This window comes from Lontra canadensis, unplaced genomic scaffold (assembly GCF_010015895.1).
Source record: "Lontra canadensis isolate GAN:19392208 unplaced genomic scaffold, GSC_riverotter_1.0 scaffold7, whole genome shotgun sequence".
NCBI lineage: Eukaryota > Metazoa > Chordata > Mammalia > Carnivora > Mustelidae > Lontra > Lontra canadensis.
In genome coordinates, this window is record NW_022631001.1 from 4150644 (window position 1) to 4222732 (window position 72089).

The window sequence follows — 72089 nt, forward strand, 5'->3', positions numbered from 1 at the left end:
TTCTTGAGAATGGCTTGTATTGTTATGTATTTCCCTCTTAGGAATGCCTTTGCTGTATCCCAAAAGTTATGAAGAGTTGAGTTTTCATTTTCATTTGTTGCCATGATTTTTTTTTTAATTCTTCTTAATTTCCTGGTTGACCCATTCATTTTTTAGTAGGATGCCCTTTAACCTGCAAGTGTTTGAGTTCCTTCCAAATTTTCTCTTGTGATTGAGTTCCAGTTTCAAAGCATTGTGGTCTGAAAATATGCAGGAAATAATCCCAACCTTCTGGTACAGTTTGAGACCTGATTTGTTACACAGTATGTGATCTATTCTGGAGAATGTTCCTGGAGCACCTGAGAAGAATGTGTTGTTCTGTTACTTTAGGATGGAATGTTCTGAATATATCTGTGATGTCCATCTGGTCCAGTGTATCATTCAAGGCCCTTGTTTCCTTGTTGATCTTCTGCTTAGATGAGCTGTCCATTGTTGTGAGTAAGGTGTTAAAATCCCTTCGTATTTCTGTGTTATTATCAATGTGCTTCTTTAATTTTGTTATTAATTGATTGATATAATTGGCCTTTCACAAGTTAGGAGCATAAATATTTATAGTTGTTAGATCTTATTGAATAGACCCTTTAAGTATGTTATAATGTCTTTCTTCATCCCTTATTACAGTCTTTGGTTTAAAATCATTTTCATCTGATATAAAGATTGACATTGCACCTTTTTTTTTTTTTTTCATGTCCATTACTATGATAATTTGTCCCCAACCCCACATTTTCATCCTGGAGTTGTCTTTGTGTCTAAAATGAGTCTCTTCTAGACAGCATATGGAAAGTTTTGGGTTTTTATCTAATCTGATATCCTGTGTCTTTTGATTGGGGAATTTAGCCCATTTACATTCAGGTTAGTTATTGAAAGATATGAATTTAGTGCCATCGTATTACTTGAAAATTCACCCTTTCTATTTATTGTCTCTGTTCCTTTTTGTTCTTTGTTACTTTGGGCCTCTCCCTCTTCACTTACAGAATCTTCTTTAATATTTCTTGCAGGGCTGGTTTAGTGATCACAAATTCTTTTAGTTTGTGTTTGTCCTGGACCCTCTTGATCTCTCCTTCTATTCTGAATGACAGCATAGCTGTATAAAGTACTCTTATCTGCATATTTTTCTCATTTAGCATCTTGAATATGTTATGCTAGCCCTTTCTGACCTGGCCAGTCTCTGTGGATATGCCTGCTGCCCGTCTAATCTTTCTACCATTGTAGGTTAAGGACCTCTTGTTCCAAGATACTTTTAGGATTTTCTCTTTATCTCTGAAAATTGCAAGATCACAACTATATTTCAAGTTGTTCATCTAATTTTATTGATTTTGTTGGGGGATCTCTGTGCCTCCTGGACTTGAATGTTTGTGTCTTTTCCCAGATTAAGGACATTCTCAGCTATTATTTCTTAACTATCCCTTCTCCGCTCCCCCTCTCTCTTTCCTCTTCCTCTGGGACCCCAACTATTCTAATGTTTCACTTTATGGTATTGCTCATGATCTATTAGTTTTCTCCTTTCCTCAGCTTCCTTACTTTCTATCATTTTGCTTCTATGTCCTGACTCTCTGTTCACCTTATTTACCCTCACCATTATAGAGTCTATTTTGGACTGTGTTTCAGTTAAAGCACTTTAATTTTGGCCTGATTAGATTTTAGTTATTTTATTTCTATACTAAGTGTCTTTTATTTATTATTTTTTCCCAAACCCAGCTAGTATCTTTATAATTATTATTCAAAATTCTTGGTCTGACATTTTACTTATATCCATATCGACTAAATCTAGTAGAGATTATTTACTTATATCTATGTCTATTAAATCTAGGCAGAGAAAATTACCCTTGGTTCTTTCTTTTTTTGTTGATTTCTCCTAGTTATTTTGTCCAGAGAAGAATAGATGAATGAGAAAACAAAATGAAAATTAATGTAATCTAACAGACAGTAGATCCCAAAATTGTAAAGAAAGATAAACTTCAGATATACACACAATAAAACATATCTATCTATCTATATACATATATGTACAAAAATAAAATTGACTACAGTGAAAGGAAGCAAAAAATGAAGAACATATCTATAAAATATAAACTAATATAAAGTATAAAATGTAAATCTCTAAAAATGTAAATTAACAAAAGCCTTAAAAAAAGAATTGAAAAAATAAGCTAGCTGAAAAGGAAAAAAGGAAAAAAAAAAAAGGAAATTTTAAAATGTAGACTAAAGAATCATAAGAAAAGTCCTCAAATTCTGTATGATATTATTTTTCCCTAGTGCATGAGCTAGTTGTGGAATCTGTAAACTTGGCATTTGCCTGATGTTCCTGCTGGTCTTCTGAGGGAGGGACTGTTGCACTGATTCTCAGGTGTCTCTGCCTGGGTAGAATTTTACCACCCTTTGCCAGGGGGCCAGTCTCCGTGTAAGCTGCTTCCAGTTGCTCTATGTTGCTTTCATTCCCTGAAGGCTTTCTGGGCCACTTTAGAGGATGAAAAAAAATAAAAGTAAAAATGATACCACCTCAATCTCCAGCCCCAGACCTGGACGATCACAGCACCCACTCTTCAGTGCACTTTCAGGGAAAAGCAGTCAATCACTTCTGTGCACACCAAACTCTGCAGACTTGTGGTGCACACTTTGTCAATCCTCCCAGGAAAGGGAAGAGGGTCTCACCACCGTTCTCCCACTTTCTGGGACCCTGCTCATGGAGTGATCACTGGATGATACATTCCCTGGTGCTGCTTCTCCTGGCAGGAAAAGGAAGGTCCCCTCAGTTCTACTGCTTCCTGGGTCCCTGTTTGGAGAGCAGTTGCTGATCATGCAGTGGTTCCCACTTAGGGCAACACTTTGCTGAGAGCCCACTCCAGGGCTTGCTAATTGTAGTCAGGTTCCCCGCTCCAATGCTTGGGAACTCTGCACACTCAGGTACCCCCTTTCTTTCTGTGACCCTGGGAATCCTGAGATAGCACTACCTCACCTAGGATTCTGCCCCCTTTGCCACCTGATCACCTTTTAGGAAAGGATGTCCCTCACAGGAGCAGACTTCTAAAAGTCCCTGTTTTGCAATCCATTGCTGTATCACTTTCAGGTGGCCGTCTTACAGTGGTTCCCTCACCTCATGGTTTATCTTCAGATATGTCCCCTCAGATTCACTTCTCTGTACCTCCTACCTTGCAAAATATGATTGATTTTCTATTTGTAGAATTGCAGCAATTCTTAGATCTCAGGTTGAATTCATAGGTGTTCAGAATTATTTGATAGATATCTAGCTATCTTCAAGGGACCAGAGGAAATGAGGGTCCCCTACTCTTCTGCCATTTTTCCTTCCTTGCAGAGATTAGTAATTTTATTAGTGCAGGAAAGCATCTCTGGAAGTGATACTCTATAATAAAAAATAAATACCAAGCTCTAAATAATTGTTATAATTTATAGGGCTCATCAAATCATTTACCCATCTTTTCAATCAGCAGATACTTTTAAGTGTCCCTTTATCTATTACTATTGCTAAACCATGTAAAAACAAAATAAAAAGAAAGCAAAGCTGATACCAAGAATTATCATGGAATATTAATATTAATAAAGTAACCAGTGAAATATTTTCAAATGGCAGCAAATTCAGTGAAGATAAAATATAATCTGCTAAAAGATAATATAACAGATCTGATCTTACCTGGACTACCAGAAAAGCTTTTCCCAAGAAAGCACTGCTTAAGCTGACATTTGTAGAATGGGTATAAGAGGTGCATTTTAAGTAGGAGTAGGGAGCCCCAGCACAGGAGTGTCAGGATAGTAATTTCCAAAAAAGCAAATCAGATGGGAAAGTGCACTAGATTATAGGAAGGTTCATGGTTCATTCTGAACTGAATAACAATAGAGAAAGCCTCAAGATGAAGATGTACAAATGGCAGAGACTAGATTCTGAAGATCCATGTAAGTATATTAAGGACTTTGTATTATTCTGGGGATGGAGGGTGGTAGTTAGGGAGGGGTTTTTAGTTGACAAGTTTAATGACAGGATTTCTATTATAAGAGATCACCTCAGGTGTGGTGTGGCCAGCAGATCGGATGTAAAGACATCAGTTGGGGAGTTATAATAGTTTACAAAAGAGTTCAGTAGTGTTGATTTAGGCAGTGTCCAAAGAGATGATGTAGAATAGATAGAATCAAGAAATATTTAGGGAAAAAAATCATAAGTTTTTAAAGATTTTACTCTTTATTTGAAAGCATGAGAGAGAGAGAGGGTGAAAGAGCATAAGCAGGGAGAAAGCAGCAGAAATAGAGAGAGGAAGAAGCAGGCTCCCTGCCAAGCAAGAAGGCCAATGTGGGACTCAATCCAAGGACCTGAGCCAAAGGCAGACACTTAACCAGCTGAGCCAGCGAAGTATCCCAGAAAGTCATAAGTTTAATGTACACGATTTTGTGATGGATCAGACACTGAAAGTGAATCAAAGGAGAGGTTTAAGGATTATAGTTAAATTTTGACATGTTAAATGGAATGAAGTATACTGTCCTTCATTAGAATAAGGAAAACGAAAGAATAACCACTTAGATATAGGGTAGAGTGAGTATCATGAGTTTGATTTTGGAAATATAAAGATAAAAAAGGATATTTCCTCTCCATTGCCTTACAAGCAACTTTTTTTTATATGTATTTCACCTTTGGAAGAACAAAGGTTTCAGAATGACAGGGTATTGCTTAAAGTTCTTTCTCTATTTCTTGCATGTGTGAGACTTTACATAATCTCCCTGAACTTTAGTTCTCATAAGTAAAATGGGGAAATAATGATAATCGTATTACCTCTATCTCATGGTTGTTTAAAGGTCAGAAAGATGTAGGTTGGAAAGTCACTTGTGAAACCATTATCATTATAATGGTACCTATTTTTATATTGTTTCTTCTTATCTGTAAGTGGTGGAGGGATGCTACCTCTGAAAGGTGAACCAGGCACATCCCTGGATATTAGTTTTTTAACATGAATTTCTAGAATCAAAAGTACATATGGCAATATACCAAACATGAAGAAAGTGTAAACCATTAAAAAATAAAACAAAACGAGAATACATGCATTTATTCTCAGATCCTAAATATTCTTTGAGAGCAAATACTTAAAAGATGTCTTCACATATCCTACATGAAAGATATTTTCTGCCCCTCCCATGTTTGTTATTTCTAATAATTATTGAGGTATTTGAATGCAACAGGCACAATTTTAATGAGTTTACATGCAATAATCCATTTAATGCTCAAAATAGCTTCAGTAAACTTGCTACTTTAACCACCAATTTATTGGGCAATATGAGGTTATATAATAAGTTGAAGGTTAAAGATCTATACATCAGAAACGATTAAACGATTTTCTTCACATTGGCCATGGTTTTCTTAAAAGTATTATGTATGGGGGCACCTGGGTGGCTCAGCGGGTTAAAGCCTCTGCCTTCGGCTCAGGTCATGATTCCAGGATCCTGGGATCGAGCCCCGCATCAGTCTCTCTGCTAGGCAGGGAGCCTGCTCCCCCCCACCGCCCACCTGCCTCTCTGCTTACTTGTGATCTCTGTCTGTCAAATTAAAAAAAAATATATATTTTTAAATATATTATGTATGGCAGATTTGAACACTAAAAAAGAAAAATCATTATTACTTTGAGATAGTTGAGTTATTTAATGAGTAGGAAAGCCTTTTTTTTTTTCCTTATTATTTCAAAACAGTAGTAACCCTGCTCTGTGAATCATGCTTCTAGATAAAGAAAAAGAAAGAACAGATTAATAAGAACTCTCAGATATACTTGCTCAAGGAAGTCTTCAACCATGACACAAGAGAATCTAATGAAATATCCAACTGGCATGTAGTTACACATAACTTATGAATTTAGTATTTTGATGAGTTAATTTTTACTCTGTCATTAATGTACTTCAACTTATAACTATCAGAATGGATGACTGTCTGAACTTTTTTTTTTAAGATTGTATTTATTTATTTTACAGTGAAGTGAGAGGGGGGAGGGGCAGAGGGAGAAGGAGAAGCAGACTCCCTGTTGAGCAAGGAGCCTGATGTGGGACCCGATCCCGGGACCCTAGTGTCATGACCTGAGCTTAAGGCAGATGCCTAAGGACTGAGCCACGCAGGTACGCCCTGTTTGAATTTCCTAAAAGCAAAATTTATTCTTAGCAACTCAGTACTTTGAAAGAACCAAAGTTGAATTTCATGTACTTCTTTAAACAAACAAAACAAAACAAAACAAAAACCTTATGATACCTGAAAGACATTCAGCCAATTCCAGAGTCATGATATATGCTTGCTTCTCAGTTTCATCACATTAGATGAAAGATTTAAGAAGGTCAAATGATGGAAGGTCCTAGCTGACAAAGTATATTACAGTCCTTTAGGAAAGAATCACCAATAACTCTGTGAAGGTCAGATGAGTTATTATACTTTGACTTAGCTTTGTTTTAGAGGTAAAATAAAAATCTGATAAAATAGTCAAAGGCCAAAGCAAAAATAAAAGAAATCTCTGGCAGTTGTGAAAATAGGAAAATAGGTGGATGAGGGTGAGAAATTAATATATATAAGTATAAGCTAGCAAAATAGATTTTTTTGGAAGAGAGGGAAGGAAAGAAAAAAGAAGGAGAAAGAAATGAATTGACTATCTAATGTGTACCAATGGTGTGTGTATTCAGGTAGGATCAATAATTTGTGCTTATGGAACCATTGTAAATACTATAAACAAACTAGAATATTTAATGGCATGCTTGAAGGATTTATAAACTCAAAATTATATTAAACAAATCAGTCAATTCCAATTTTAATATTGCTACATCACAAAAACATCTCACAGTGTCTATAAACGCATTCAAAACTATCACAGGGTCACTCCAGTTATATGTTGTTGTGTTCAGGCTATTATTTACTGTCCATATGGTGTTTTTAAAATAATTACATGGTAAATGTTTTATATGTTCAGTTAACATCTAACATTGTTTTGGTATAAGCTTGCTTTGGGGCCATCGCTCTTTACTGCTACACACTGAATGACATGACCTGCTCTACTGAAGATCTCAGTTACAAATATCATTGCACTGTATGATATCTAGTTGTAGGGGAAAACAATAAATGCTGTACATTAATCAAAAAAGTACTGGTACATTTGTAAAGAATTTACAGTATTTCAGGGATCTATGACAATCTATTAAGAACTAGTATTTTAATTCACTTTTTTAAATGTTGCATTTACTCCACCAACCTTTGAGGAATTACTGTCTTCACTACTTTTATGGATGGGGAAATGAAGTTTAGGGAGACTAAGTAAAGTCCAACATCATGGGTGATAAGATAAATTATGTGGAAACAAGAAGGTAGAAGGTTTAGGTTTGTTTCATTTTCATTGTGGTTCCTCCCCATAAAGAAATTAGGAATATAGACAAGGAACACATACACACACACACACACACACACACACACACGGATGTAGATGATGTGAAACATAAACATATACAAAAGCAAATCTGACAAAGGGTAAATATATATTATTTTCTTCCCAGAAACACTTCACAGTTTTGCAGAAGAGGAAAATACTTTTGTCCCTTTTTCTCACTTACAGAAATTAACTTCAACCTGAAATTTTTTTCCAATATATCAACAGATAATTTAAGTTTCCAAGTATGATTTGGAAATCTTATGTGTTGAAATATAAACATATAAGTACTGTCCCTTTGCATTACTAATAAAGTAGTTGGTCTCATATGGCTATCCCAGGGAGTGTAAAATGAAATACATATTCATATATCTTCTATTTACTAATTTATAAGGCAGGCACTGAATATTTAATATCTGTATGAATTAATAGAAAAGCCATAATGCCAACAAAATGGATAGGCTATGCTTGAACTACTCTTCATGCTCCTATCTCTCTCTTAGCTATCTGTCTGCAAGAGATGTAATAGATAAGGCCTGGGATTTTAAAAGGTCTTACATTTTCTTCAGCGTAAGAGCCTCTAATAAAAAGCATCTGTCTAATATCCAAGATCTTCATGACATACACTATCCAAAGTGTTGGATTACTTGCTAGGAAATCAGTGCAAAGAGGTGATGCCATATTTTAAAATCAAATACCATCTGAGTTCAACCTAAAATAAATTCTAATGTAAATTCAGTTTCCTCTCACAAATTTCATTAGAGTACCTCTTTTCATTAAATCTCTAACATAGCCTGCTGGACTGACAAATAATTTGGGCACATTCATGGAGAGTTTAGCTTGCAGGAAGTGGGAAACAACCTTGATTAAAGTTACAGAGGACAAGAAGTAGAGAACAGAAACCATATGCTTGTTGCACATTTTCTGTAAATACCAAAGATTTAAACCAAAATGGGAAGACTGCAGCTGAATATTTCACTTTGTGCCTCTGAGTGTGGCATCTGTGTGCCTAAGGCTCCCACTCCAGACCACAGATTTATTTGCCACGTTTGAATCTCTAAAGATTCCTCTCTGTGATTCATTTCCTCCTCAACCATTCTGCAGAAAACTAAATTCTCTTTCACTTGCTACAGAAAGTTTTTATCAACAATAACACCACAGTACAGAGATTATTGCTTTCAGCTGCATGGGCAGATGTAGGCACACTCATGTCTAACTTGCTAATTGAATAGATCTATAAATTATCTATGAGTCACAAATAGACATCCTGCAAAAGAAGTAAATGGAGTGCTCAAATTAGCTTTCCTATTCTCCTCAGTCTCTTATATTTTTAAACTTTTCTTCACATCCTAACAGCACATCATGTTGCTGTTACTTCTGGTTTGATTTTTGTTGTTGTTGTTATTTTTCTCTCATTTAAAAAATACATTTCTCTTGGTTTTGTAATTTTATTTTTAAAGTTGAAACTACTGTATTTTTCTTCTAAATCAATGTTACAGAAAATATTTACTGAATGCATGCTGCATTTCACTTCTGTGTTGGCCATCCTATTATTGATTGTAAATAATCTTAAAATATTTTGTAAGGCAAATACTTTGCTCTCATGGGGACTGAGTCTTCATTTTTACTACATAATCAAATCTCCTTTGATGTTTTGAGTTCCTATTTAGGTAAATCCCAATATTGTTTGAAATGCAGGGAGCCATATTTGAATTTTACCTTGTGAAACTGAGGTATAGAAATTTATTTTGGCTACAATCTCAAGTTTTATACAGTTAGATAGAAATGCATAGACAAGTCATACAAATTTCCTTCAATGTCCCCATGTTTGAATCTGTTGGGCATAATTTGATAGGTTTAAAAGAAAAGGGCATGGAAGGTTGATTGGTTCATTTATCTGTCACTAAAATCCAATCTTGATTCACTGCATTATGGAATTTTATCACCTAAAATCAAATGTCTTTAAAATTCAACTACTATATCTCACTTAGGAAAAATAATAATACAGAAATATCATGTACAGAAGTAAGATCATTGCAGTTAGAACATTTATATTTGAAACATATATTTATTAAGTTATTGGCAAGTAAGTTCAAATAAGTCACTTAACTTTCCTGAACTTCACTTTTTGTTTCTATAAAAAAGGCAAAAGTTATAGTCAGTATTTAGTTCAATCCCTGTGACTTAGTATCCATTTCAGAAATGTTTTCCCACAAATTTCCTTCACAGAAACATTGTGACATACTATACATTAATGTAATTGATACAGTATGAGGTATGGGAATATAGCAATTTTGGAAACTGTATAAACATAAGATACTTTGTTATAATATTTGACTATTAAGGTAAAATAAGATTATTTTGGTGGGAGAAGGCTTAAGAGGTACCTATTCTTTATACAATATCAAATATAATCCTTCAATACCACTTTATTTTTTTAAAAGATTTTATATATTTATTTGACAGATCACAAGTAGGCAGGGAGAGAGAGGGAAGCAGGCTCCTTGCTGAGCAGGGAGCCCGATGCGGAGCTCAATCCCAGAACCCTGGGATCATGACCCAAGCCAAAGACAGAAGATTAATCCACTGAGCCACCCAGGCACCCCAAACACTTTAGTGCATAAAATATTATTTTTTACATTTTATAAGTGAGAAAAAATTTCACTTACTCAAAGTTGTATAGTTACAAAATAGTTGTAAGATTTAGATTTCAAATGGAGGTCTGTTTGATTTTAAACCTTTGTTTTTATCCACTACACTGTAATGGGCTATGAGGTCAATAACTAGGAAAACAAACACCCAGCTGTGATGTTCCAAAGAAGGTGTCTTCAAGGGTATATATGGCTCTTGGAGAGAGTTATATATATATAAACATAATGTCACAGTAGAGAGATGGAATTGGGGGAAGGGAACAAGCAAAAATAGGGAGAAAGTGGGAATAAGAATGCAGAGACCATGAGGACACAGCAACAAGTTCCAGGGAATACAGAACTCTGTTTAAAATAAAGATACAAAAAAAAAAAAAAAATTCTGTACAATAGAAAACTGCTTCAGTCAGAATAGCTCAATTATAATAACTTCTGTGTTCTAATGGCTTCAAAAACAATAAAACATGGTTCTCATTTATATTTCATGTTTATTATGGGTTGGCTTGGTGTTGGGGTTTTTCTCTATGTTATCCTCATTCTGTGGCCTAACAGTGACAGAATATCATTAATTTGAGCATTGCTGATTTTCTTAGTTCTATCTGCTGTAACAAAATACTACAGGATTGGTACTTTATAAACAATAGAAATCTGTTTCTCATAGTTCTGAAGGCTGAGAAGTACAAGATCAAGGTGCCAGTCACATTCTGGTGAGAGCCTGCTTCCTACTTTATTAGGCACTGTGTCTTCCTCCTGTGTCCTCAACATGATGGAGTGGGTAGAAAACCTCCATGAGGCTACTTATATAAGAACACCAGTCCCATTCATGTAGGCTCCACACTCATGACCTCCAGAGGCCTTACCTCCTAATACCATCATTTTGGGGAGTTAGGATTTCAACTATGAGTTTCAGGGATCACAACCATACTAAAGCACTAGCTGCCATGGTGGAAGAAATAGTGTCCTGTCTTAAAACCTCTGCCCAGTAATATCATGTCTCACTTTGCCCCAAAATTTTCATTGCCCAAAGAAGGAAATGAAGAGTAAGATCCTATCATGTACCTAAGAGGAAAGCAGCAATATTTAGTAAACATATCTGGAACTTCCCAAGTTCCCTCCACTTATAGGGAATAAATGTTTGTAAATAAAGGGGAAAGAGATTCAGTTAAATGGAATCTAATTTATGGGAATATTTGATTCAGTGCCAAATTATAACCACTGAAATCCACTCAAGGTCCAAAAAAGGAATATTTTGAGCAGAAGCACAATTTTTGGGAAAGGCTGGCAGAAAACCAAGCTAAACGTGAATCAGGACTCACTACCAGTGCTAGAGTCTAACAAAAAAGAAAACCTCAGGAACTAAAGGAAACAAGGCAGAAAGGTATCAGACAGGGTGGGTTTTGCTAACAAAAAATGCAGGTGAGGTATGATGACTATAAAAGGTGAAATCAAATTATAATGCTTACCACTCCAGCTACAGAACAACAGTTTGTTCTTTCTAAAGTCAGTATGATATTGAGAAAAGAGCTACTACTGATACCCTTTAACAATGGACTTTGTAATCCTAGTGAAAGACTGGGGTACTTAGGTGGCTCAGTCTGTTAAGTGGCTGCCTTCAGCTTAGGTCAGGATCCCAGGGTCCTGGGATTGAGCACCGTGTCAAGCTCTCTGCTCAGTGGGAAGCCTGCTTTCTCTCTCTCTCTCTCTCTCTCTCTCTCTCTGCTGCTCCTTCAGCTTCTGATCTCTGGCTGATGCTCTCTCTCTCTCAAATAAATAAATAAAATCTTTAAAAAAAAATCCTAGTGAAAGATGATCTAGAAATAGTTCCTGGAGCAATGGAGAGGTCTGAGAAAAGAGAGATGGGATTGACAGGAATGAAGAAATTCAGTAAACACACATAATGGGCTACCTAACATTTTTGTGTTTCTTGACATTCCAACAACAACGATGAAAGGCAGGATACATGATTCCTGAAGATGGAAAGAGACATGCTTGTATTTATGGTCGCATGTATTCATGAAAGGGTGAGGACTTTTAATGTGCTCAAGTCAAGGCTATTTTTATCTGGTCAGGGTGGGGAGGAGAAGAGAGAAGCATGTTTGACTCTCATATGAAGAAGACCAAAATTCACAGCAACGATTTTCCTTAGCTTCTTCTTTACTTCTCCAATCCAAGCAAACATTTTCCTTTGTTTCTTATTATAATTGTACATGAGTTATATAGCATGATTGTGGCTGAGATTTTGGACTGAATTAAGATAATTAAGGTTTCTAGAATCTGTTAAGTTTTTCATAGGGACTGGATGAAGCTAGTTAGAGAACTTCCTATAGACAAATATAGAGAGATAAGTATTATAGAGATCATTTTAGGCCAAGGTATATTTTACCCAAAAATTTATAATTATACTCCAAAATGACCTTCAGATATCAAAGCCAGAAAAGTGATTATAAGTGTTGAGGATAAAAATGGAATGAAGACACAAATGGGAAGATAAATTATGAGATCAGAGGTTATGTTAGGTAACTGTATAAACATGAGATACATATGTTTATATAACATAACAAGTTATTTAACATATTATTTAACATAAGAAACATAGGTTTATAAATGGAGTTGTTTTGGCAAAAAGCTCAGGAATGAATAAATGATTGTCTAAAGTATGACTAATATGGTAGACCATATAGAAGTTACAGAAATTATGCATGTCTTAATGGCAGTTACTAAATTCCTCTTGTGTCATAAACTAAAGCTACCCATGGATTGCCAGGAAGATACCTGAGACATATTACATGGCAGTCAGTGTGCCCAGGATGATACCTCCAGCCCATCCTCATAAAAATAGACCAGGCACTAGAGTAATCTGTGGAGTCCCAGATCTCCCATAAAGTACACTTTTAATATAGGTCATTGACTATTGCCACCTGTTGCTTTAAGAATGGTATAAAAGACCAAACCAACACTAAATAAGTTGCATATTATATTCAGTTGTGTCCTCCAAAAAACAGATGCCAGCATGAAGTTAGAAATACAAGGAATATCTGAAATAACACATAAGAGATAAAGGAGAGAAGAAAAAGGAGTAGGTAGGGTAAACCTGCAGATAATAATGCTGGTCTGACATATATGAATGGAGAGGGGCATGGAAGGAGGATTGGGAAGGAAGTTGCACCCTACCGTGCAACTGAGAAAGTCTCATCCAGCCCAGCAGGGAATTCAGGTGTAGAGATTGCCGAAAGAAGCATTCTGCACGGGGCAGGAATGACTAGGCCCCAGATCTTTAACCAAGTTCAGTTACTAGCTATAGCTGAAGACGACTCAGCTCAAATTCTGCAGCAGGTCTCAAAGGTGCTGCAGCTGGAGCTGTCAATTAAATTTACTCTTTACACCTGATTTACAGGAGAGCCAAGTAACTAACTTCCATGGCCTCCACATATGCCTACGATGTTCTGTAATGCTGGATCAAATTCTGATCACTGCATTTTACATGAGGTATAAGTAAATGAAAGTAGCTACATAAAGCTGGAATCGAAGTAAAAAATGAAATGAAGAAATAGAAGATATTTAATCAAGATAAAAAATAATTAAGAAATGCCTGATAGTGCCCTGAAATATAATAGGTAGGGAGAAAAAAGGAGTATTTTTATAATAAATTATAAGCAATATCCATTCCACCAAAGAGTGAACTTTGCAACCATGAGTATTGTACAATAATGACAGTCTAAAAAGTAGCATGTTCCTCTTCCCTAGTAACACTCAAGCTGAAGTTAATTAACTACCAGCCAGGGATGCCATATAGGGCTTAGGAGCACCACAAGAGGCTGTTCTAGGAGTCTTCCTCTCTTACCATTCAGTGTCATTCTGTGAGTTTTCTTAGACTTACCTACTGTAGAATTTAGAGAAACCCTCTTCATTTCCCACACTATTATTTTATTTATATGAACTGAACAATCACAAAACAGAGAAGCTTTTGGTACATTTCCAGTGAACACCTAAAGCTGTGGTGTAATACCACTTCATAATCATGCATTACATCTCATGAGATTAATAGGAAGAAATCCTTGGTGTCATTCTTTGTGTTCCAAGTGCTTTTATACATGTGATCTCATTAGTTCTTAGGTCATTCCTGTAAGGAAAATTGGAGGTCAGATATTCTCCCTTATCCTCATTATGAAGACAGCAAAATGAGAAGAGAAGAGGAGATGACTAGATCAGAAATCACAATAATTTGGGGATATAGCTAGAAATAGAAATCAGGAGTTCTGTTCCAAGATATTAAAAAGGAATAGTTTTAAAGCTGTTCTTCAAAATTTGTAACTTTAAACACAAACAAACACAATCCAAGAATGACATGAAAAAGCAGTATTCACCCTATGGGCCCCAGTCTACTCCTAGAGTGAACTTCCATTAGCCTCTTTGTGATGTGTAACTGCATAGAGACTGATGTGATATGGCTCCAGGGTTTTAATAGAAATGCTCAGTAGGCCCCAGAATGTAAAGCAATAAAATAATAATCTGTCCTCTGAGTCAGCACAGCAGTATAAATTGAATGGTGAGCCACAGAAATAACTTGCCATATAACTCAGCCTGGCAAAACACAGATGTCATTATTATCACTAATTAATATGTAATTACCTGACATGTATTAGGTGCTATTTTGTTCAACCAAATAGAAAAGGGTAGAACTGAGCACATAGAAGACAGCAGACCTTAGTAGGGGGATAAGAGAAAAAAAGAAAATGAAAACAGGAGGGGAATAAAAGCATTTAATTAGATATGGGAAGACCTGGATTTTGTTGTGGCTTTGCCACTAACATTCTTTGTAACCTTGAGCAGTTTACTTAATATCCTTGAATATAAATTTCTTATTTTATAAAATAACATGAATTAATAAATAATTCTGAGTCCCATCTATCTCTAAGATTCCATTAATGATAACTCACATCCTTATACTTTTATACTTTACAGACTCATATCCTGAACTACTTCACATTGACTGACAGGTTACTAAGGATGTCATTTACAATCTCACTCTTACTTAAGCTCCTTCCATAGTACAGTAATCCTGTACTCTAGTTAACAGAGAGTATCCTTTAAGCTCAGTATAAAACAAAGAGATTATTTTCTCAGATATACTTTGGTATAGATTGTTCTTGTTTAACACTTGTTATTTAAGTGACACAACCATATGAAGAGACTAGTGAAAAAGAAGGCATTAAGCAGAAATGGAGGAAGATAAAAGAATTGAGACTGGAAGGTGTACTCATTCCTCTCTTATAACAGTGTTTCAGGAACTGAAAGTCAGAATCATAGCCAAATTTTAGTGAGATATCACAGAAATATAAATAGCTATGATATTTATGCTAGTAAATATACAAAACTAATCTGTTGTTATATATTATTATAGAAAACACAGGACATCAGGAGAAATAGTGTCAGAACTGTCACTTACTTTTGAGGCATTGGACAAAGATTTATACATCTTTTTGTATAGGCTGTAAAATTATTGAGTGCCTAATATGAGCCAAGAGATTTTGGAAAATAGGATATGAGTGAATAACAATGAAAAAGGGCTTTGTTTAAAGTTTAGAAAAGCAGATCTTGGTTTCTTTGGCTTTTAAAAAAGTAAAGACATATTCTGATTTCCTGACTATATGACTCATTATATATGACCTTGGAACTTGTCATTTCTGTCCTAAAAAGAATAAAGCTAAACTAAAAAAAAAAAAAAAAAAAAAACAGCAGTTCTTAGATTCATTGGAGAACTGAGGTTACATGGCAAGGTACAACCCTCAAAACTGGAGACAGAGGTGGATACAGAGAACCAAAATTTACCTGGAGCCCATGAACTGTACCTGCTACTAGAGTTAGTACCAGCAGGAATATTTTATAATTGACTAATTACTGGAGGCTCAGTGTAGACCATCTTGAAAGTTAAGAATGTCACTATGATGACAAATATATTATTGCTAAGAGAGAGTAGGGATTTCATGATTGTTTCATAAGATGGCCCTCATTTTTGTCCCATCTACCTCAAAAAAAAAAAAAAAACACAAAACAAAACAAAATAAAACAAAAACTTAGCATCCATTCACAAACAAAAAGCCTCTGTGAGAGTTGTGGGTGGGTACAGGCTGTGAACTCTACAACAGCCTTCAACAAGTTCCAGATCCTCTCAGCTGCAGTCTGGGAGCACCTGAAGAAAACAGACTTGGGCAGTTACCCGTGGATAAGAAAGTCTTTGTGGAAGTCCAGGTTCACAGAGGGGATGTTTGAGCACTTCACTGGGCAAAAATATACATGTTTAGATACATTGGAATGGGTAACAGGACAGCTTGACTTTGCTTCTCTCACCTGTCCCTCAAGGCATTATGGCTTAGGGCTAAGTGAGACCTTCTGGGCTATGATTTCTTGTGCAGAGGAAAAAAGAGAGCAAGTGAGTACCCAGCTTCTGTAGCTGTACTGGATGATGCCAAAGAGATTCATTTTTCTCTCATAGTATCTAGAATACTAAATCAGATCTCCATGACTAGGAGGAGATAGGAGATTGGAAAAGCAAAGATAAGATTTTCTGAGGGCATTCAGTGGATGTGGATCTTGCTGACTGCATTGTGGGCTTCATTAGGAAGCCCAATCATAACCAATGGGAAAGCCTCACTCACCTGTGAATCCTCCCAACTGTCTCACAGCCACCATTGACCCCACACACCTCATTCATATGTCCCTTACTTTGCAACATGCTCTCATGTTCCTAAAGGCAGCAGTAAGAGTGAACTTTGTAGATGGCCAGAGAGCATCTACAGAAAGTACGGCATGGTCTGTAGGCAAAGAAGAAACCACAACTTTTAGCTGTAGCACTACCTTTGAGAAAACAAAAGAAAGGCTATCAGTAGTGGTATGGTATAATGTAGGACTAAGAGAAGACATACAAGCTTAAGAATTTGGTCTTATGAGAAGGCAAGAAGTGTGGAGTAGATATATCTATAAAAGGTCTGAGAAAGCCTCGGAATCACAACTGGACTGACAGAGGTATTTCTCCCCTGAAGACAATAAAGATTGAAGGAGGTACAACTTTAAATGTAAAGACAGCAGAGCAAAACTCCAAAGAACATAAAATACCAAGAAAACATGACACCATTAAAGGATCAAAATAGTCTTCTGGTAACCAAAGCCAAAGGCATGGAGATCTATGTTTTATAATAAATAATTCAAAATTACCAAATTAAGAAAAAAGATATAATACAAAAAGACAATTCAGTGAAATCAGGAAAGTCGTACACAAACAAAATGAGAAATTTAACAGAGATAGAATTGATAGAAAAAAAAAAGAAACCGAAACTCTGGAACTGAAGAATTCAGTGAATAAAATGAAAAAAAAAAAAAAAAGTGAGCATCAACAACAGGATAGATCAAACAGAAAAAGGAGTTCTGTGGGTTGGATGATAGAAACTTTGAGATTACCCAGAAGAGAAGAAAGAAAAAAGTAAAGAGTAAAGAAAGCCTGGAGGATTTATGGAATGTCATCTAAAGAACAAATATGCAAATTAACAGAGGACCAAAAGGAGAAGAGAGGGAGAAGGGGATGGAAATCTAATTTAAAAAAATAATGGCTGAGAATTTCCTAAACCTGGGGAGAGAGTGGACATACAACTTCATAAAGTTAATAGACCTCTCCATAATTTCAATCCCAAAAGGTCTCCTTTAAGATACATTATAATTAAACTGCAAAAATCAAACAGAAAGGAAAAATCTTAAGCAGCAAGAGAAAAGAAAATTGAACCTACAAAGGAACCCCCATTAGTCTATCAGTGGATTTATCAGAAAAAAAATGTATAGATCAGGAGAGAGTGAGATGATATATTTGAAGTGTTGGAAGACTAAACTTCCAGCTAAGAACACTCCATCTTGCAAAATTATTCTTCAGAAATGAAGGAGAGATAAAGAATTTTTAAAAAGAACATAATTTTTATACATAATATCATATCATCTATAAACAAAAACAATTTTAATTCCTTTCTGATTTGAATGACTTTTATTTCTTAATTTTGCCTGATTGTGCTGTCTAGGACTCCTAGTACTACATTAAATAAGACCAAGAGGTAGAAAATAACAAGAGAGCTATAAAAGAGCCAGAAAATAATTTAAAAGGTGGCTCTAATAAGGAGATTAGATCAGTAATACCTTCCAAAAAAGAAAGTCCCAGAACCATATGGTTTTACTGGTGAAATCTACCAAATATTTATTTTTTTTCTTTTCATTCATATGTTTATTATAAAATTAATATAAATATAGGTGAGTTTTACAATGTCAGTATAAAGATGAATACAAAGCAAAACAACAAAATATTAACTGTTATCCCATCAGGTGGGAAATGTACCAAATATTTAAAGAATAAACACCAATCTTGCTTAAATTCATCCAAAAAATTGAAAAGGAGGGATCACTTCTAAACTCATTTACCAGACCAACATTATCTTGATGCTAAAGCCAGATAAGGACACACTACAAGAAAACTATAGACTAATACTCCTAATGAATCCAAAAATTCTAAACAAAATATTAGCAAGCTGAATCCAAGAACACATTAAAAGAATCTTTACCATGATCAGGTGAGATTTACCTCTGAGATGCAAGGATGATATACCATACAAAAATCAATAAATATGACATACCATATTAACAGAACAAAAAATAAAAATCATATGATCATCTCAACAGGTGCAGGAAAAACACTGGGCAAAATACAACATACTTTCATTATATTAAAAAAAAAATCAACAAATCTGGTAAGTAACACACCCTAACATAATAAAAGCTATATATGACAAGTCCACAGCTAACATCATACTTAATGGTGAAAGACTGAAAGCTCTTCCTCTAAATTCAAGACAAAGATATGAAAGTCCATGCTCTTAATTAATGTAGTACTACAAGTTCTAGCTAGAGCGATCTGACAAAATAAAGAAATAAAGGATGTTCAAATCAGAAAGTAATTAAAGTTTTTTTTTGTTTGTAGATGATATAACATTATGCATAAAAATCCAAAGACTCTACCAGAAAATTTAGAATTAGTTAAAAAATTTAGTAAAATTGCATAATACAAAATCAACATACAGAAGTCAATTTATATTCTAACAATGAGATATCTGAAAAAGAAAAAAATTACATTCATGATAACTGAAAAATAATAAAATACTTAGGAATACATTTAATCAGGAGCTGAAAATCTGTACACTGAAAACTATAATACTTTGCTGAAAAAATTGAAGAAGACACAAATTGAAAGATATCCCATGACTATGGACCAGAAAAATTAGTATTTGCTAAAATATCTATACTATTTACATATGCAATGAAATTCCTACCAAAATTCCAATAGCATTTTTCACAGAATTAGGAAAAAACATTCCTCAAATTTATGTGGAATCACAGACTGCTAATAGCCAAAGCAATCCTGAGAGAGAAAAAACAAAAGACATATTTCCTGATTTCAATCTATAATACAAACCTATAGTAATTCAAACAGTACAGTACTGACATAGAAGTAGACATATAGACCAACAGAACAGAATCAAGAGCTTAATAATAAACCCCTGTATGTGTAATTAACTAATATTTGACAAGGGAGCCAAGAATACTCAATGGGGAAAAGATGGTTTCTTGAATAAATTGTGTTGGGAAAACTGCATAACCACATGCAGAAAAATTAAATTGAACCCTTACACCACTCAAAAACTTGAAATGGATTAAAGATTTAACCATAAGACCTGAAACCATTAAACTCCTAGAAGAAAACGGGGGAAAATATCTTTGGCATTGGTCTTAGCAGCAATCTTTTTTAATATGACACCAAACATAAGCAATAAAAGCAAAGACCAGTAAGCAGGATTACATCAACTAAAAGGCTTTGTACTATAAAATAAACAATTCACAAAATGAAAAGGTAACCTATAGAATGGGAGAACATAGAGGAACTGAACAGACATTTTGCCAAAGAAGACATACAAATGGCCCAAAGGTACATGAAAGATGTTCAGCATCTCTGCTTATCAGGGAAATACTAATCAAAACCACAATGAGCTATCATGTCACACCTGTTAGAATGGCAATCATCAAAAAAGACAAAAGATGGTAACAAGTGTTGCAAGGTTGTGGAGAAATGGGAATGCTTGTGTAATTTTGAAGGAAATGTAAATTGTTACAGCTGCCATGGAAAATACGAAGTCTCCTCAAAAAAATATAAATAGAAGTACAATATGAACTAACAATCCCACTTCTGTATATATATCTAAAATAAATGAAAAGGGGATATCATAGAGGTGTGTGTACTCTATACTATAGCCAAGATGTGGAAACAATCTGTTTAAGTCAATGGATAAATGGTTAAAGAAGACATGGCATATATATACACACATGTACACACACACAAATATTATTAATCCATGAAAAAGAAGGACATCCTGCTGTTTGTGACAACATGCTAAATGAAATAAGTCAGACAGGAAAAGACATACTGTGTGATCTCGCTTATATGTGTAATCTAAAAAAGCCAAACTCATAGAAACAGAGTAGAATGGGGTTGGGCAGAGGGTGTTGAGGGTGGAAATATTGGTCAGTGGGTACAAACTTCCAGTTTGATGATGAATACGTTTGGGGGATGTAATGTATAGCATAGCAGTATCATTATCAATACTATATTATATACTTGAAAGTTCCTAAGAGAGAATTTAAATATTCTTATCACAAAAAATAAATGGTAATTCTGGGATATGATGGAGGTATTAGCTAGTGCTATGGTGGTAATTATTTTGCAATATATAAGTGTATTTTAATCTACACACTATACCTCTTAAACTTACACAATGTCATATGTCAATCATGTTTCAACAAAGCTAGGAAAAAAAAAAAAGAGTGCCCAGCTATACACTGTCAAAGCTATGCTTTATATCTAAGCATATCTAATAGCTTTATACATCAATGGTTTTTTGCATATAGATATCAAGAAAATAGAGGTCATACTGAGAATGGTGACTATGATACTTAATAACTTGAAGCATATTATGAAGAAAAATCAAAACTGTCAAATATAAGAACATTGGATAAAAATTACATAGATTTCAGCTTAATATAAAGAACTTTATAATCATGATTGCCTGAGAAAGTATAGGTAGTCACCAAACATTTTCATTTTCCTGAATATAGCTACATTACATTTCCTAGTCCTTTGGAGGTAAGGACATCCAGGTGACTGAGATACCAGCAGAAGAAATATACATAAAACACAGGCCTGATACATAAGATCTCCCATGCGTGATCTTTCGTCTTTTTCACCTCTCACAATTAAGTGGAAAATAAAGACTTAGTAGGATGGTGGTATTCTCAGATAAATCCTGTCCCTCTACTCTCCTGAAACCCATGATTAGGCTTCATTAAATGATAAATAAACTTCCTATTTATTAAGCTATTGAGATCTGGAATTTAGCTGTTGCGGCAAACAGTACCACCTACCTTAGGTAGTCTAGTAGTCAAGAACAAATTATATTCCCATGTGCCAGTTATTTGCCTGTTTCCTCCCACATTCATACTCTGCTCTTTTTGGCAGAGTTGCTAATTTTTAAAATTTTGTTTTGTTTTGTTTTCAGGCCACCTTGCCAGTTGCTTTAGTTGAAGCTACTGGCAGAAGATTGGTGGGAGAAAGGAAGGAAGAAGTCCAAGTGTTTCTCCCCCTCCCTTAATCCCCATCTCTGACAAAATAGCAGTGATTACTTCTTTCCATGACTGAACTCCTGCAAGTAGGATTTACCATGGTTATAGTTTCTGGTATATGGCCTGGACTGCTAAACTGAGGTAGCAGTCTCTGTCCTTGGTCACACAAGGCATAGGTTTAAGAGCAGCTTTCTAAATTTGTCAAATTCAGAATTAACCTGTATTTCCTGATTGCTTTTATAACTAACAGTTTTAAAATTGTTTTTCTATTTTAAATATCTTTTTTTGTTACCTGGCACAGGATTTGTTCTCCTGGATGGATACTAAAATGCTTCACTTTGGTTGCTAACAATGATACATGTGAAATTAAAATAGAGGATCAACTTCTACATCAGATGATATTCAAAGCCATTTCATAGTCAAATAAAATAACTTCATTTCAAAGATTGAGTAGGTATGCTGAAAGTAGTATATTACTCAAGACACTCTCAGTTGTAACAGAACACTCAAGATAGCTTAAACAATATAATTCAACTGCGTAGACACCTCAAATTATAGATATGGTGGAGTAGTGGGGGTCTCCGATTCAGTAATATTGGGGCCATAGTTCCATTCCTGTGTGTTTTACCTCTACCCTCCTTCATATACTCATCATCTGAAGGTTGCATGTTGTGTTCTGATTGGCTTAGTTCTGGATCATCAGTGGTGCATCTATGCTTACATCCATTACAACCAGACCTACATGTGGACACATTGTGTATCTTATCCAAATCAAAAAGTAACACCTCCAGATATTAATGGATTCCTAAAGAAAAAAGGTTGCTCTTAGAGAGAGGGAAGAGGGAGAAAGGATGCCATGTAAATACTTAACAAGTGTCCACAGTGAGTATTTAGAATTTCAGTTTTTGTTTTTAAATAGAACTTCTTTTCTCCCTTTACATCACTCAGATCTTTAAACCGATCAGAAATTAAATTGGCCTGAATGGGGAAAATCTGACTATCATCTGCTATCTTATTGGGTTCTAATAGGATCTTCAGAAAGGCTATTTTTACAGAGGCAATGGGTAAAATATAATGGGAAATTTGATCAGTGTTACACTCTTAAAATTCTCTTGTAAAAGTAATTACTTTTACAAATTTAATAAATTTACTCACTGCAAATTCAAATATAAGTGCATTTCCTAAATTATTTCAAAATGTACATGGCCAATTAGGAAACCCATCTGTAGATTATTTTCCTATAGGAGCCTAAATATGTTGAGAATGACAAATATAGTGATTAATGACAATGAAATCTTATAGCCAAGATGTGTATGCTTTCTTTAGACACTCTCTCTAACGTTTTATGATTTATGAGTTGTTAGTTGAGATCAAGCAATTACATTTTCACCAAGGTGCAATTTAATGTTCATATTAATAGGAATCATGAATATATTTGAGTGCTTAATTTGACCAGAATACTGTGCTAAGCATATCTCATTTATTTCCCACAACAGTTTTATTAATTTAATATTATTATCTCCCTTTATAGATAAGGATAATGAGTTTAATAGAAAGAAGCAAACAAGGGCTCTTAAACTGCTAGAGTACAATTAACAATTGTATGACTATAATAAGACCTTTGCACTTTTCTTGATATAAGTTGATTTTTCACTACTATAGCCTGATCTTAGCTAAGCAAACAACTTTAAATAAAGTAGAAAGCAGCAGTTATTTAGAGCAAGAGATATCAGTAGCCTCTTCAACAACAGTAACCATAACAATAGAATCATATCCAGTTTAAAAGTTCTTATTAACAAAAGCAGAAAATAACAAGCCATCAAAGAAGGAGTCCATGAGCTATTCAGTCTCCAAAAATTGCTTCTCCAGCTTACATTAACACTGATAAAATTTAAGATGTCTAAAGAGCCCCAAAAGGAAGAAGAGGGTGGGGTTGGAACAGAGAGCTAAGACATGACCACTCTCTTCAGCTCCAACATTGACAGTTGTAAAGAAGAGGTCTCAGAATTGTATATTCTTTTGTCAAGAATTCTCATCTCCTTTGATCACCATATATAAGCTTTGCTTCCATTTTTTATTCTTCTCATCTGATAACACAAAAATTATTATTTTCTATATGATGCCCCATCCATCCCCATTCTCCCAATATAACCCACATGCAGGTCTGTATCTTCCCAATTTTTACCCCATCTCCCAACAACTCCCCAACTTCTAAAAACTTTCCACTGTACCACCGGAACTCACAGTCACTAATCAGCATAACGTCCCATTGTCTACATTTCAGAATGTTCCCTTGTTCTTCTTGTTCTGACAGAACCTTGATCTTCCTCTAAAGCTACTACCTTTTCTTTAGTCTACTCAAATAGTAAATGCTTTCCCTGCAATACCCTCAGAAAACAGAGTGATTGCCCTTCTAGTTGTTGTTACACCCTTTCTCTTTTTCCTAAAAATACCATAAATTACTTATCAACTGATTATCTTCTACTACCCATGCTTATTAAAATCATCTAAAAAACTTAGGTCATCTTGTCTGTCTTGTTTATTCCTGAATTTTTGTCATTATCTTCAATGTTTCTGTCATAGTTTGGGGCGATTTCACTATCCATGTAAATTATATGACATGACTGCTGACTATTCAAGTCCTTGGCATCTTCACTTCCACTTGTGTTGATTTTAGTTACTTTGTCCAGTCACTTCTTATGCCTACCTTAGATCCAGACATTACCAATAACTGTAACCCTATCATAATTTCAATTTTAAGGATCCTATTTTCTAATGTCTCTTGTATATACAGCTCATACACTCTAGAACACTAGTAGCATCAACAATCTATTCGTATTTATCAAATTTTTATTTACTTTCAATTCTCTTGAAAAAATGTCTTCTTCTTTTTCCTTATCCTGGTAAGTATCACCATTCAATCATGATAAGTACTTTATTTTTTTTTTTTCAAATATTTTATTTATTTACTTGACAGAGAGAGGGACAGTGAGAGAGGGAATACAAGCAGGGGGAGTAGGAGTGGGAGAGAGAGAAGCAAGTTTCCTGCTAAGCAGGGAAGCCCACTCAGGGCTGGATCCCAGGACTCCGGGATTGCGACCTGAGCCAAAGGTAGACGCTTAATGACTGAGCCACCCAGGCTCCCCCAAAATAAGTACATCTTATTAAATTTCCTTTTCCATCATTTACTTAACCTCTTTAACCTTCTAAATTCAACATTTTAGGGTGCCTAGGTGTCTCAGTCAGTTGAACATCTGCCTTCAGCTTATGTCATTGTCCTGGAGTCCTGGGATTGAGCCCTGAGTTGGGCTCCCTACTCAGTGAGGAGCCTGCCTCTCCCCCTCCCTCTGTCTCCTGCTCCCTGTACTTGTGCTCTCTCTATCTCTCTCTGTGTCAAGTAAATGAATAAAATCTTTTTAAAATAAAATAAATAAAAATAAATTCAACATTTTCCCAGTTCTGATTCTGTATTTGTACAATTGGATGGGACTGGAAACACACACATGATGCCTTGTATCATGATAAATTTATGGAAATAAACTTCAAGTATTCCCTTGAATACAGAGTAATCATAGACTGTTTCTCCAGGTCCATCACTCCTCCTCCTGGATCATTCTAAGTTTTCTCATTTCTCTTTAAATCTTATTGCCTTCTGTCTCATTTTCATTCCAACATTACTTACCATCTGACAGAATAATGCAAACACAAAAAAATGTTCACCCCATATCAATGTATCTATCTACCGTTCTTCATTATGGGCATACTCTGTGCATATGAATCTCAATCCTTCCATTCTGTACTAGTTCTCATTGCCATCTGCCTATTCAAGGACTTTACAGCAGACTAACACTCTCCCTCTCCTGCTTCATTCAAGATGATCTAAATTATTACCATCAGCATATATATTATTCTGCTGGCACATATATGATGCATATGCATTAATTTATACACATTATTTCTCTCATTAAAAGTTAACTTTCTGATGACAGCTTTATCTGTGCTTATCCCTTTTATCACATATTTTTCCCCTTTGGAGCAAAATTCCTTGAAAATGTATTTCATACTAGTTGTCTAAAATTCTCTCTATATATACTCTATTGAGTTCATACCAAAAGACTGCTGCTAAATTTTTATTCATATTCCTCTAGTAAATCATTTTCCAGTCTTCATCTTACTTGACCTATCAGTAGACATTTGACATAGGTAAGTATCTTCCTTTCTTTAGGCACATAATTCGCTTGGATTTTAAGACAATACACTATCTTGTATTAAGTCTCCTTAACTGGTAAATTCATTATTGCAATAGGTTGAACAATTTGGGATTTGCGAATATGTTTGCCTTACATGGAAAAAGGGAGTTTATACATATAGTTAAGTTTAGGATCTCAGAATGGGCATATATATTATCCTAGATTATCCAGATGGACCCAGTATAATTATATAGGTTCTCATAAGAAAGGAGACTGGAGGGTCAGATCCAAAAAGAAGATGTGAGGGCAGAAATTCAGGTCAGAGTAACAGGATTCCTGGCTTCCATATGGAGGAAAGGGCTATGAAACAAGGACTGCAAGAGGCCTCTAAGAAGCTGGAAAGGGCAAAGAACTGATTCTCCCTTAGATGGTCCAGAAGGATGACAACATTTTAATTTCAGTCCAGTGAAGCCCATTTTTGCCTTCTGCTTTTCAGGACCTAGGAAAACTAATTTGTTGTTTTAGCTACAACATTTGTAGTATGTCATTATAGCAACAATACAGGCATATTTGCCTTTGTTGGTCTCTCTTCTTAACTGCATTCTAGGCATCAGTTCTTTTTTCTTTTCTTTTCTTTTTCTTTTATTTTTTTAAAATTTTATTTACTTGGCAGAGAGAGACACAGTGAGAGAGGGAACACAAGCAGGGAGAGGGAGAGAGGGAGAAGCAGGCTTCCCACTGAGCAGGAAGCTGGACACGGGGCTCAATCCAGGGTCCTCGGATCATGATCTGAGCCAAAGGCAGATGCTTAACAACTGAGCCACCCAGGTGCCCCATAGACATCAGTTCTTAATTTATTTTTCCTGCACTTCTTTTCCTCTCCATTGCCTTTTTCTTTTCATTTCTTCCTTTTCTTTCTTCTCTCTTTCCTTGTCCTCTCATTGATCTTCATGTACTCTTTCGGGGCTCTCTTTCAGGTTCATATCTTTAAAACATATCTAAATATTAATGATTCCTAAATTTTTATTTCCAGGCAGAATATCTGGAATATCTGCCTTCTGTCTCATTTTCATTCCAACATTCCTTTATTCTCCAAATTTCACTAATTATCATCTCCTCTTTGAACTAATGAACATCTTGAAAGTCACAAATTCAAATATTTTTAAAAAACAAAACATCCTCTACCACACATACACATGCAAAAATAAATAAAATAAATAAAATAATGTGAAACAAAATGATTTTCCTGTGTTTATTAATCACAATTTTATTTTTCCAGTTCCTTAGTCCGAAAACTTTATGTAGTCATTTTCGACTTTTTTTTTTCCCTCAAGCCTTACCTTCAACTCCTCAGGAAATCCTATTTGCTCTACCTTTAAAATATAGCTAAAATTATACCACTTTTCACTAGCTACACTGCTTCTTCACCCAATTTACCATTATATTTCACCCAAATTATTGCAAAAACATTCTACATTGATCCTCCTGTGAATGCCCTGCCTCACCTCCAGTATAATTTCAATATAATAGCCAGACTAATCCTATGAAAACAGCTTCCAAATGGCTTTCTCTTGCTCAAAACAAACACTGATATCTTCATGATGATGTACATATCTAAGTATCTGACTTCCTAATTGCTTTTCAGATGTCTTCTACTCATTTATTTGCTTTCATTAATTGCTAGAAAACTGGAACTCCAGCACTTTCACGCTCACTGGAGGATTACTGCTTCCTAAGAATACTCTGTCTAGATTGCACTTTGCTCAAATATCTGTGTGACTCACTCCCTGATCTCCATTAGGTCTTTATTCAAATGTCCTCAGTGAGGCCTTTTCTTACCACCTGGTTTAAGTCCTAATACTTTCAAACTGTCACTCCCTACCACCTTTCCCATTTTATTTTCTCCAGTAACTATTTTTTTTTTTAGATTTTATTATTTATTTGACAGAGAGAGGGATCATAAATAGGCAGAGAGGCAGGCAAACAGAGAGGGGGAAGCAGGCTCCCTGCTGAGCAGAGAGACTGATGTGGAGCTCGATCCCAGGACCATGAGACCCTGACCTGAGCAGAAAGCAGAAGCTTTACCCACTGAGCCACCCAAGTGCCCTCCAATAGCTCTTACTGCCATCTCATATACTATATAGTTTACTTATGTATTTGTTTTTTGTCTATTGCTATCCACTAGGATGTAAGCTCCATTAGACTAGAAATTTGTTTCACTTACTGCTATATCCTTGGTGTCAAGAACAATGACTGGAACATATGAAGCACTTGATAAATAATATTATTCGTATTAAAATAAATATAATTTTCCATATAGCCCTTAGAGGATAGATACAATGAGAATAAGATCAGAGATTAGGTTCTTTTATAGATCAATTTCATATTTTTCAGTAACAAATATATTTATTTATTCATTTTTTATTCAAGAAATATTTATTCATTATTTACTATGGTCAGGTTATTCTGACAGGCATGAGAGATACAGCAAAGAAGATTCAGTTTTGAAAGATTTTTTCACCTAGGGAATTTGAAAAAAAAATCACAAAATGAAGATAATACAGAGAAGACAATGGTAAGACCCACAATAAAAGCAAAAGCGAGGAAGGTTTATATGCACAGTATGATGATTTATTGAACATATATTTTAATCATGGCAATTATAGAAAAATAATGTTGGACATTTCTACTCTCTGAGCCTCTGTTCAATCAATCTCCAAGTCAGGTGTTATATTTACTTTTTAGTACTTCCCAAAGACAGTCACTTGGATAATATATTAATTACTATTAGCTCCAGAAAATTAAGTTGCTCAGGAACTTAACATATAGAAGTCATGCCAATTTTTTTGCATTTAGCCATGAAGCAGTTCAATCTTATTCTCAATAAAAAGGCAAGATATGTCAAACACTATACAACATAATTATATTGCTATATAGGTCTAAGAGCACTTTTTTCTACAAATAGATTAAATCACTTCCACATAATATTTTTTGATGTTCTCCTAAGATGGATAGAGGCTGTGAGCATCATAGATTTATCTTTTCTTCGACTAACCAGGGCCAAAAATAATACTGCTAACTTAGGCCATCCTTCTTGTAAATATTCATCATCATGCCACAAGTTAGATCCAGAGACGGAGAGTACATGGACCAAGACCAATTCATCACTTTTACTTGAAAGAGCATATATCCTGTGGACTGCAAGTAGCAGCATTTTATTTAGATATGGAGGTTGGCATTAATATTATTGAAACTCTCAGTATTATTGGGTGCATAATTTAATGTAGTTTATGTAGATTTCCTTTATGGTTTTATGCCCCAAACTTCTAAATATCGCATAAAATGTATGGATAACAGGGAAGCATGCATTCTTAAGTTAGTAGTGAAAGCCTATAATTGCCAGTAAAAGCAAATCAGTTAGATTAAATGGTTACAATATAGTCATATAGAAAATTAATTCCAACAGCGATAATCATTATTATCTGAAATCCGTTATCAGGAGAGATTATGTTGGGATATTAAAAAAAAAAAAAACTGTGCACATGCTTAAAATCATAGTCTTTTTTATTTTCACCTCCATAACCGTAGTCCACTTTTAATGTGCTTCATCTCCCAGTGTGAAAGAAGTAATTGTCATATTTCCTATCATTAGATAAGTACACAAAATAGGGAAACATTATCTCATTTTAGGTACATCTAGAAACTGCACTGTATTAGGTAACTGACTCAGGTATTGGTTCCATTTCTGGCATTTACTAGCTCTATGATCTCAGGAAAAATAATTAAATTTGATAGAGATTTTATTTCCTTAACTGGAAAATGGGACTAAATATATCTGTCCTGTTTTAAAAGATTACAAAAATTTGATGAAATAGTGTACTTGAAATTTTTGTTTTTACAACCATGAAACTATTGAGATATAAAGCAATTTTTATTGCATCATTTTAAATTTCATTATTAATTGCTATTACATTCAGATTAATAAAATGCAACTTAAACCATACTGCCAAAACCAATTTAGCAAATGCTTCTGATACAGGTCATATCTGAGCATTTTCAGTATATCAAGTGCTTATAGCCTAATAGTTACCACAGTTACTTCTTCTTCATTTGACCTTTCATTACAAATGCCACTTTAATTTTGACTCTTAATACTTGAATTTCTGTTCTTCATTCTCTAATCGTCTATCTGGTGATTTCTTCTATGACTATACTTTCTACTGTCAACGCTGTGGCCTGAGTAGGTAGTCCTCACAGGGCAACATTCTAATCACCATGTTTCATTTATACAAAGCCAAATTCATTATTTCCTCTAAACTTTACATGTTTTGCTTTTTTAGCCTCAATGTCATGAAGGCACTTTTTAGCATCTCTTTTGTCCTCTCCTCTTCTACCCAATTTCTTATACCTCTCATTTAGGTCTTACTTCCACCGTGACACATATTGTCAAGTGCTCAGGGATTACCTTTATCAGTAAGATATTTTTACCCAATTCTACATGTAGGGCTTTACTGACCTATCTATTGAACTCTATGTAAATGCAGGGACCTTTATGTTTCCTGATTTTAGCACAAGGATTAATTAATGTACAATTAACTATTTCCATCTAGATTCTTGTTCTGTCTTATAATCATCCTTCTTTATTGTTTCATTTTGTTTTGTTTTTGATTAAGCCTTATTTTACAACCAAACTTTAATTTAATTTAAATCTATACAGCTGCATAAGTTCTCACTGAATCAGATAAAGTGTGCCTGGCTGGCATTAGGACAGAAAGCATATATGTCAAATGACTTTGCCAAATCCACACAGTGAGCTGTGAATCAGATTCATGTTTTCTGAAACACACCCCAAATTTCCTTTCAAATATCCACACACTGAATCTTTAATTTTAAGTAACTTTTGTTAGGATATCACTTATACAAAACAAAATTCACACAACTTAAGTTAACTTAGGAGAATAGTTTGATAAGTTTGACAACTTTATACATACATATAACCAACCCCATAATGAAGATTTAGAATATTTTTATCATTCTATATTTGCTTCCTGACACCTGGCAGTCAGTCCTATGCCATATTTATCATCAGGCAACGAGTGACCTGTGGACCCTTGCTTCTAGTCCAGGCCCAAGTGGAAATTTTAGGAATCATAGGCTCCTAAAATGTCCCTCCAGGACTCTGTATTGAGAAAGCCTAACACTGTGCTTATTTTAAAAGTAAAATACTTGATAGTATCTCATTGTATATTACAGAACATAAATTGAAAGGTGTATTCACAGTTTAGTGATAAAAAGTACATATGATAACTATATACTTAAATTCATAACAAGTTGCCAAATTTTTTTAAAAGTGGTTGCACTATTTTATTCTCCTATCAGCAATACATGAGAGAAGAATTTGTAACACATTTCCTTTCAACTCTTGGTACTGAATTCTTCATAATTCTAGCCATTCTCATGGGTCTAAAGTAGTATCTTGTGTTTTTTATAAAGACTTTATTATTTTTTTTAAGATTTTATTTATTTATTTGGCAGACAGAGATCCAAGTAGGCAGAGAGGCCGGCAAAGAGAGAGGAGGAAGCAGGCTCCCTGAGTAGGGAGCCCGATGCGGGGCTCGATCCCAGTCCCAGGACCCTGGGATCATGACCTGAGCTGAAGGCAGAGGCTTTAATCCACTGAGCCACCCAGGTGCCCCTAAAGACTTTATTTTTATTGCAATTTTAGATACAGAGCAGAATTAAGAAGGTAGAAAGATTTCCCATATAGCCCCTGCCTCCACATATGCACAGACTCTCCCATTAACAACATCCCCCCTGAGAATAATATGATTGATAAATCCACATTGACACATCATAATCACCCAAGTACACACTTACATTAGAATTCACTCTTGGTATTATATATTCCATGTATTTGCACAAATATATAAAGACATGTATCCACCATTATGATATCATACTGTGTATTTTCACTGTCCTAAAAATCTTCTCTGGTCTGACAATTATTCATCCCCTCAACTCGAACCCCTGCATACCACTGTGAGGTATATCCAGAAGAGATTAGTGTTTGAACTGATAGACTGTGTAAAAAAGATGACCCTCACCATTGTGGGTGGGCTTTGTTCAATCTTTTGGGGACCTTAATAGAACAAAGAGGCAGAGAAAGTGCGAATATTTTCTCATGGCTTGAAGTGAGACATCTATGTTTTCTTTTCCTGGGACATCAGTACTTCTGTTTTTTGATCCTTTGGTTTCTAACTGAGACATTAATGCTATTGTCCAACAATTCTCAGTCCTTTGAACTTGGACTGAATTATATTACCAGCTTTCCTGGTTCTCTAGCTTGCAGTTAACAAATTGTGGGACATCTCAGTCTTTATAACTGTGTGAACCAGTTATGTATATACACATATATATATGTATATGTACACATATAATTAAATATAGATAGAATCATATCTATATCTATATATTTAGATATTTATATAGCTATATTTATAAGATATATGAACAATTTATTTATATATAATTATACAGTATTAAATATTAATAATATACAATTGTTTGAACCAATTATATATATAATTATATCTATGTATCCATATCCAGATATCTGTATATTTATATAGATATATTTACAAGATATATAATCTCCTATTGGTTCTGTTTCTCCGGGGAACCCTGACTAATATAATGGGGACATATTTTGAGATGATTCAGAAGGCTGCAAGTTTAAGTACTTGCCAAAGAAAGGGCAAATTTTTCAATAGTTCCAGGTTATCATGAAAGCTACCTTGCCTGTGAGCATGTAAACTAACAGATTGAAAAATGCAAGAGGCATCCATGGCATATAAGGGTTGTACAATCTCTGCTATGTTCTTTTACGATGGCTCCCTTGGTTATGGAATAATACCACAGGTTCTATAGCAGAAAACTCAATGTTTGAAAATCAGCTCCTGGCAAACTATAGTCTCTAACAGAGACGAAACACTGACAATGAATCAAATTGTGACTGAAGCTGCCCTTCATAAGTTGTCACAACTATACTCATGACTACTATCATTTTATGATTTAAGTGACACATTTAAACTACAGCTAAAGCAGCTTAAAAAGGCTTGAGTTAGTCACATTAGAGGTCAAAGAGCCACATCCCCTACATCTCTCTAATCCTCTCCCTCAACTCATACCTATGATCTCACGTAATGATCCAGTCAACCATCTTTACAAGAAAGAAAAATTGTGAGCCTAACTCCCAAGTAAGATGGTGCTACCTGTGAAAATATTACTCTGCATTACAGTGCCACTCACGAGTAGCATAAAGCTTACTAATGTAAGCAGAACCAGGAGAAATATAGTCATCCACTGTATGGAGACAATTAAGTAGCTGAAGTAAGAGACAAATTCCTGTGCAGTAAAATATACCCTGGTTGGTTAATCAAGAGCTAGAAATAAACTGAACTGGAGGATAATAGACAAGGATGTGTGGTAAGAAATTTATCAGTGCAATACTGTTTTTATTACTATAGCTTTGTAGTACAGATTGAAATAAAACAGTGTGGTACTTCTGGCTTTGTTCTTTCTCTTCAGGATTGCTTCGACTATTCAGTGTCTTTTGTGATTCCTTACAAATTGTAGGATTTTTCCCCCATTTCTGTGAAGAATGTCATTGGTATTTTGATTGGGATTGTATTAAATCTATAGATGGATTTGGGTAATATAGATATTTTAACACTATTAATTCTTCTGATCTATGAAAATAAGATCTCCTTCCACTTGTTTATGTCTTCTTCAATTTCTTTCAGCAAAGTCTGGTAGTATTTATTGTACTGATCTTTTCTTTAACTTACTTGGTTAAATTTATCCCTATGTATTCTATTGTTTTGATGCTATTGTGAATGGGGTATTTTGTTAGTGCATAGAGTCACAGCTGATTTCTGTATGTTGATTTTGTATCCTGCAACTTTACTGAATTTGTTGATTAGTTCCAACAGTTTTTATATTGAGTGTCTGGGATTTTTAGATACAAAATCACATCGTCTGCAAATAGTGATAATTTTACTTCTTCCTTCCCATGTTTGTATGCCATTTATTTATTTATTTATTTATTGACTTCTCTTACTACTCTGACTAGGATCTTCAGTACTACATTGAAAAAGAGTGGTGAGGGTGTGAATCTTTGTCTTATTCCTCATCTTAGAGGAAAACCTTGAGTTGAGTATAATATTAGCTATGGGTTTATTGTGTATGACCTTTTTTATGTCGAGATATGTTTCTTCTATACCCATTCTGTTAAGAGTTTTTATCATGAAGACTTATTGTATTTTGTCAAATGCCTTCTTTGCATATATCACAATGATTATGTCATTTTCATCTTTTGTTCTATTAATGTGATGTATTACATTAATTGATTTTCATATTTTAATCATCCTTGCATCCTAGGGACAAATTCCACTTAGTCAGTATGTATAGTCCTTTTAATGTGTTCCTGAATTCAATTTGCTAATATTATGTTGAGAAACTTTGCATCTATATTCATTAGGAATATTGGTCTATAGTTTTCTTTTCTTGGGGTGTACTTACCTGGTTTTAGTATCATGGTAATTCTGGCCTGGTAGAATGAGTTTGGAAGTGTTCCTTCCTCAACTTTTTTAGAAGAGCTTGAGAAAAACAGGTGTTAGTTCTTGTTTAAACGTTTATTCCTTAAATGTTTAATTGAATTTGCCAGTGAAGCCATCTGTTCTTAGAATTTTCTGCCCTGGGAATTTCTTGATTACTGACTCAATTTCTTTACTCATCATTGGTCTGTTCAGATCTTTTATTTCTTTGTTATTCAATCTTGGTAGATTGTGTGTTTCTAGAAATCCTTCAATTTCTTCTAGATTTTCTAATGTGCTGGCCTAAAATTGTATATAGCAATCTCTTATCATCTTGAGTATTTCTGTAGTATTAGTTGTAACATCTCCTCCTTCACTTATAATTTTGAGTCCTATTTTTTTTTTCTTAGTGTAGCTAAAGATTGTCAATTTTGTGTATTTTTTCAGAGAACCAATTCTTGGGGTGCCCAGGTGGCTCAGTCGGTTAGGTGTCTGCCTTCTGCTCAGGTCATGATCCCAGGGCCCTGGGATGGAGTCCCATGTCAGGCTCTCTGCTCAGTGGGGAGTCTGCTTCTCCTTCTCCCTCTGCCTGATGCTCCCTCTGCTTGTGCTCTCTCTTTCTCTGTGTGTGTGTCAAATAAATGAAATCTTTAAACAAACAAACAAAGAAACAACTCTTAGTTTTGCTGATCATTTCTCTTGTTTTTCTCTGGTTTCTATTTCATTTATTCCCAGTATGATGTTTATTGATCCTTCTTCTCCTGACTTTGGGCTGAATATGTCCTTCTTTTTCTAGTTTTTGAGGTATGGGTTAGACTGTTCGAAATCTATTTCTTAATAATTTTTTTTAAGATTTTACTTATTTATTTGACAGACAAATCACAAGTAGGCAGAGAGGCAGGCAGAGAGAGGGGGGAAGCAGGCTCCCTGATGAGCAGAGAGCTCTATGTGGGGCTTGATCCCAGGACCCTGAGACCATGACCTGAGCCGAAGGCCGAGGCATTAACCCACTGAGCCACCCAGGTGCCCCAAAATGTATTTCTTAATATATAAATTTATTGCAATAAACTTTCCTTTTGGAACTGCTTTTGCTGCTTTCCATAAGTTTTGATATGTTATAATAAAAACAGGATGGTACTGGCCCACACACACACACACAAAATAGACACATAAGCCAATGGAACAGAACAGAGAGGCCATAATTAAACCCCTGTATATCCAGTCAACCAATACATGGTCAGAGAGCCAAAAACAGCAAATGGGGAAAGGATAGTCTCATCACAAATGGTGTTGAAAAAACTGAATAAACACATTCAGATCAAATTGGACTCTTACCTTATATCACTCACAAAAATTAACTTGAAATGGAGCAAAAACGTAAACATAAGACCTGATACTATAAAACTCCTAGAAGAAAATGTAGGGAAAAAGTGCCTTTGCATTGGTCTTGGCAATGATTTTGTGGATATAACACCAAAATCACAAATAATAAAAACAAAAATTAACAAATGGGATGACATAAAGTCTAAAATCTTCTGCAGAGCAAAAGAAACAACCAAAATGCAAAGGAAAACTACCAAATGGGAGAAATCTCTGCAAGTAATCTATCAAGAGGCTAATATCCAAAATATATATAAAGAACTCATAAAAATCAGTAATGAAAAATCTCCAAAAGGTCAACAGGTACATAAAAAGATGCTTGACATCACTAATTATCAGGGAAATGCAAATCAAAACCACATTATAGTATAACCTCACACTTGTTAGAATCTCTGTCATCCAAAAGATAAGAGATAACAAGTGCTGATGAGAAAGTGGAGAAAGGGGAAACTTGAGCATAGTTAGTGGGGTTGCAAACTGATTCATTCATTATAGAAAACAACATTAAATTTCCTCAAAAAAATAAATAGCACTACCATATGATCCATTAGTTCTAGTTCTTCATATTTATCCCTTCCCCTCAAAAAAGAAAAAACAGGATCTTGAATAGATATATGCACCCCCATGTTTACTGCAGCAGTATTCACAGTCGTCAAGATGTGGAAACAAACTATGTGTCCATCAATTGATGAATGGATAAAGAAGATCTGATACACACACATATACACAGTAGAATATTAGCCCTGAGAAAGGAGAACAATCTGCCAATTACAGAACTATGGATGGACATTGGGTCCATTATTCTGTGTGAGGTAAGTCAGGCAGAAAAAACAAATACTATATGATACCATTTATATGTGAAAAAAAAAGTCAAATTTTTTGAAAAGGAAAAAAGAAAACAAAGAGTAAAATGGTGGTTACCAAAGGATAGGGGATGAGGGTATCAGATAAATGTTATTTAAGAGTATAAACTTACAACTAATAGAAATAAGCCCTAGAAATCTAATGCTATAGTAAATATAGACAAGAATATTGTATTGTAATTGAAAAACTTGCCAAAAGACTATAATTTATTCCAACCACTAAAAAAATGATAATTATGTAATTTTGCAGAGGTGCAGCTCTATAATGGCAATCATATTACAATATATAATGTGTCACAATAACATGTTGTACACCTTAAATTTATACAATGTCATGTCAAGTATATTTCAATTTTTAAAAAGGAGACTTATGTGGGTGGGCTAATGAAATTAGACAGAAAGCATAAAAATAGTTTTAACTACCATTAATGCCCTTAAAAAGTATCCACCTGAAGTAATTTTCAAAAAATCAGGATCATTGGTTCTGTGGATGTCAGTCAGACTCTCTTCTTGGCTACATCAGTGCTGCCTCAATGGGTCAATGATCATAGTCGCCATTGTGGCAGAGATAGAGGTTATACATTAGTTCAACAGTATGGGTTCATCTGGTCAAAGTTGATCTAGTTACTGCTACTGCCAGCAGCAGAGACAAATACTGAGCTCTAAACATGGCATAATTCCTTCAGAAAAGCTGTGATTTACTTGACAACATGGTTAATCAGATGTCTTCCACCCTAGAAAATGTAGCAATTTACTCTTTCCCATAAGTGATACCTACTGTGAATTGAGCCTGCCTCCTTCCAAGAATACTAATATATGGCTCCTATAATTATTCATGTGTTGATATCTGATCCTCTGCAATATTACCTCAGCTCAAGGGAACACTTCATGGGACAGGAAGATCATTTCAATAGACACAGGTGTCTTGTCATATACCCCATATTCAAGAAGCAGGAGGAATGATATGGTAAGAAGATCTATTAGGATGTCAGCTTGGAGATGGCAGCATAGCAAGATTGGGATGTTATCCATTAAGGTGTGGTAAATATGCCAAAGGGATAACTAATACATGGTGCTATGTCTCCAGTAGTGAGAATTTAAAGGTCTGTGAGTTAAGAGTTAAAATTTGGATTGGCCTTCTCTAGCAGTTGCTGTCGGTGCATGTAATAAAGAGTCTGATTTCATTTTATAATGTTGACACCTGAGGAAAGCTGCTTTGCCTAGAAATGCATTGAAGGCTATGCCTCCTTCCTGAACTCTCTCTCAGCCAGTGACTGAATGGAGTGGTATATAGAAGCCAGCTTCATTTTTTCTTGGTGAGACAGCATGGTGGTATTCATAATTTCCTGTGAGGGCAGGTTGAGGCTAGATTTAGCTGAATCCATCTTTACCTAACTTCTTTCTTTGCCTTATTCTACTTCCCTCACTTCCTTAAAGGTTTTATATTGAAAGCACATTTTCAATGAATTAACTGCACAAGAACCTCATCTCAGGATTGTGTGGACTTGGGCTAAAGCAGTTTGTATCACAAATAGTCCTAGAAGAAAGAGTATAGGATTCTAGATTTGGCTTAATCTCTGGTCATATTACAATAAGGACCTCATCATTTGTGAAAGATGAAATATTGACAACACCTAGCATGCTGAAGAAGTACAATTGCTGAAATTTTCTCATTTAGTGAATCGGAAGGGGATGCAGTTGTTAGGGGTGCACAATTCCATATAGGAGCTCCTGCATTTGAGAAGTAGAGGAGAAAGTCATTGTAAAGACTGTGTGTATTGTTCACCATAACTTGTGCTTTGAATGGAAAAAAATGACTGGCTCAAATGAATTAATGTTCTATGTAATACAAAGTATGAACACCAAATATCCTCTTTGGTAATGTTTGAAGAGCCTCTTATTTCTTGGAGCCAGATGACAGATTGAGCTGAAGACTGGGCACATAATTAATTGCAAGAATGGCTGAACTTGTGAGGAAGATTAATTTTCAACCAACATTAAGCCTCCCATGCTAACATCAAGGGCATACTACTGTAGCAAGGTTATCTGGGTAGACTCAAGAACCCTGAAGTCTCCAATTACAGTGAACTCTCTGGGATTCCAGAAGTTGTCCACTTTCTTTGTCAGATGATGCATGGCCCTGCTCTGATTGAAGACAGGGAAGATGCCTCATAACAATGCTTTTCTCTCTTAGAATCTACACCTATGTCTCCTACCAGCCACCAGACAAATTAACAGAATCAAATTTAAACATAACCCACCTGGGGAGCACTAGGACTTCTAATGGGGGAAGAATATTATATCCCAAATGTGCTCAGGGTTTGGCTAACATATGCTAGCAAGAAATAGGACAGTTTGCAGGGAGTTTACAGGGAGTAAATCTTGAGGGTACTGGATAAAGAAAGGCAAAATATACAGCTGGATAAGGGAGATTTTGTCAATATAGGGGAAATCTCCTTTGATACAGTTTAATATCTTTCCACAAGTCCTAGGAAGCAGTTCTAATGCCCTTATGGGATAACTGGTGGGAGGCTGGAAAAGAATATAAACCTCATCAAATTGGTATGAATGCCGAGATTTCCATGGTTAATCATACCAAATGAACTTGTTATAAAAACAAACAAACAATGACAACAACAACAAAAAACCAGATCCCACAGGCTGTGGACATTCTTCAAGGGGGCTGGAAGGATGTTTTATTTACCAAGTGATGAGGAATGTGTTCATAAAGGCAAGCTCAGCACCTTTGAGAAATCTAGTACTGGCTGTCCACTAGACAAATGGATGTAAACCTTTTCTATTTTAAATTGTTGTAGCATTTGATTATGTATTGTTTGTGAGAACTTAACCAAATCAAACATGTTACATTATTATTTGTGGTCTTGACTTCCTTATCCTCCCATTTCCTCTGGTTTGATTCTGAGCTGACCTAGCACTATGCCTGTTACATAGTACCTATTAAACACATCCTGTAAACTATTTTTTTTTACAACCTGTAATTTTTTTTTATGATTTTATGTATGTATTTATTTGACGGAGATAGAGAGAGAGAGAGCACATGGGCAGGGGCAGAGGGAGAGGGAGAAGCAGGCCCCCACTGAGCAAGGAGCCTGATGTGGGACTCAATCCCAGGACCCTAGGATCATGACCTGAGCCAAAGTCAGCCACCCAACTGACTGAGCCACCCAGGAGTCCCCATCCTATAAACCTTTAAACACAAAGTCAATTTATATCACCTGATTTTTGCAAATAGTAGGCACAGAATAAATAATTGTTAGAATAAACTCAAGTCACACTACCAAATTAATCTTCTTGCAATACCATTATCATAACATTAGTGCTCTACACAAATGCCTAAGACAGTTTTCTATTAAGTTAGAGAATAAAATTAAACTTTTGTGTTATAGTCAGAACCTTCAAACATCTGTTCCTAACTTTTGCATCTGTTCCTAAACTTTATATCTAGGCTCACTGTTTATTTCTAATCTAAATTAACCTTGTGCTTGAACCAAAGTAACTTTTTACACTCTATCTCCAAATATTCTCTGTACTTTCTTTCATCTTAAACTTTGTACATGCTTTTATTTTACCTTCATAACTGGCATCCAACCAGACTGGAAAAATTGTCAGAGGAAACAATGAATAAAATATACTTTTTTATGCTTCACAGCAAGTAAATTCATCCCTATGGCTCCCTAGTGTGTATGGTGTGTGTGTGCATAAATGTACCTGTGTGTGTGTGTGTGTGTGTGTGTGTGTGTTGCAAAGATTTGGGGGTGAGAGCAGGGGTGAGTAATTTCTACAGCATTGTACAGGCATCATCTTTCTTCTTCTTTTTATTTCTATTTGCTCCTTTGGGCCTGAGCTGCTGAGAGGCTTCTCTATCTCAGTGTTCTGTTATTAGCGAAAGGATTCTAGAGCCACTGTAAGAACTGATATGCTCTATCTCCACTATCTGTACTTCTGTTTCACCTTACACTGGCAATGTCTGTCCAAATAAAATTCTGCAATTCTGTCAACACAGAAATGGCCAATTGTAAAATCTGTAATCCATCAAATAGAATTAAATAAATTATACAAGAGAAGTATCATTCTTGGAATAGTAATCAGGGAATAATTTCTCCTGGATGTTTTTATAATGAAGAGACCATGTGATACAGGAAAATTGTCCTGAACATCATGCTTAAAAAATAAACAATGAGTTTGCTAGAAGTATTAATTTCAATAAAGTTTAATATATTAGACTAATAATAATACCAAAGAATAGTTCAAAACAAATAGCTCTATGGGTATCCAATAAAATACACTCCAGTTACCAACTCTCTGTTAATCTAATTATAGCCAGTCTCATACTTTCATAGGCCACTCCTTATTATCCCCTCTCATGTTATAACAGCTTCCATTTTTGCCTATCTGGATGCTTTTAATTTCTAATAGTATTTTTCATAACTGTTCTCAAAATCACCTCTCTTCAGATGTGACTCCAATCATCCATCATGGTTCAGCCTAAGTCCCATTTTTTGAGGATATTTTTTTTTCTAGCTGTGTTAATCCAATTTCAAAAACCTAAAAACTCATAAGTAGCATTTACAAAGGGTCTCTCCTTGACCAAACTTTAGTCAGAGTCTTCTGAAACTTCTCCCCAGCTGGGTCTGGACTTTTTGAACTTCTTTGTTCTATCTTAGCAAGAATCTTGTTAAAGTTAGTTTATAAATTACTCACCTTAATATCTGATAACCCCTGATATCTGACCAAATTCCTTATTCCCCACCAACCCCCAGGTGAATATGACTACCCTGCTTGCCTTCAGCAAGAATTCTGTGAGGTCACTATAGTAAAGAATTACCTTTTAGTACTTTTTCATTCACTGACCACCCCACCACACACTCTTTGACTATAAGTCTGTATTTCTCTTTGTATTCAGAATGGAGCCCAATTGTATACTGAGGTCTCTTTTTCCATATTCCAAGTCCTGAATAAATTCTATTTTACCACTTTAATTATTGTCCAGCTATGGTTTTCTTTGACAGTATGTATTGCCTGATGTTCTGAAATCTAGCAGTAGCAGGCATATATTATCACCTTCTAAAATTTATTTTATCTTTTCAAACACATTTATCTCATTTTTGAAAGTAGATTGTAAGTCTTCACAGAAGTAAACATTAATTAATAATCTTACTGGGGTACCTGGGTAGCTCAGTGAGTGAAAGCCTCTGCCTTTGGCTCAGGTCATGATCCCAGGGTGCTGGGATCGAGCCCTGCATCGGGGTCTCTGCTCGGCAGGAACCCTGCTTCCTCCTCTCTCTCTGCCTGCCTCTCTGCCTACTTGTGTCTGTCAAATAAATAAATAAAATCTTTAAAAAAAAATTCTTACTGATTGGTTCGGGAAAGTTCTGCACGTTCTCTAAAACCAACATACCTCTCAAGGAAAATTCCCTCCCAATTATTATATCTTTGGTTTTTCAAATATCTTTGTAAAAGCTTTCAAGAACCTCCATCTACTCCCAATATTATTTTATTAGTAACAACAATACTATTACTAATAACATCTGAATTTATTAATGACAAATTAAATATCAGCACTATACTAAGAACTCTACATAACCTCTTGTAGTCCTCAGATAAATCTATCAGTGCGCTAATGTTATTTTGTTGCTAATGCACTGTTTTTATAACTGCTTTCTATCTGAAGCAGAGAAATTAGCATCAAAATCTTCATCCAGTTGACTATATTATTATTATTTTCTATCTGACTAGCAAAAAACTAAAATAATCAATTTTCATGTATGTTCTGTACTTTGAAGGGGAAATAAATCACCACAGAAATTATTTTTTCCCCTCATTCCTTCCTTCTTCCACTCTTCCTTCTTTCACTTCTTATTTTGGGGAAAAAAAAATCAAGTCATCCCATAACTCACAAAAACTCACTTGAGTAAAATCTAAAGGCTATAAAATATTTGAGGATTATTTGAATCACAGTGAGCTGAGAGAATTTTGTTTCTGTTCTATTTGGCACAAGATTTTACAGAGGCAGTTTTTAAACTAATCATGTAACAAAGAGCTCATAAGAATTTACACTATTTTCTTCAGATGCCACATCCAAAAAAATTATATATATATTTCCTACTTTCTTGGCAAGTTAGTTTGTACATATCCAATTTTAGATATTAAGCATCAGCCACTTTAGTTTGAGAGGAGACTGAGATAGTTATATGCAATAAAAATATTTTTGCCAGATGTGCCCTGATTGACCAAAAAAGTAACATTCCATTTGGAAAAAAATGTGATAGACTGTGCTTAAAGTGTTGGAATCCTCATCCATCCTTCTTTTAGTAGTATATGTTGTTACTCATTATTACTTAATGTGCAAGTGTAAAGTTATGAAATTATTATCTATAATTTATAAGGTAGATATATAGTTATATCACATCAGGAAATAATCCATATATTAAAATTAGAGACAAATTAATAATTCATGGGAAATTATCTGATAATTTTAAGAGAAGTAAGTCTCAGGTCCATGCTGCATGCTATAAAAATGTATTTAACCAGCAAACAAATAAAGAGGAAGAACTGAAATGAGAAGTCTCTTATGATAAGAAAAACATTATGTCACATTTTTTCTGTCTATAATTTAATTTATTCTATTTAAACCTTTGAAATAAAAGGATACATAATTTAGCACAGTATTAATCATCACTGATTTCATCAAGTACATTGATTTCAAGACAGAATCTGAGAAAACATATGGATCAAAAGGCAAATCACACATTCAATGCAGTTTCCTTCCTTTTTAAATTTGATACCCATAGGTGGAGTGTAAGATAGAAAAAGGCATGCCTTGGAGTAATATCAGACTTCTAATTAGCATTTCTCCTCTTTTAGACTAGTTTCTCTATCACATTACAAACTTCCAAAATTCAATCATTCCAAACATGAAATGAGAAGTTACCCACCATGTACACAAGGTTTTGACACTGAGCAAGAAAACTGATACAAAATGTTTTAATATTTTTAGAAAAAAAAATGATGTAAAACTTTATAAAAAAAAAACTTTATAAAAATATTAGTCACTAATGCTTATAAAATCCTTCCTAGGTTCAAAAAATAGTGTGTGTATATATATATATATGCATATATATGTTCATTCACTAGAGCCTTACAACAAACATATGAAGAACTAACTAGGATTATTATTTCCATTTTATAAATGAGAAAACTGAGTCTTGAAGAGATGAAGTAACTTGTGCAAAGTCACATAGTAATACAAATATCTGAAATCTAAACCCAGTCAGCCTTTAAATGTCAGTGCTCTTATATTATGCAAGACTATCTCTCCATGATTACAATTGGCTGAAGTATCTCATAAAGATAATACCCCAAATAAGTACCATTACTTTATATGACCAGAGGTCATAGCAAATATTAGTAGACTATTTGTCTGAGTCCAGTCATCATGTTATAAGGAAATCAGGTGAAGTCATCTGTTTGGTAAAGGAGTTACATTCAGGTTTAGCCCTGATTTAAATGGAATAAAATTTTGATCTACATGTAGTACAATTAAACACACATACCCATGCACACACTGTTAAGTTCAGTGCTATCAAAATTATGTTTTGGAGGCATAATACTCCATAGTGTATATGGACCACATCTTCCTTATCCATTCGTCCGTCGAAGGGCATCTTGGTTCTTTCCACAGTTTGGTGACCGTGGCCATTACTGCTATAAACATTGGGGTACAGATGGCCCTTCTTTTCACTACTTCTGTATCTTTGTGGTAAATACCCAGTATTGCAATTGCAGGGTCATAGGGAAGCTCTATTTTTAATTTCTTGAGGAATCTCCACACTGTTCTCCAAAGTGGCTGCACCAATTTGCATTCCCACCAACAGTGTAAGAGGGTTCCCCTTTCTCCACATCTTCTCCAACACATGTTGTTTCCTGTCTTGCTAATTTTGGCCATTCTAACTGGTGTAAGGTGGTATCTCAATGTGTTTTGGTTTTTTTTAAATATTTATTTATTTATTTATTTATTTGACAGAGAGAGATCACAAGTAGACAGAGAGGCAGGCAGAGAGAGGGAGGGAAGCAGGCTCCCTGCTGAGCAGAGAGCACAATGTGGGACTCGATCCAAGGACCCCGAGACCATGACCTGAGCCGAAGGCAGCGGCTTAAACCACTGAGCCACCCAGGAGCCCTCAATGTGGTTTTAATTTGAATCTCCCTGATGGCTAGTGATGATGAACATTTTTTCATGTGTCTGATAGCTATTTGTCTGTCTTCATTGGAGAAGTGTCTTATGCCTCCATCAGAAAGGATGAATACCCAACTTTGTAGCAACATGGACGGGACTGGAAGAGATTATGCTGAGTGAAATAAGTCAAGCAGAGAGAGTCAAATATCATATGGTTTCACTTATTTGTGGAGCATAACAAATAACATGGAGGACATAGGGAGATGGAGACGAGATGGGAGTTGAGGGAAATTGGAAGGGGAGGTGAACCATGAGAGACTATGGACTCTGAAAAACAATCTGAGGGTTTTGAAGGGGCAGGCGATGGGAGGTTGGGGGAGCCAAGTGGAGGGTATTAAGGAGGGCATGTATTGCATGGAGCACTGGGTGTGGTGTAAGAACAATGAATTCTGTTATGCTGAAAAGAAATTAAAAAAAATTCAACTGAAAAAAAATTATGTTTTGGACACTGATATCACTTTTCTTGGGTATAATTTAAAACTAGCCTGGAAACTGATTTTTCATTACTATACAAACTCTTCCACAGACTGAAAATGACAACAATCTCTAACAAATCTCTAATTTTCAAGCTGTATGTCTTGTATACTAAAACCAGTTAGGTACAATACTTTCTTGTACTGAATATTACACAGAATATTATAGGCAAATCTCACTCATAAATATAGATGCAAAAAGTCTAAATAAATATTAGCAAATCATATCAAGTAATGTGTTGAAAAGATCATGCATCATGCTCAAGTTGAGTTTATACTAGGAAAATAAACATTTTTTCTTAGAAGAATATTTGCCTATGTGTTTGTAATATGTGCTACTAATAGATAAAAAGAGAAAGTTAATGCAGAAATTATTTTAATTAATCACCCATTCATTATAAAAACTTTTAGCACACTAATAATAGACCCTACATTCTTAACCTTATATAAGGTATTTAATTAAAACTTTACAACAAACGGGGAGGAGTCAAGATGGCGGAGAAGTAGCAGGCTGAGACTACTTCAGGTAGTGGGAGATCAGCTAGATAGCTTATCTAAAGATTGCAAACACCTACAAATCCAATGGGAGATCGAAGAGAAGAAGAACAGCAATTCTAGAAACAGAAAATCAACCACTTTCTGAAAGGTAGGACTGGCGGAGAAGTGAATCCAAAGCGACGGGAAGATAGACCGCGGTGGGAGGGGCCGGCTCCCGGCAAGCAGCGGAGCAATGGAGCACAAAATCGGGACTTTTAAAAGTCTGTTCCGCTGAGGGACATTGCTCCAGAGGCTTAACCGGGGTGAAGCCCATGCGGGGTCAGCGTGGCCTCAGGTCCCGCAGGGTCACAGAAGGATCCGGGGTGTCTGAGTGTCGCAGAGCTTACAGGTATTAGAAGGGGGAAGGCGGCTACAGAGACAGAGCCAAGGAGTGAGCTCTAAGCTCAGGTTTACCTTGAACTGCTCGCAGGCTCGGTCAGCTAGAAGCGCGGCTGGAGGCCAGGGTGACGGGAGCAATTGGGCGCTGTTCTCTGAGGGCGCACTGAGGAGTGGGGCCCCAGACTCTCGGTTCCTCCAGACCGGAGACTGGGCGGCCGCCATCTTCATTCCCGTCCTCCGGAACTCTACGGAAAGCGCTCAGGGAACAAAAGCTCCCAAAAGCAAACCCGAGCGGATTACGCAGCCCGGCCCCTGGTAAGGGCGGTGCAAATCCGCCTGGGGCAAAGACACTTGAGAATCACTACAACAGGCCCTCCCCCAGAAGATCAACAAGAAACCCAGCAAGGACCAAGTTCACCTACCAAGGAGTGCAGTTTCAATACCAAGGACAGCAGCGGAATTCCAGAGGAGGAGAAAGCAAAGCACGGAACTCATGGCTTCTCCCCATGATTCTTTAGTCTTGCAGTTAATTTAATTTTTTTTTTCTTTTTCAATTTTTTTTCTCTTCTTCTGCTAAATTTTTTTAACTTTTACCCTTTTCTTTTTTAACGTTTTTTAACTAGTTTATCTAACATATATATATATTGTTTTCCATTTTATATTTTTTCATTATTGGTTTTCTTTTTTTATTTGTTTCTTTTTTTCTTTTTTTCTTTTGTTTTTTTCTTTTTTGCTTTCTGAACCTCTTTATATCCCCTTCCCCCCCCCCTCACGATTTGGGATCTCTTCTGATTTGGCTAAAGCATATTTTCCTGGGGTTGTTGCCACCCTTTTAGTATTTTACTTGTTCCTTCATATACTCTTATCTGGACAAAATGACAAGGCGGAAAAATTCACCACAGAAAAAAGAACAAGAGGCAGTACCAAAGGCTAGGGACATAATCAATACAGACATTGGTAATATGTCAGATCTAGAGTTCAGAATGATGATTCTCAAGGTTCTAGCCGGGCTTGAAAAAGGCATGGAAGATATTAGAGAAACCCTCTCGGGAGATATAAAAGCCCTTTCTGGAGAAATAAAAGAACTAAAATCTAATCAAGTTGAAATCAAAAAAGCTATTACTGAGGTGCAATCAAAAATGGAGGCTCTCACTGCTAGGATAAATGAGGCAGAAGAAAGAAGCAGTGATATAGAAGACCAAATGACAGAGAATAAAGAAACTGAGCAAAAGAGGGACAAACAGCTACTGGACCACGAGGGCAGAATTCGAGAGATAAGTGACACCATAAGACGAAACAATATTAGAATAATTGAGATTCCAGAAGAAGAAGAAAGAGAGAGGGGAGCAGAAGGTATATTGGAGAGAATTATTGGAGAGAATTTCCCCAATATGGCAAAGGGAACAAGCATCAAAATCCAGGAGGTTCAGAGAACCCCCCTCAAAATCAATAAGAATAGGTCCACACCCCGTCACCTAATAGTCAAATTTACAAGTCTTAGTGACAAAGAGAAAATCCTGAAAGCAGCCCGGGAAAAGAAGTCTGTAACATACAATGGTAAAAATATTAGATTGGCAGCAGACTTATCCATAGAGACCTGGCAGGCCAGAAAGAGCTGGCATGATATATTCAGAGCACTAAAAGAGAAAAACATGCAGCCAAGAATACTATATCCAGCTAGGCTATCATTGAAAATAGAAGGAGAGATTAAAAGCTTCCAGGACAAACAAAAACTGAAAGAATTTGCAAACACCAAACCAGCTCTACAGGAAATATTGAAAGGGGTCCTCTAAGCAAAGAGAGACCCTAAAACTAGTAGATCAGAAAGGAACAGAGACAATATACAGTAACAGTCACCTTACAGGCAATACAATGGCACTAAATTCATATCTCTCAATAGTTACCCTGAATGTTAATGGGCTAAATGCCCCAATCAAAAGGCACAGGGTATCAGAATGGATAAAAAAACAAAACCCATCTATATGATGCCTACAAGAAACTCATTTTAAACCCGAAGACACCTTCAGATTTAAAGTGAAGGGGTGGAAAGAATTTACCATGCTAATGGACATCAGAAGAAAGCAGGAGTGCCAATCCTTATATCAGATCAATTAGAATTTAAGGCAAAGGCTATAATAAGAGATGAGGAAGGACACTATATCATACTCAAAGGATCTGTCCAACAAGAAGATCTAACAATTTTAAATATCTATGCCCCTAACGTGGGAACAGCCAAATATATAAACCAATTAATAACAAAATCAAAGAAACACATCAACAATAATACAATAATAGTAGGGGACTTTAACACCCCCCTCACTGAAATGGACAAATCATCCAAGCAAAAGATCAACAAGGAAATAAAGGCCTTGAATGACACACTGGACCAGATGGATATCACAGGTATATTCAGAACATTTCATCCCAAAGCAACAGAATACACATTCTTCTCTAGTGCACATGGAACATTCTCCAGAATAGACCACATCCTCGGTCCTAAATCAGGTCTCAACCGGTATCAAAAGATTGGGATCATTCCCTGCATATTTTCAGACCACAATGCTCTGAAGCTAGAACTCAATCATAAGAGGAAATTTGGAAAGAACCCAAATACATGGAGACTAAACAGCATCCTTCTAAAGAATGAATGGGTCAACCAGGAAATTAAAGAAGAATGGAAAAAATTCATGGAAACAAATGATAATGAAAAATACAATGGTTCGAAATCTGTGGGACACAACAAAGGCAGTCCTGAGAGGAAAATATATAGCGGTACAAGCCTCTCTCAAGAAACAAGAAAGGTCTAAGGTACACAACCTAACCCTACACCTAAAGGAGCTAGAGAAAGAACAAGAAATAAACCCTAAACCCAGCAGGAGAAGAGAAATCATAAAGATCAGAGCAGAAATCAATGAAATAGAAACCCAAAAAACAATAGAACAAATCAACGAAACTAGGAGCTGGTTCTTTGAAAGAGTTAATAAGATTGATAAGCCCCTGGCCAGACTTATCAAAAAGAAAAGAGAAGGACCCAAATCAATAAAATCATGAATGAAAGAGGAGAGACCACAACTAACACCAAAGAAATACAGACAATCATAAGAACATACTATGAGCAACTCTATGCCAACAAATTTGACAATCTGGAAGAAATGGATGCATTCCTAGAGACATATAAACTACCACAACTGAACCAGGAAGAAAAAGAAAGCCTGAACAGACCCATAACCAGTAAGGAGATTGAAACAGTCATCAAAAATCTCCAAACAAACAAAAGCCCAGGGCCAGACGGCTTCCTGGGGGAATTCTACCAGACATTTAAGGAAGAACTAATTCCTATTCTCCTGAGACTGTTCCAAAAAATAGAAATGGAAGGAAAACTTCCCAACTCATTTTATGAAGCCAGCATCACCTTGATCCCAAAACCAGACAAGGATCCCATCAAAAAAGAGAACTACAGACCAATATCCTTGATGAACACATATGCAAAAATTCTCACCAAAATACTAGCCAACAGGATTCAACAGTACATTAAAAGGATTATTCACCACGACCAAGTGGGATTTATTCCAGGGCTGCAAGATTGGTTCAACATCCGCAAATCAATCAATGTGATACAACACATTAATAAAAGAAAGAACAAGAACCATATGATACTCTCCATAGATGCTGAAAAAGCATTTGACAAAGTACAGCATCCCTTCCTGATCAAAACTCTTCAAAGTATAGGGATAGAGGGCACATACCTCAATATTTTCAAAGTCATCTATGAAAAACCCATCGCAAATATCATTCTCAATGGAGAAAAACTGAAAGCATTTCCGCTAAGGTCAGGAACACGGCAGGGATGTCCGTTATCACCACTGCTATTCAACATAGTACTAGAAGTCCTAGCCTCAACAATCAGACAACAAAAAGAAATTAAAGGCATCCAAATCGGCAAAGAAGAAGTCAAACTATCACTCTTCACAGATGATATGATACTATATGTGGAAAACCCAAAAGACTCCACTCCAAAACTGCTAGAACTTGTACAGGAATTCAGTAAAGTGTCAGGATATAAAATCAATGCACAGAAATCAGTCGCATTTCTCTACACCAACAACAAGACAGAAGAAAGAGAAATTAAGGAGTCCATCCCATTTACAATTGCACCCAAAACTATAAGATACCTAGGAATAAACCTAACCAAAGAGACTAAGAATCTATACTCAGAAAACTATAAAGTACTCATGAAAGAAATTGAGGAAGACACAAAGAAATGGAAAAATGTTCCATGCTCCTGGATTGGAAGAATAAATATTGTGAAAATGTCTATGCTACCTAAAGCAATCTACACATTTAATGCAATTCCTATCAAAGTACCATCCATTTTTTTCAAAGAAATGGAACAAATAATCCTAAAATTTATATGGAACCAGAAAAGACCGCAAATAGCCAACGGAATATTGAAAAAGAAAGCCAAAGTTGGTGGCATCACAATTCCAGACTTCAAGTTCTACTACAAAGCTGTCATCATCAAGAGAGAATGGTACTGGCACAAAAACAGACACATAGATCAATGGAACAGAATAGAGAGCCCAGAAATAGACCCTCAACTCTATGGTCAACTAATGTTCGACAAAGCAAGAAAGAATGTCCAATGGAAAAAAGACAGCCTCTTCAATAAATGGTGTTGGGAAAATTGGACAGCCAAATGCAGAAAAATGAAATTGTATCATTTCCTTACACCACACACGAAAATAGACTCAAAATGGATGAAGGACCTCAATGTGAGAAAGGAATCCATTAAAATCCTTGAGGAGAACACGGGCAGCAACCTCTTCGACCTCAGCCGCAGCAACATCTTCCTAGGAACATCGCCAATGGCAAGGGAAGCAAGGGCAAAAATGAACTATTGGGATTTTATCAAGATCAAAAACTTTTGCACAGCAAAGGAAACAGTTAACAAAACCAAAAGACAACTGACAGAATGGGAGAAATTATTTGCAAACGACATATCAGATAAAGGGCTAGTGTCCAGAATCTATAAAGAACTTAGCAAACTCAACACCCAAAGAACAAATAATCCAATCAAGAAATGGGCAGAAGACATGAACAGACATTTCTGCAGAGAAGACATCCAGATGGCCTACAGACACATGAAAAAGTGCTCCATATCACTCAGCATCAGGGAAATACAAATCAAAACCACAATGAGATATCACCTCACACCAGTCAGAATGGCTAAAATTAACAAGTCAGGAAATGACAGATGCTGGCGAGGATGCGGAGAAAGGGGAACCCTCCTACACTGTTGGTGGGAATGCATGCTGGTGCAAGCACTCTGGAAAACAGCATGGAGGTTCCTCAAAATGTTGAAAATAGAACTACCCTATGACCCAGCAATTGCACTGCTGAGTATTTACCCTAAAGATACAAACGTAGTGATTCGAAGGGGCTCGTGCACCCGAATGTTTATAGCAGCAATGTCTACAATAGCCAAACTATGGAAAGAAACTAGATGTCCATCAACAGACGAATGGATAAAGATGTGGTATATATACACAATGGAATACTATGCAGCCATCAAAAGGAATGAAATCTTGCCATTTGCGACAACGTGGATGGAACTAGAGGGTATTATGCTTAGCGAAATAAGTCAATCGGAGAAAGACAACTATCATATGATCTCCCTGATATGAGGAAGAGGAGATGCAACATGGGGGTTAAGGGGGTAGGAGAAGAGTAAATGAAGCAAGATGGGATTGGGAGGGAGATAAACCATAAGTGACTCTTAATCTCACAAAACAAACTGAGGGTTGCTGGGGGGAGGGGGGTTGGGAGTGCGGGTGGGGTTATTAGGGACATTGGGGAGGGTATGTGCTATAGTGAGTGCGGTGAAGTGTGTAAACCTGGCGATTCACAAACCTTTTCCCCCTGGGGAAAAAAATATATGTTTATAAAAAATAAAATTAAAAAAAAAAAAAACCTTTACAACAAACATTATTCTAAATAAGAATAAGAAATGAGAACTAAAAAATTAAGTTTCCTGTGACTGTTGTAAGACGTTACCACAATCTGGGTTGTTTAAAACAAAAGATATTTGTTTTCTCTCAATTCTGGAGGTTAGAAGTCTGAAACTATTATTACTAGGCTGAAATCTCGGTGTCAACAAGAAGATGCTGTCTCCAGAGACATTAAGGGAGAATCTGTTCCATACCTCTTCTAGTTACTCATGGCTGCTGGCATTCCTTGACTTATGACTGAGTCATACCTCTCTCTGTCTCCTCAGTCACATTGTCTTTTCATCTATGCCTCAAATCTCTTTTTCTCTTTTCTAAGGACATTTGTAATTGCATTTAGGGCTCACATTGGTAATATGGGATTATTTCCCCATCTCAAAATCCTTTACTTTAGCACATCAACAAAGAACCTTTTTTCACCATATAAAGTAACAGTCATAGGTTTCACTGATTAGGACAAGGATATGTTTTGGGGGATATATGGGAATTGGTAATATGGGATTATTTCCCCATCTCAAAATCCTTTACTTAAGCACATCAACAAAGAACCTTTTTTCACCATATAAAGTAACAGTCATAGGTTTCACGGATTAGGACAAGGATATGTTTTGGGGGACCATTTTTCAATCTACTACAAGAATTATCTCAAATAAGAAAAAATATTTATTCCTAAGTATCTTTTTTTATAATTGAAAATGTTGTTATTCTTTTTACTTTCTATGTTTTAACTATTCGATCCTAACTACTATCCTTCTTTTAAACTGTACCCCAATGTTCATAGCAGCAATGGCCACAGTCATCAAACTGTGGAAAGAACCAAGATGGCCTTCAACAGTCAAATGGATAAAGAAGATATGGTCCATATATACAATGGAATATTATGCCTCCCTCAAAAAGGATGAATACCCAATTTTTGTATCAACATGGATGGGACTGGAGGAGATTATGCTGAGTGAAATAAATCAAGCAGAGAAAGTCAATTATCATATGGTTTCACTTACTTGTGGAGCATAAGGAATAAAGTGGAGGACACTAGGAGAAGGGAAGGAAAAGTGAATTGGGGGAAATCGGAAGGAGAGACGAAGCATGAGAGACTACGGACTCTGAGAAAGGAATAAAGGGTTTTGGAAGGGAGAGGGGTGGGGGGATGGTTTAGCCTGGTGATGTATATTAAGCAGGACACGTATTACATGGAGCACTGGGTGTGGTGCATAAACAATGAATCTTGGATCACTGAAAAAAATAAAATTAAAAAAAAGAAGAAGAAAAAGAAGATGTTTATGCAGAAATTATTTCTGTGCATATTATTTATATATAAAGGGAAAACTTTAAAACTTATAGAAGACATGACTGAATATCTATGATATTAGAATAAGATAGCATTACTTAAAATACAGAATACTAAGCACAAATGGGAGATTTCTAGATTGATAAATTCATGTATATACAATAAACTTCTGTTGATCAGAAGATACCATAAAAACATTAAAAGACAAATCAGAAAATGGGTATTAACTACAAATAATTAAATAGAGAAATGGCTAATTTATACAAAATATGATTAATAAAAATGTTAAATGGCACATAACCTCTTTTCTTTCTTTTCTTTTCTTTTTTTTTTTTTTTTTGGTTTATTTATTTTGGAGAGGGAGAGAAAGAGAGACCGAAGGAGTATGGGGGAGAGGCAGAAGGAAAGGGAGAGAGAATCTCAACCAGACTCCCTGCTGAGCCTGAAACCTGAAGTGGGGCTTCATCTAACAAGCCTGAGATCATGATCTGAGCCAAAACCAAGAATCAGACACTTAAACTACTGAGCCACCCAGGTGCCCTAATAACCTCTTTAACAGGGAAATTCAAATTAAGATCACATTGAGATACTACTTTATATCCATTCCACCAGAAAAGCGACAGTAAAATGCTTTATAGTACTAAACATTGCCAAGAATTTGGCATTAAATGAACCTTCAAACCTTTTATTAAAATTAATAATGGTTGACCATTTAAGAGTGAAAATGATGTCACCCCAGAAAGCTGAATGTGTCCCTACTCTATGACTCAGTAAGTATATTCCAAGAAAGAGAACATTTTAATTTATGAACATTAGAAGGCTTTAGCTCAATATGCACGTCTATTCTTTTTAAAATGATTACTCCAGAATTTCAAACTCATCTTAGACCTCTTTCCCCTTCAAACTTTAAATACACAACCCATTAAACACCATAAATTCTCCCTTCTCTGTACTGTCAAGATCCTGATAGAAGATATTATTATTTGCCATCAGAATATAAAAGTAACACAATCATTCCTTCACAGTCACTCTCCATCTAGCACATATTTTTTTTCAAATGTGAATCTGATCACTTCACCACATTGCCCCCAAATTTTCAGTGGTTCTTTGCATAAAGTAAAAATGACATAAAAAGTCTGCATTGTATGCATAGCCACTCACCTATATTTCCAATATTACCTGGTGCCAGCCTTGCTGCTCTTAACACTTTAACCACATTTTTCTTCTTTCATTTTTTTCAACATCCCAAATGCTTTCTTACCTTAGAATGACTATATAACATAATTCCCGATTATTACCAGAAAATACTTCCCTTATACCTTTACTTAATTTTACCTCATTTTCAAGTTACAAATTCAGTACTGTCCCTTGAGGAAGTTTTCCTTCCCCAACTCCTGATATCTCCTTGTGCTCCACACTCAATGAATTACCTTCATGTTTTTCATAATAGCATGTATTATCTTTTGCAATTAATTATGGAATAATTCTCTTTTGGATTTTGTTTATCCTGGAGCTGTCATCTTACTTACAGATAATGCCTTAATTTTCACTTTATATACCCATTTCCTAGCACAATGCTGTGTATTGAATGGACCTTATAAAATGCTAGTTGAATGAATAAAAGAAAAACAAGTATTACCAAAGATTCAACAAATTAAGACTTTTTTTACTAGCACAAAATCTTGTACCAATGATGTATTGAAAACCTATTTAACTGAATTAAAAAGAAAAAAAAACATTCATTGTCAACACTCTAATTAAATATTCCAATGAATAAATGATGGGCAAAAAAAAATAAAAAAGACAATTTAATTTGGTCAGCACATATTTATTAAGCATCTGCTATGTTCAAACCACTTTGTTAACCTCTAGGGATTCAGTGGTAAAACAGACAGATAATCCCTACCTTCATACTGTTAGGATGACAGTAGGCTGTGTTCAAACTGACAGAACATTATTCCTCTATTAGGTCATTAGCCTAGCAAAGCAGAATTGCTCCCTAATAGGCACTTTTGAACTGTTTGCCTGAAACATTTGAAAGAAGGCTTCACAAAGGAGCTCCCTAAACTCCTTTGAGAGTTTATTTTGTACCTGAGCAAATTTCACAGTTGGGATGCTTTCAGGATGCTGAGTCTAACTTTTTCTACAAAGTCTTCAGAAGAGATTGCTGTTTAAAGAAGTTGCAATTAAATGCAGAATTACACAAATATAACAAGTTTTCAGTATTTTAATGTTGAGATTATGTGTTAAGCATCTTGAGAAATGCTAACATTTTAAAAGAGAAAAGCAAAATATTTATTAAGTGAAACAAACATACACACATTGTTCAAATTATTATAGTATGAACTTTCAAAAACAAAAGTTAAAAAAAGGTAATATATGCTAAGGACACATAAATATTAGCCCAAACGAATAATATTGGAGTTCAGAATGACCTCTGAAATCTGGAAATGAAAGAAAAAAGATTAACAGAAGAGTTTGGAATTGAGCTAATTTTAGAGAAACAAAAGATTTTAAAACTGCTAGGTAGCAGAAAAGTAATCTGAGTAGAGGAAACAGGTGATCAGTGAGGAAAAGGAAAGAAAGCAGAGGCTTACTCTGAAATGGGGAAGTTGGTCTGGCAGAGGTAGAGATTTCATCAAAGTAATTGGGAGAAAGTAACATTGACTAGCAAGGTAAAGATTGATACACAAGGCAGTAGGTATGATAGGATTTTAAAAAGCCATTGAATAATTTAGAATTTATGTTAAAAATCCCTTTAACTACTATCCTGAATTGCTTACTGCCATTTAATAAATAGGCAATTAGTCTCCCCAACTTAATTATAAGGGTTTGTTTGGTTTTTGGTTTGTTTTTTTGAGAGCAAGTTTATGTACTCCATGTACTGTAGAGGTGATGGTCTTACACTGATAGACTCACTTCTTAGATCCAGTGCTCATAAAACCAGCATTCATTCACTTAATTATTCCCTATATATTTATTGAGAGACTGCCCTGTGCCTGGTACCACTCTGAAAACTGGTCACATGTTTAACAGACATCGATTCTTTTTTTTTTTTTTTTTAAAGACTTTGTTTATTTATTTGTCAGAGAGACAGAGAGAGCACAAATAAGAAGAATGTCAGGCAGAGGGAGAAGTAGGTTCCCCGCTAAGCAAAGAGCCCCATGTGGGGCTCTATCCCAGTACCAGTACCAGTGGAAGGCAGACTCTTAACTGACTGAGCCACCCTGGTGTCCCCAGACATCAATTCTAAGTAAGGGATTATCTGTGGTCTTACACTACAGCCAAATTTTGGTACTTTACACAGAATTTAGACCCTCTAAGGATGGATAGTTGGCCAAAGTAGCAAATCAGTCTTTTAGCCTAATTACATCTTAATATCATTACAACTCCATAATTAATCCAGAATAGGCACTACTGTATAATTTATTAACTTTTGTTAATTTTTTATCATGTGTATTTATCATATCTAGTACAGCTGTTTATGACATATCATATTAGCTTGAAATTCCCATTCTCATTTAAACTTTTCAGTCTGGTACCACCTAATATGACTTTTCTCTCTGACAAGATTGATTTCAAGTTTTTTTTCCATTGAAGTCAAGGAATATAAACCAGGTCATAAAACTGTAAGTCCTAAAAACAGTCTGCCTTAGGAAATCTAGGGCATTCAGCCCTTAGATGAAGAGACCATGCAAACCAGGCAGTGTTTTTCAGCTCAGCACCCTCTGAGCTAGGAAACAGTTGGCTCCATTTAAATAAGTTAAAAATAGACTAACCAGCAGTTAAAATTTCCAACACAGCAAAAAAGCAGTGAGGACAAGGTTTATTCTTTGATCTCCAAAGGTTTGCTTCATTGAGTCTGATAATGGTGCATGACGTGAAGAATGTTAGCTATACTCTAGTCTCACATTACCTGGGTTTTACTTAGTCATCAGTGTAATTTATCTAAAGGCAACTTGCCTCTAAAAAAAGAGCTCAGCTTGAAGCTATCTAGCTTACACAGCAGGAGTTTCTAGAAATTTTACTGCTGGTAAGGAAACCCTTATTTATTGAATCAGGGATCCTTGTTAACATTTTGACTGCACTAGCTTGCAGGCAGGAAACTTTTTTTTTTTTCCCTTGTTGCCAGATTGGTCTTAAATTTGTAGGACCCTAGAATATATGCAGATTTAAGCACTAACCCTAAATCCAGGAATTAAAGTAGACCAGAATGACAAAAGTTATTTTAAAATAAAATCCTTTCTCATTTATTTAAAAGCACTAGCTATTTTTAGGGGAGGGATTTGAAGGTAGCTAATAGTTATAACTAAACCCTATTAAGATAGTGTTCTCTAGGGAGTACAGTTTGTGCAAGTGTCCATGCTGCAGTAGAGGAAGCTTGGTAATTATATTCAGGTAGATTTCACACTGCATAAAATTTTTACTAAGTTGATGAGAGTTTACAACTGTACATTACAAGTAAGAGCACTTATTTTTAACTGCATATAAATGAGGGGGAAGAAAGCAAATTTCAATAACAAATAGTATCATCTCTGAATATTCCATGACAAACACTATGTGGGTTACTCTCAGACATTTGCAATGAGTTCCAGGTTTTCCTTAGGTCCCACCGGATAAAGGTAAAGAATAAATTAATCGAACTATCCCTACTGCACAGCCAATGTACAAAGTATAGTTGCTTTGATCAGTGAAGGGCAGGAAGTAAAGGCAGAGAAAGTGTTAGTAACAGTTATACAACAGATGCAGAAATAGGAGAACTGAATTGAGAATGGGACTAAATCCTCAGTCCCAGATCCTAAGCTTATCATATTCCCGTTCTTTCTTCTGTTCTTTCATTCATCCATCAATTATGTTTTAGGTATTAAACACAAGTTATGAGTCAACTGCCATCTCTAGTGAAGGAAGTCACAATTTAGTGAGAAACAAAATCATTTAAATAGATACTACAACACAACTCTGGAAGTGTGATTATAGTCATGATTAACAAAGAAGAGAAGTATTGCGAAATTGGAGAGAGCCTCTCTGTGAACTGGCTCTTGAACTGGGTCTGGAAGAGTGAGTAGGAGTTTTTCAGCAGAAAAAGAGGAGGAAAATTTTCTAGATAATTACGGTGGCATATAAAGAAGGTCAAAATTGCAGATTAAAGCAACAGCACTAACATGAATGTGTACCTATGTAAAAGTAAAAAGTTAAAAAGGAAGTTTGACCCATGGAAAACAATGATGAGAAATATTTTCTGGTGAGATTTTATGTACCAGAAAGGGACTTTTTTACATTTTAAAATATAGGTAACCCCCCCCAACCCCGGAAATCTTTCCATTTACAATGAAGTGGATGGAACTAGAGGGTATTATGCTGAGTGATATAGGTCAGTCAGAGAAAGACAATTATCATATGATCTCTCTGATATGAGGAATTTGAGAAACAAGACAAAGGATCATATGGGAAGGGAAGGAAAAATGAAACAAGATGAAACCAGAGAGGGAGATAAACCATAAGAGACTCTTAATCTCAGGAAACAAAATGAGAGTTACTAGAATAAAGGAGGGGTGGGTTGGGGTGGCTGGGTGATGGACACTGGGGAGGGTATGTGCTATGGTGAGTGCTGTGAATTGTGTAAGACTGATGAATCACAGACCTGTACTCCTCAAGCAAATAATACATTATATGTTAATAAAAAATATATAGGCAACATGCAGTTCGAGATATTTTAAATAAGAAATGAGAACTTCTCATATTTTTGTTTAAAGATACTAACTTGGGGAAGAAACTGAAATAAGCACTTACAGTAACAGTGCAGTCAAGACACAGGAAGGACCTGAATGAAGGGGCAGTAAATATGGAGAAAAGTGACCCAACTTGAATGATATGCCTGAATAGCATGCTACAGGTTTTCAATGTGATGAATTTGATTTTGTCAACTATTGATACAGTTATAATGAAATCTGAAATCTAGACTATATTTTAGTATTCCATAACAGATTGTATTTTGTTTTTACAAGAGGACTTTTTATGTGTTTTATGGTCACTGATCAATTCTATTTCCTTTTAGTTTACCTTTCTATATTAAGTGCTGCCTTCCCTATGTTTTTCAAAACTCTAGAATACAGTAACTATATTTATACATACATCACTTATGACAAAGTCACTTTAGACTTTGAGTATTATGCTAATCTTAGTATCTTATAAGGTTTTAGCACTTTCAAAATTACTTTCAAAGAACTTACTTCATGTGTTTCTCCTAACAAATTAGGAAAACATTGTGTGAAAAAAATAAGACACTGAGGAACTTTAGTATTTTGACCAATGTCACACAGTATTCCAAAACTGACATTCTGACCATAAATATAGAAACTATTCTTTACACCATCATACCTGTTTTATTGAATTCTTAATGTTATTTGTGCCTTCAAGCTGTATGATTTATTTTCATTTTATAATTCTGAATCTCTGTGTCTTTACTAAAGACTGATTTTTTTAGTGTAACCACAAAAAGATTGAAATTAGTAAGACCCTTATATATTTAAAGAACACTGGATGGAAAAGTGGAATAATGGAGGACCTGATTTTAAAATACTTATTCTGAATCCAGTGAGAAAGAGATCTTCTAAAGTATTCTATACTTCACACATTTAGCTACTCAGTAGTTACAAAATATAATAACTACTAAAAAGATATTAGTATTGACAGAAGTATATGTACTAGAAACAATGGCTTATAAGCTTCCTATTTTTCTTCACTGTCAAATTTTTAAAGACAGCTCTCCCATTATCATCTCTAATTATTCACTTCCCATGAAATCTAGTTTCATCAAATCAATCATTCCATTGAATGACCTTTTCATTACAAAACTCAATGGTCACTTCTCAGCTCTCTCAAATGAAATCTTGGTATCACTGAAAACTTAAGAAAATTTCTTCTTTAAAAAATTGCTTTTATCTTTCACCTTCATCATGGTCAATAGGAACTCACAAACCATAATAAGTTCATAATCTATCATGTAGCTTTTAAAAATTGCAGCCCCTGGGGCACCTGAGTGGCTCAGTTGATTAAGCGCTAGCCAAATCAGGATTTTGGCTCCAGTCATGATCTCAGGGTCCTGAGACTGAGCCCCAGGTCCAGTTCCACACTCAGTAGGGAGTCTGCTTGAGAATGTCTCTCCCCCACCGCCCCCCCCAACAAGAGCATTCTCTCTCTCCCTCTCTCTCTCTAAAATAAAAAATAAAAATTTTTAAAATGCAAGCTCCCCAAAATTCCAATATTCATTTTTTTAAACTTTTAATTCTTTTCTTCTTTTACTTTTTTCATTATGTTAGTCACCATACAGTACATCATTAGCTTTTGAGGTAGTGTTCCATGATTCATTATTAGCACATTCATTTCTTTAATCCTACAACACAAAACAGTTAAAGGTAAGAAGAGCAAAGTCCCCCAAAAGTTCCAGTTTTGTACTGTGTATTTTCTTTGATACATATTTTTCATTTTTTTTTAATTTTGATGAGTAGGTACATTGGTATTAGTGGTTATATGTGTATTAACATCAGCTTTAATTTTTTAATCTTTTGTCTGCCAATATACTATGGTATTCTTTAATTCCCACATATTACCTAACCAGCATACAGTGATTTAAATCTCTTTCACCTTTTCATTCCCTTCTGATCATATTTAGTAGCATTTTTTTCTATTTGTCAAACAATGTAATGTTTATATAATATATATATATATATATATATATATATATTTTTTTTTTTTAATCTATGTTACCACCTTTGATTGAGTCTTGGCTCTATAATTTAAAATAATAAATGATCCAATAGTCTCCCTTTTTTTTTTTTTTTTTCAGTTTCCCCAGATTATGGTTAGGTGGCACTTACCTTCTGGTGGAATTCTCAGGTACTATACCTGAGAACATACAGAGCACATGTATAATATATTCTGGAGTTCTTGAAGGTACCACCCTTATTTCTGTGTCTTTCATACTTGAAGGAGAGCTTGGCTTTATATAAAATCTCTGGTTCATTTTTCTTTAAATTTTTTGAAAATAGTGCTTTACTGTTGACTTGCTTTGTACATTTTTTAATAAAAACAAGTCTTTTTCCCCCTGTATGTTTTTTGATCTTACTGTCTAGAAGCACTGAGGACTTTTTTCAATACTTTAATTTTAATAGTTTTAGTATGATATGTCTTAAAAATTGATTGTTCTGGTGTCAATGAATAGTTCCTAGTCTTCTTTTATCTGTACTTATTTATTTTTAAGTAGGCTCCACACCCAGTGCAGGGCTTGAACTCACAACCCTGAGATCAAGACCAGAGACCAAGAGTCAGATGCTCTACCAAATGAGCCTCCCACGTGCTCTCCAAAGTCTTCTTTTATTTCTAGGAGTTTCCTTAGATTATACTTTAAATATCTTTTCCATTATTCTGCTTAGTTTAGGTTTGTTTTGTTTTGTTTTTTTAAAGATTTTTATTTATTTATTTGACAGAGAGAGATCACAAGTAGGCAGAGAGGCAGGCAGAGAGAAAGGAGAAAGCAGGCTCCCTGCCAAGCAGAGAGCCTGATGTGGGGCTCGATCCCAGGACCCTGGCATCATGACCTGAGCCGAAGGTAGAGGCTTTAACTCACTGAGCCACCCAGGCAGCTCTATTTAGTTTAGTTTTGATTTTCTCTTCAGGTACTCCAATATTCATTTGCTAGATATTCTGTACATGTCTTTTGTTTACTTCTTTACTCTCTTCTTTAATGATTTTTATTCGTGTGGTTACCTTCCTACTTTTCTTTATTAGTCTTATTAAATTTTCATACAAATATTATTCTTCCTTGCGCATTTGCATTAAATATTTACTTCTAAAATGATTTTTCCTTTTTTATTATTTTTCCCTAAGTTTAATCAACTGTTGTTAAATTTATTCATATTTTTATTCACTACTGTTTTAATTTTTGAATTTTTCATTCCAGGTATATTTTTATAACCAAAAAGCCTTACAGGCAAGATTTAATTTCATTTGAAGTGTTCTAGTATGGTATTCTTCTAATTAATAGCTGGTTTTGAGGGCACCTATCTAGCTCAGTCAGTTAAGCCTCCAACTCTTGGTTTTTGGCTCAAGTCACAATACTGAGGTCATGAGATGGAATCCCAAGCTGGGCTCCATGTTGGACGTGGAGCCTGCTTAAGATTCTCTCTCTCTTCTTCTGCCCCCCTGCCCCCTCACTCTCTCTCTCCCCATCTCTCAAAAAAAAATAGTTATTTTTTGAGAAAACATCAACTGTAATATTTTGATTTATATTTTCTGGTATTCCCTATACTTAGGCATTTTTGGAAGTTTCCTGGTTTACAAGTGCCCTCTTTTCTTAATTAAAAAGAGTACATTTCCTTTAATTAAAGATATTTGATGGGGGGAGTAGAGTCAGACTTACTTGCTTCTTATTTTATCTCTTTAGAATCCTTAATTTTGCTCTCCTTATTCCTTCTTTTCATTCAATGCTGTGGCTCCAAGGTTAATCACATCTTCTTTATTTACTAGATTATACCCAGAACTCATACTTCCTCAAAGATGATACTCCACTCACCTTCAATTTTAAACCATTCCTTGTTAGGTACGAAAGTACACTCATTAGTTTGTGATTACTATTGGACTTTATTTCCCTGGCATTGGTTATGTTTGCATTTCATCTTATTTTTAATGCTCCCTTCCCTTCTTCATGGACTCTGACATTCTTTCTTCTTGCACTGTCTGGTCTGAAGTTATGGTAAGGTCTCTTTTAGATTGAGGCATTTATTTTCCTATGTATAGGTAATTTGAAGGTCGTGTTATCCTCTGAATTCTGGGATTGTTAAAAATATGGTCCATGTATTTTTATGTGTTCTTACAGACTTGGATGAATGTGTGTAGGAATTTAAAATCAGACAGCTTCCATTATCCCCCATACTCCCATTCAAATATTTTTAAGCACAATTTGTTCAGGTAAAGGTAAAACCAAAATGATATTCTGAAGCAAAAATATTCTGACATGGTTGAACTGAAATATTGTGCGTAATATTATAAAAGGTTCTTGAATTTTTATAACCTTGCATCTAACAATATTTAACAGGATCAAAATCTAAGACTACAGGTAGAGAAATTTCCTTTCTTTTCAATTTAAAGAAACAAATGGGGTTCTGGGTAAAAACTGCAAGAAGGGAAATAAAGGGCATGATTCTAGTTTGTGGGCCTGAATTATGATGGCAGGCTGGATTAAGGAGGGGAAAAAGTAAAGTAAGAAACCTCATGAGGAGATTTGCAGTTTATGAATGCTAGAACCCTTTAATAGTTCACTTCCCCTAGGCTTCTTTCTTTCTTTCCACATGGCAATTTATTTGTGTTACCCCAAGACTCTAGAAGGGTTGTATAAACATTACAGAGTATTGTTGAATATCTGGTGAATCAAGGAATAGTAACTATGCCACATTTGGGGAAAGGGTTAAGGTGGTATTAGCTGTAAACTAGGTAAATGAATTACAAGATGAATTCTCACTACCATTTTGATGACAAACAAAACAGATTTGTGGAACACGCAGACATTCATTACAGAAAAGAAAGTAGCCTCATATGAACAAACTTGTTTTGTAAATGTATCAGAAATTATAGTTAAGGTTACTTTTATTTGTGGATTGAAAGGAAATGATGTTTGAAGCCTGGATAATTTATGAATATTCAATATACATATTAATGAGTCCTGACCCTTAATCCCAATACATCAAACCCATCTTGAATTTATTAAAGCAAAAACTGAAGAAATTATTATCTTTCAAGAGGTTAAGTGCAGGCCTGGGTTTAGTTACATCCTAGAACTAGGGACATGAATGATATAAGTGTCTCTTGATATCTCATCTCTATCTCTTCCATACAAAAATTCTAAAAGTGATTGTGGTAATGGTTACCTACCTCTGAATATACCGGGCAATTCAAAATCATTGAATTGTACACTTAAATAAGTGAATTTTATGGTATGTGAACTATATCTGACTAAAACTATTGTCAAAAAAGGAAAGAAGGTACTTTTTTTTTTTTTTTTCCCCAGACAGTTTCCTTCTGTTCTTTTTTAAAACCAGGGAATAGAGTTACTGGTGAACTCCAAATTATGGAAAATTCAACATAAATTTAAGCAGGAATTTTGATCATTTCTCTCTCTTCACAAGAGCATGGAAAAACCAACCAATCACATTTCATTGGGATCCCAGAAAGAGTGGCTAATTTGAGTTCCCCAGAGACTCGAAAATTTTCCAGAGATTTATAAATTCTATGAGCTTCCTGAAAGGTTATTCAGAATACTAAGTGGCTTGAGCATCTAGGTTATCTTGTTATGCTTTTTGCAATAGAATTCACTCCAGGACTCAATATTTTTTTCCCATTTTTCATGTTTATCTTTTTTGTTTTGTTTTGTTCCAATTGTAATCAATTATTCCTCATTCTTTGGATTTCTTTTTCAAATTCCAGACAAAAAACAATCTGATTGAATTTCAGTTTAGTCACAGGCATTTTTGCTGGTCTATCCCTTGCTGTATAATTTTCATGAGTAGGTTTTAAGCTTTGTAGTTCTGTATCTTATGGGAAGAAATGGCCCCTCAGTAAAAAATAATTCATGTAAAATTAACATTTAAAATAGTGTATATTGGTTGAATCAAAACTGCCTCAGGAAAGGGAAGTTAAGAAAAACTCATTAAATAATACTCTAACTGAACCAGTTGGGTTTTTCTTTATTGGAGGAAACTGGACTGGTATGTTAGTATTCAAAAGAACATGTCTGCTCAGTTAAACAAATACTATGTGCAGTATTATCAGGAACTAGCTGGATTCTGGAAATAAACTATTAATAGGATATAGTTTCTCAGAGTTTAAGACTAGAGAAAGAAGCATCTATTACAAATGTGTATGAGGAATTCTTCCAGCCGACATGCAGAATCAAACCGTTGCAAGTCTTCGGTCTATTGCTAGCTTTTTAAAATAGCCATTCAAGTTAAGATTGATGTCATCATTCTTACTGGTAACACAGTATTTTGCTATCATGGCAAATATTCTCAGAGCTATTATTTTAGAACTATAACTAGAGATTATTCAAAGTCATTAATGTGGTCATTACTGTTCTGGCCCTTATTTTCAATGTAATAAAATCCAATTTCCATTTTGAATACAAGCCTAAAATGTCCATGTTGTATCATTGAAACAGCAGATGTCAATTTGATAAAAATACTCTTTAATACATCAAAGAGTTATGCCTAGGGTAACCATAAAGTCAAACATGACTGCCTTGATTGCTTGGAGACCAGGATTTCAGGGTCCTTTAAAACATGAAGCCATACAATAAACTATCTTTAAAACAGTCTTCTGCCTTTCAGTTTTCTAATTTCTAAGTGAAATTGCATAGCACCTTGAGGGGGTGGAGAATAGCCATTAAAATAGACATTCAAATATAATTTACTTCGAAAGGAGGGGCTGTGATGACAGCAGAAGGAAATGAAAAGATGTGTTAACTACCAACTGACATGGCTTCAGACATATGCTCCTTACGACCCAGAAGTTCTTCAGAGTCACAGCAATTATAAGACAAGAGCTCATCCTGTGGATTATGCAGGGAGAGCTTCAAATCCCCTCATGAATGCTGTCAGCCTCTTCAACACTCAAGCCTTTGCATGACAGCACTCCAGCTACTAACAGAAAAGGAAACCAAATAGGAGTGATTGCTTGGACTCTCAGACTCACCAAAACTAACTGAATTTTTATTATAAGGACTTTAGCCTTCAGTAATTGAATTACTTTTAAAACAGATCAAATCAAGTAATGTTAAGTAGCTGGCATGATAAAAGAAAAAAATGAATGATTTGTGATCAGTAAAAATAGTTCATGATTTCTTAGCAACAGCATTTTCTAGGACCACAGTGAAATGTATTTTAATTCAATAAAAGTCACGGATCATTTACTATGTACCCGATGCGAAAAATAATTTTTAAAAATAATAGCTAGAAGATAACATACTGACAGTAGTGAAAAGTGGCATTGGATAGCCTCGCAGTGAGAAAAAATAAAGTTATGAAAACCATTGGAACTATGGAAAACCATAGTTCTCTGGACCACTTTGAGTATTATCAAATGGACAAGAAGAAGAGGGTATCAATTATAGCACATTATGTCAACTCATGTATTAAAATAAGTGTGTGTTACTGAAATATTTTAAAAGTCCCATTTAGTGTTTTAGAAGAGAAGGAATTGTGATATAGTTTGGAAATAGCTTTATAAGAACACAAATTATTTCTGATAGAAGAAAATTTAATTCCATATAAAGAACAATCTTATCTCTAACACTACAAAACTAATAAGATATTACTATATGTGTGTTTGAGTGTGCATGCACACATTATTTATATAGTTAAGTTTTACTTAGGCATAGCCAAGAAACTATGCTCTATTCTTAAACAGGTTTATTCAGTGAGGACTAACATGGAAGGGTGGCCTTGTATAGTTCCATGAAATAAGTTACAACATATGCATAAATAAAATATTTCTCACATATTTAGCTGCACTATAGCCTGCATGAAAGTAAATACAGACCAGAAAAAAAAATTTTAAAAGAAGAAGAAAGAAAATACCCTACTTTACTCAGTGTGGCATGATTTTTCCCTTTGAATTCTGTGCCCTTTCTCAAAGATGTATATGAAGATCAGCATCACAATATGCAGGCAACTACAAAGCAGAACTTGTGAGTAGATGGAGAATTTCTAGGTCTCAACCTATCAACCCTGTTGCCAACAACAAAATTAGTCCCCCTTTCATATTATTTCTTTTAGGTTTAAAATGTTTTTTGTCTAATAAGGTATCCCTTATTATAATAAAAATACCCAAGAAACTAGAATATTTTCTTAAGCTATTATCCTCATTAACACCACTAATGTCTTAGTGGTGTTAAATTGACAGCAAGCAGAGTTGCTTAAAGTAAGACTGGGCCTGGAAAGGAGAGTACCACAGATGAGCAACCTTGAAGTCACAGTTTGGGCCCAATACTAGCCTCCACAATTCTATACTTCAAATAATACTAAGCTTTCTCCTCTTTATTTCATGCTTTGTTGGTCACTGACTTAGAAGTTTCTGAGAGACAAATCATGAGATATATGAATGTGCCAATTTAAATATAAATTAGAAGCGACTGGTTTTTCTTCTAACAATTTACAATGCATTTAGCTCTCTAAAAGCTTGGTTAAATATAGCAGTTTGGAAAAAATAAAAATAAGCTGTTTTCATATATTCATTTTTTTATTTTTAAAGTAATAGATCCATAGAACTCAAGGAATACTATAGTGTATGTACATATGCATGTATTTATATACATAAATATGTATTTTATATGTAGTAAAACTTGTTATGAAAAACCATTATCTCTTAACTACATTTCTTTCACCTGAGCCCTTCTCTCAGAATAAATTGGTTCAATATTTCAGTTCTTTAGTGTTTGTGGGGTTTTCGTTTGCTTGTTTGTTTGTTTTTTGCTCTTACCGCCATGTTTCAGACCACTGCCACCCTTAGACTAGGCAAACTGATCTAATTCAAGGGAAGTGGCTTGATCAGATCACTCCTGCTGGACAATGCAAATATTTCTTTCCTCAGACCTTGTAAGATTGAACTGTCAAGAAAGTGATGGCTTGCTGGTTTGGGGTGAATGTTTCATTTATGTCAGGCACAGGGCAAGTTCAGACTCTGGATTACCAACTCTCCACTGTTGATCCCTAATCGAGACCCGCTTATATAGGCCTATGCAATGGATGTCTCCCACCTATGTTCTAATTGTCCCACTACTTCCGGTCTGCAGTACCCAAATGCAAGGTATGTGGTATTGTTGATGATGGCAGGAATTCTTTACCCCGGGTACCCCTTGCCACTGGCACTGTCCACTGTCAGGTAGTCCTTCAGGAGTTCTCCACCATCTCCTCCAAATATTTTTAAGATGTTACTCTTCAATGCCAATAAGACCTTCTCAGCACTTTCCTCTAATTGACTCTAATGGATGAAGAGATAACATGCTCCAGGGTCAGACTTCAGCTGTGCTAGACAAGAGACTGGCAGTCCTTTGATGAATGGGCCTACTCTTCCACATCCATTCAACACCCTTCTGCTGACAGCGGAGGCTAGAAGGAAGAGGTGTGACCATATCCTAGGAACAGTCTAAAGTATTCCATAGAAGACATAATTATTAAGGTGTTTTTGTATATTTACATTATAAAATTCTGAGTTACAAATTTAACAAAACCAGAAAACTAATTTTCATTCACCTACTCTTTGTACTCTGGATAAAATTGTGTTTGTGATCATTACCAATGCAACACACTAGCAGCTTTTCAGAGTTACTGGAAACCAGCCTTCAAAGAAAGTAATTGTGTAACCAGCATTAAGTAAGTGGAATTAGGAAACTGTAGAGCAAGATATATATTGTTTTAATATAGACAGAAGAATCTAAAAAAACTGCATTATGAGTAATAACAAGATCACTATCTTTTTTTCTTATTGAGGTGGGCACATATGGAAGTAGCCAGGAATCGCATTTCTAACAATAAAGAATACAATGCTATGGTTCTTGAACTTGGAACAGGAAAAAAATGATGCCTGGACACTGTGACACTTACCAAATGTAAATACCTCTTACAACAGCAGTGAATCAAATCCTGATATCTTACATGGGCCCATGAACTTTGTCACACATTTTGTTAAAAAGGGCACCACCAAAGTATTATCCTCTATCCTACATATCCTAGGGGAGACTCTATTTATAACTAAAAGTGCTGCTATTTCTTGATTTCATAATTTTAGATATTATTTATTGAACTCCCATTATAAAAGATCATAAGTGATCTTATACTTCTGAGACTTCCTGCCCTATCCTCGTACAGAAACACTTCCCTGACCTGGGCCAGGTTAATGTTGACTGGAACCCATTTAAAGCTCTCCATCTTCCCGAATTGGTCTTTTTTGGAAACTTTCTAAACTACTACATAGTCATCATCCCGGTATTTCCCTTTGAGCCTTTTGAATATGGGAATCCTTATTTGTTGAATTATGTACCTTTCTTTCTTAATTTATACTCTCTTATTTCAGTAGAGTCTATCTCAATAAACCTTCCTAAAAATGTGCATAGAAGGTTAAATGTATAAGTTTTGTATAACTGAAAACTACTTCGTTCTACCTTGCACCAAAATAGTTTGTCTCAGTGCGGAATTTTGAGTTGGGAAATACTGCTTTGTCATTCTGCTTACCAACTCTGTGAGGTGACTTTTATGACAGATAGGTAACAGATACATATAGATTTTTCCTCTCACAATGTCTCTTTGAGAGTTCAAAAATTATACAATGATACATTTTGTTTGGGTAATTTGGGGGGTAGCTCTCAGTGGTTGGTCCTTTCAATCTGGAATCTCACTCATGTCATTTCTATTCAGGGAAGGTTTACTGTAATTTTTTTGGCAATATCTTAGATAATATACTCTGATTCATTTTAACTCTTGTCATATTTTGAAACTCCTACTTTCTCTAATTTACTTGGCATTATTCACCAGCTTTTCTTTTTATTGTATTGTTCTTTAACCTTTTGGGTCATAACCTCAACTTTCTCAAATGGGCTTTCAAATAACTTTCATTTCTGCTAAATTTTACTTTTTCAATCTTTAATACCTACAATTTAATTATCTGAATGTTCCATTTTAAAAACTATAGCATTCTGGCTCTTACATGCCATGGTGTCATGTCTTCTCTTGGTTACTATAGTTCCTATGAAGTTGTGTTTATTAAAGTTTTCTACCAATTGTCTCTCCTCAGAGTGTTTCATTTTGCTCTACTTATATATTTGTCTTAGTGTCTATTTTTAAATTTAGATGATTTTCTCAACTGTGTTAGCTATTTGTTCCTATTTAAGATTCAGGAACTAAAAATTGATTGGAATATGTGTGGCATGAGAAAAACTAAAATATGAATGGGTTTTACTTACATGGTGGATACAAAGTTGCTTCATTTGGTATTTAGCAGCATTTATCAAGTTTTGTTTTGTTTTGTTTGGTCTTGGATCAGATAATTCTTCCTAATGTTAGTATAAGTCTAGCTTTCAGGATTCTCTTTCTTTCTTTCTTCCTTTTTCTTTTTTATTTTTTTTTAAGATTTTTTTTTACATTTTTTCCTTTTATTTATTTTTTTTTATTTTTTGTAAACATATAATATATTTTTATCCCCAAGGGTACAGGTCTGTGAATTGCCAGGTTTACACACTTCACAGCACTCACCATAGCACATACCCTCCCCAATGTCCATAACCCCACCCCCCTTCTCCCAAACCCCCTCCCCCAGCAACCCTCAGTTTGTTTTGTGAGATTAAGAGTCACTTATGGTTTGTCTCCCTCCCAATCCCATCTTGTTTCATTTATTCTTCTCCTACCCCCTTAACCCGCCATGTTGCATCTCCACTTCCTCATATCAGGGAGATCATATGATAGTTTGATTTCTTCTTTGCTGATTTGGATGCCTTTAATTTCCTTTTGTTGTCTGATTGCTGAGGCTAGGACTTCTAGTACTATGTGGAATAGCAGTGGTGATAAAGGACACCCCTGCCGTGTTCCTGACCTTAGCGGAAAAGCTTTCAGTTTTTCTCCATTGAGAATGATATTTGCAGTGGGTTTTACATAGATGGCTTTGATAATATTGAGGTATGTGCCCTCTATCCCTACACTTTGAAGAGTTTTGATCAGGAAGGGATGCTGTATTTTGTCAAATGCTTTTTCAGCATCTGATGAGAGTATCATATGGTTCTTGTTCTTTCTTTTATTAATGTGTTGTATCACATTGATTGATTTGTGGATGTTGAACCAACCTTGCAGCCCTGGAATAAATCCCACTTGGTGGTGATGAATAATCCTTTTAATGTACTGTTGAATCCTATTGGCTAGTATTTTGGTGAGAATTTTTGCATCTGTGTTCATCAAGGATATTGGTCTATAGTTCTCTTTTTTGATGGGATCCTTGTCTGGTTTTGGGATCAAGTTGATGCTGGCCTCATAAAAGGAGTTTGGAAGTTTTCCTTCCATTTCTATTTTTTGAAACAGTCTCAGGAGAATAGGAATTAGTTCTTCTTTAAATGTTTGGTAGAATTCCCCCGGGAAGCCGTCTGGCCCTGGGCTTTTGTTTGTTTGGAGATTTTTGATGCCTGTTTCAATCTCCTTACTGGATATGGGTCTGTTCAGGCTTTCTATTTCTTCCTGGTTCAGTTGTGGTAGTTTATATGTCTCTAGGAATGCATCCATTTCTTCCAGATTGTCAAATTTGTTGGCATAGAGTTGATCATAGTATGTTCTTATAATTTTCTGTATTTCTTTGGTGTTAG